This window comes from Macrosteles quadrilineatus, unplaced genomic scaffold, assembly GCF_028750875.1.
Source record: "Macrosteles quadrilineatus isolate MER2022 unplaced genomic scaffold, UCM_ALF_1.0 Scaffold_7__1_contigs__length_78375512, whole genome shotgun sequence".
NCBI classification, from domain to species: Eukaryota; Metazoa; Arthropoda; class Insecta; order Hemiptera; family Cicadellidae; genus Macrosteles; species Macrosteles quadrilineatus.
This window is the reverse complement of record NW_026542600.1, coordinates 22,627,918-22,700,006: the sequence shown is the minus strand read 5'-3', so window position 1 is coordinate 22,700,006 and position 72,089 is coordinate 22,627,918. Positions and strand designations below refer to the sequence as shown.

The following is a 72,089-nucleotide window of genomic DNA, read 5'->3' as shown; positions in this document are numbered from 1 at the left end:
CTTGCATCGTATTAACCGTACACAAAAACCGCCTAAAGCAACAATTTTAACAAAAAATACTGTACATTAAGTGTTTTGGCAACGTGTGTCTTGTGTTAAACTTTAATTATAAATGTAATGTGCTTAACCACCAAGCAATCCGACAGCGCAAAAGTGGGAAAATCTTTTGTTAGAAACTGGTAGTGTTGTAAAAGTACTTTAGGAGATACAACGAGGAAAGCTGTATAATTGTTAATAGGTTATGTTTTATGGTTTAAGCAACATTATTCAATCAAACAACTGGTCAACAATAAGCTACTATACTGCAACGCAGCAAACAAATCAGATAATAACCCAATACAATAATCTTTATAAGAAATAAATATATTTACAGTCAGGACCACGAAAGTTTGCAGTTGGCGGCAGCCAATCACAAGACAAGGCTAGTGTGACGTTGCTATATCGCCCGTTGACGACACTAATTAAAATACAAAACAATATTTTAAAATCTGCTAGTATTATTAGATTTGGCAACACCACACTGACCTCATTGGCTCTTTAGAAATCACGTGGTAAATAGGCCTACAAACTACAAACTTTCGTGGTCCCGACTATAGTTAGTTTTCAATATGCCTTAATTTAGTTTCTACATTAGGCAGTTGAAATTTTCTCAGGACATTTAAGAACCCTATTTTATAAATTATGTAAAGTTTTTATATTGTTGTTTGATAAATAAACAAGTATTGCAAAACCAAAAATTATAAGCCTCATTGTAAGACACTGTACGAGTATATTTTACAAACTTTAGCGAAGACATCAAATAAGACAGTTTGATATTGAATGACGCCATTTTTTAAGGCTGTAAAATATTACAAATGCTCAAAGACAAAGGGAGTCCATATTCTCTGCAAATGCTCGATATTAGTTTAAGAGAACTCAGCTATTCAGAATCATAACTGGGTTTAATTAAAAGTGATAAATGATTATCCAGCTGAAAGATATTGGAGTAATAATAATTTCTGCTCTTAGGGCTGTATTGCAGTTTTCAATTATGTTTAATGTTAAGTATTTAAATATCGATTCGTTTTTCACTCTCCTCCTCTCTTTTACTTATTTATTTGACAAATGTTATACTGTAGGTACTCTTGTAAGTGAGTATTGGCAGTATATAATTTATGAGACAACAGATAACTGTGTGTTTGAATTTTCATATGCTCAAATACACAAGAAACTGCAATGTGTATTAATGCTTATTGTATGGATGGTATAATCGGTTAAATTAATTTTGAGTTTTCAAGCAATGAAACCAGGAAGGGTTTTCATACCCTTTTATTATAGTTAGCATCATGGTTATGACTATTTTCTGATCGTACTATTATGCTTTGTCCAGTAAAAATGTGAATAAACCATGCCACTCAACGTTTCTCTACTGACTCCAGACCTCCAACCAAAAATTTAAATTTAGTCAATTAAGAACCTCTTTCACACAGTTGTAGAACTGTAGAACCGTATGTGAGGTAGTAGCTGATTCCACTCACACTATTTGTTTTGGAACTTCCAGTGAACCTCAGAGCGGTTGCTCACTATCATCAACCAAGGCTGCCCTTGTAGCCCTGAATTAGGTACAAAATATCAATAGTGCATCAAAAGGTTCAGTGTGCGACAAACAAACCTTTTCTTCTGGAGCTCTTGTACGAGGAATTTCAGCCAGACTTCTTTGTTGCAACTGAGCATCATTTCAAGCTTGTAAACATTCTGTATGTTAATATCAAACACATTTTAAGATATTTCTGAGCTGCTTAAGCTCAAGGCATAATCAATTTGTATAGTTGCTGGTGACTTCAATATCAATGTATTAAATTTATCTCTTCCTAATCTCTTCTATGAGGGATGGACTAAACAGCTGAGAGACTTTTTAGGATATTTTGGTCTGCTTTGGCTCATAAACTCACCGACAATTGTAACTGCGCCATTGACAATGTAATCTCAAGATGTGAACATCTAATGACATCAGTTGTCACTACAGCCATCTCAGACCATGATCCACAGCAGCACATATACATCCATGACTGCTCTCCTGCAACTAATCCTTCCTCTGTTTATGAGGGATGGATTGGCAGCTCCTCGACAATTAAATCCTTAAAAGCCTGCCTGTTTAAAAATAAGCAATGGAACCATTAATCATAAAGCAAATGACTTAATGTTTTCAAGATTTCGTGCATAGCTTTAGATATTACCTTGACACGAACTGTTCTAGAAGAACAAAAATAAATCTCAAAATATCTGTTGAATGACCAAAGGTATGTTAGTATCTAGAGAAATGCTGAAGTAACGTTATATGACAGCTAAAGAAACAAGAGACGAAAAATTTCAAAATACATATTTTAAAATAGCAAAAGGACAGAAATCTAATAACTTACTTACTTCCATGGTCATCTATACCTCTGGTGATATTTAGCCGCACCAACAATTCCTCTCCATTTTGACCTGTCCTCTGTATCCTATTCTGTGGCTCCAACTCTCTGCATGTCTGACTTGACCTGGTCCCACCATTCTCTGTTTCGGTCTCCCACGAGCCCGCCCTCCCCAAGGGTTATTTCTACTGATTATCTTCAGTTGAGATTCTTCTTCCTTTCTCATATTAGTCTTCTACACTTAATCACACTCACATTATTTGCACTGTTATACAGGTCTCTAATTTCCCTATGTTTCCCTCCTCAAATCTCCTTGGCCTTACGTGGACCCATATTTCTTCCTAAAGTCTTTGTTTTCAAAGAAAATTAGGGTCTTTACTCTTTCTTGTTTAATATCTATGTTCCCGATCCATAAAGTAAACCCTGAATAACTATTTATTTAAACAACGTTTTTTTTTGACAGTGATTTGGATGAGAATAAACTATTGCATGCGTATAAACATCTGTTTGTTGAATCATAATTTCTTCTTAATTGTTATTGAGTACTGTTACTCCGAGTTATTTAAATTCTTGCATTTGTTTAATTTCATGACCATTGACTAGGAGAGGGCCATGTGTGTAGTTCTGGTCTCTTGGGAATCGTTTGACTTAAACTTTTCTGCATCTCTTATGAAGACACCGGTCAGAGTAGTTAGGTCCTCTAGCTTTTCTGGCATTATATCTACGTCATCTGCAAATTCGAACACATTCAGTTTGTCTCCAACTTTGACCCGCAGGTTCATTTCTACTGTCTTATCCAGTGTCTCCACTTTTATTCAATGGTCAAATTGAATAAAAAAGGGAAAAGGCCATCCCCCTGTCTGACTCCTGATTTTACTGTGAAGATTTCACTGTTTTAGTAATTTATTCTCCCAGATATACTTGACACAGTTTCCCTCATTTTTGACAGGTTCGTCAGTTTTCTGGGGTTTCATATTTTTCTAAGTGCAACCGTACTCTTTCTCTATTAATGCATCATAAGCTTTTTGATAGACGGTGAAGATGGCATAAAGCTCTTTTTATATTTCCAGTATTTGGCTACTATTTCTTTCAGTAGTAAAAATATCTGGTTTGTGATGGACAGACCTCTAATGAAGCCTACCTGGTGTTCTTCAATTGAGTAGCCCTCGAGTCAATTGTAATTGTAGTTAGCACTTTGCAAGGAATGCTTATAAATGAGATGCCTCTGTAGTTAACACATACTGTACTTCTTCTCCTTTCTACTGTATGGGGACGATTTCAGTTGCCTCTTGCCATTCAGTTGGTATTTCTTCCCTTTACCATACTTTAAGTATCAATTTCTACAGTTTCTCAATTACTATATTTCCTCCTTTGTTTAGTATCTCTGCTGTTATTTGATCTTTTCCTAAGGCCTTGTTATTTTTTAGTGTCTTGTCTGCGTTTTTCTCTTTTTCTTTGGTTGGTGGTTCTAGGTCAGGTTGGACGAGGTAGTAGCTACCTTCAATGTTTTGGTCCACTGTTTCTTCTCCTCTGTTGTTCAGTGGATCATTAAAATATTCTTTTCACCTTACAGGGACTTTTTGGTGTTCTTCAATTAACTTGCCATCTTTACTCTTCACTCCATAGTTGAAAGTTGAATTTTTCGAAGAATCTAATTTTCCTAAAGAAGTCTCTTGAGTATTTTGCCAAGCTATCGTTTTTAGCTTTATACAGCAAGCTATGTATATGAAGCAGTTTTTTCCTCCTAAATAACTTTTTGAAATTCCAATTTGGCTTTTTGTAGCTTTCCCTGTGTTCTGTGTTATTACTGTTCATCCAGGCCTAGCATTAGTTCACATTCATGGTCAAACCATGGCTTTTTCTTCTTCTTCTTTCTGCCACATAAATCCTCTGCCGAGTCTAAAACTGCTGCCTCAAAATGGTCCCAGTTAGTGTCTATATTTTAATTTTCACCCATATTTACCAAAAGTTGAAATCTGTTCTCATCTTCAAGTTTAAAATTTTTTACTGAAAACTAAAAGCAAAGAAATCATGTGACATTGCAAATTAATGGGAAAGTAGTGATAACATTTCAAAACCAGCAGGGGATGTGATAGACAGTAAAACAGGCGAGACAACTAAAAACCTGTTCATAGAATAATTAACAGTGGCTTAACCACAGAACTTTGAACTTTTCCTCGCAACAGAGGAGGAAGTTGCAGCTGTCATAAAACAACTTCTGTCTAGGGGAGTAACGCATATTGATGTCCTGTCTGTGTGGCTCCTCAAGAAACTGTCCGAGCTAATTTTACGCACATTGACGGACGCAGTCAATGCTTCAATCAAGAGTGGGCGTTTCTCTGAATAACTGAAAAGGGCAAAAGTTATTCCAATCTTCAAAAAAGGGAACCCCTCGAAGCCAGCAACTACCGTCCCATACCTGATTAGTTCTATCATGCATGTTTTCATCAAAATATTAGGAAAGCTGTTCTTGAATTAATTGTTAGAATTGTTTAATCATCACAATATTTTTTATTCGATCAATTCGATTTCAGGAGGGAAATGTGCCGTGGATAAAATGTATAACCTTGCCAGTAAAGTAATTGAGAATCTGCAAGCAACTCCTGACACCCATCGTCGCTGTAGATCTTACCAAAGCTTTTGACTGCGTCGACCACGGTATACTCTTGTCAAAATTAAAACATTACGGCGTCCGAAATGTTCCCTTGCATTGGATAATCTATTGTCTTTTAAACTGCACGCAATAGGAGTAGGTCTCCAATCATCTGTCAAACTCAGCTTTGTTATTGTATGGTGTCCAGCAGGGATCCATTCTCGGCCCAGTTTTATTTTTGATTCACGTTAACAATCTGCCACAATTATCTGGATCTAGCTAATTGGTTCAGGATGCTGATGATATGACTCTCTGTTGCAGTGCAAACAATCTCCCACATCTAGAAATTAAAACTTTTGTAGATTCAAATGAATGTGTTAAATTTTTTGATGACATAAATAAAAAAAAAAACAATTTATCCATTTTTACAGCATGGTGAACTAAGTGTGAGGTAATTATGCATAATGAAGTGACAATGTGAACCTATAGTAGTTTATACATCACCAACAAATAGATTTCTTCCTGAAGATAACGGTGAAAAAATGTCTCTGCTGGGACAAAAATTACCTTAACTACGATAATTTAGATTTAACGGTTGGTATTTAGAAACGTTAATATTTACTTTAATACTTTCTGACTAAAACCATAGACTAACCAACACAAGTAGATTTCTCATCCCATTGTAAATTTTGAAGCTAGTTCATGTCCGGTGACACTGGGCGTTAGTGTCGACAACATTTTGTTTCTATTATTTTTGGGTTAATTTTATTATATGTGCTATGTTGTTTAGTTATATGTATAACTAGGGTATGAGTTATTGTTAATGATTATATCGTTTATTTGGTTAAACGAGGTTTTAAATTACTGAAATAACAAATTGTAAACAAAACACGACCTCTACAGTGCACCGGACAGAACTAACAATAAAATTGGCTTCAGTTGTTCCATAAGGATGAGGAATCTACTAGGGAGTATGTTTTATCCTAATGCTAAAACTCACTAAAATACTATAGCCTAATTTCTTATTTCTGATTGATAGTATGTCATTTTATAGTAAATATTATACTCACTACCCACATACTTTGATAGTTCGTTGTTAATTTCACAAATTGTTTTATAAAATTACGATTCATTTTTATGAGTCCAGACCAGACATATCCTATATATAATACAAGTAAAGTTTGAATAATTGTTACTTCAATCTGGGAATCGGCTCTAACAAAAACGTTTATATTTACGGAATAACTAAGTTCTGTGTCAAAAATAAGTTCTAGACCAGCGGTATAGCCAGGAAAAATCTATTTTCGCAATAATATGAGTACAAACTTTTAACATGGGCCTGATGAGAAAACATTCCGCCATTATTGTCATTTTATTTACATTTTAAGACATAACGTGACGTTCTGTACCCACGGGCACCTCAGCTTGCGCATGCGCAGATAGCTCTTGGAAGCACTTTCCGAGGTAAACTGTTGTACTTCTGATGTGTATTAGCTTCTGACTCTGACATACAATTTTGTCAACTTGTGACAGAGAGATAGAGAACGACTCGACTTTGCTCCAGTTCATTAAATCGTTTGATGTATAAGAATTTGTATTATATTATAAAACTAGAAAGAGTAATGAGTTTCTAATCCATGAAAAAACTATTCTTATATTAGCCTCAGCCTCAGCTTTATTACTGTTTATTTAATAATTTGCCAATATAAACGAGCGATATATCTTATTTTTGATATTTTTACTGGTTTTAATAATAGTTGTCATCACTAAATTACTCTTTTCGTTGGTTGTCGTGTCGTGTCGTTGTCAATAATGTCGTCTGATTCTGACTGATGTTACACTGAATCGGTCATAGGGAAAATAATTAATTGTAACCTAACTTACTACTAGCACTAACTAAGAGTGTTGCAATTAGCAGTGTGGAATGATTGCACTGGATAATTTAGCTATCTATTTCAGAAAAATAAAATTTAAAATAGATCAAACACTAGGATTTGTTCTAAGGTTTAAGCCTTGTTGTGTTGAGATGGATCCTTTCAGGTTATCCTAACCTGAACAACTGGGTTAGTTAGTAACTTAGCTTGACTTGGTTGTTCATCCATGTTTTGTTTATTCACACTAATCAATGGCTACTATATTAAAAATGCCTTATTCTTATGTTTTGAAACCAATATCCATAGGCCTTAAGCCCTAATTTTTGTTTTAAGTACTGGCACTGGGTACATCATTAGGTAACTCGGTAAGGTTGTTTTTTACTTTTTATAAATGGATAATTTCATTAATCACTAATACCCTATATCTAGGTGTGTTCAGTACATAATGAAACTCTAAAAAAAGTACTAATCCTAACCCAAATAAAATATAGGTAGCTTTAGGCCTACAGAGGATGAGTGTTTATATTACTTCTCTGTGGTGTAAGTTATGCCTTAAGCTGGCTATAAGTTTAGGACTAGATATTAAATAAACTCCCAATTAACTTATAGTCCTATCCTATTATTTGTCAGTGTCAATAAAATAGTGCAATTAGGCCTATATCGAGGACAGCCAAACTTGGATATACAACCATGTTTATACCTAAGTTTCCTTTTTGGTACTCACCAACATGGATCAACCCGGGAAACGTTTACCCCTTAGTCGAGTTAGACCTAGTCTATGTGGCTTATCTAAAAAGAATTACTTAAATAGGTTATACGTTTTCAAACTGAGCTAAGTTTGGCAAATTGATATGATATAACATATCCCAAGTTAAAGCATGCGTCGCCTGTCATAAAATGTTGCAAACCGGCAAATGTCACCAGCTCGAAATTTCTCTGGAGAGTGAAGGCTATCTATTGTATTTTAAGCATTATAGCCTATGTTATCTGTACCCAAGACTGTGATGATTTTGAAAAGTGTGTAGGGATTTTTCTCCTAAACTGCCTAAAAAGTTTAAGTGCCTAATATGTTTGTGTTGCAGCGTGTCGTGTGTCGACACATGTTACAAAACGACAAACGTCAAAACTTGAATTTGCTCTGGAAGCTATCTATGCATTATAGCCTATATTATCTGTAGGCATAAACAAGAGTGTGATGACTTTAAGTGTCAAGGGTTTTTCTCCTAAACTAGGCTAGGCTAACTACATTTTTGTGTGAATAGGCCTAAGTAATACAACTAAACCAAGCCAAAACAAAAACTAAATATCCAGGAAATATTTGTCAATGGAAACCCCAATCAAGGGCTGCAAAAGATTCTTCAAGGTTAAAACTACTCATTATCCAATCCTAAAGTGTCTTTTGTATAGATAAAACTCGCCTTTGGCTCGCTGCCCCCTTTTTTGGTTGGGGGTAAATACAAATGTGCCATGGCGCAAGACTTACAATTGAGCCAAATTTCAGATCTTTAGCTAATCTAGAAGTGAGTAAAATTGATTTAGACCGATGCACCTGTTGGAATAACATTGGGGGGGGATTCTATATTTCGTGGGGGGGGAGTTATATTTGTAAAATGTCACTTTTCGATAAGGGCGCAAGATCTACAATCATGCCAAATTTCAGATATCCAGTTAATCTAGAAAAGGGTAAAAGTTATTTAGACTTATGCACCTGTAAGAATAACATAGGGGGGGGGAGGATTTAATTTTTTTTTGGGGGGGGGGTTGTAAATACGATACGGGGTGATTTGATGTCAATCAATATTTTCATTAATTATGCCATACACCATAACGGTGTTGTTATTAGGACAATTTGTTCTATGAAAGCATGTAACATATGGTATTTTAAATTAAAGCTTAAATTTATTATTATTTATTCTTTACTGTTTAGTTTCCCGAGCGGAGCTCGGTCCCCAGGTACTAAATTAATTAACTATAAAATGAGGGAACTGTCATAAGGAGTACAATACGCTCTGTTTGGATCTTCTTCTCACTTCAGCAAGAACTAGTGACATAGTTCACTATAATAATGATATTGTACAGTATTAGAGAAGTCTTTGCTAAAAACTAATATGCTATAAAGTGACAGTGTTCTAATCCAACCCTACCAAGTCTAACTTGTACAACAGTTAACAATTCTGTTTTACAAGGCGAAAAGATATGTGAGAAAGGTAGGCCGGATTTTACGTGGATTCGTAATTGTAGTAAGTCCTCCTAAATAGGAACTGATTAGTTAACAATAATCAATGCTCCAGTTGAACTTATAAATGCCTTTACTGCTTTTGTTCGTATTGTCTTAGGCTTCTTATTTTCTTAGATGGTCCATCAATCCTTATTTTGTACTTTGTTTACACTTTACAGTAATGGTGACAAAGACAAGAATTGCAACAAAATCCTGTAACAAAATTCAAATGAATCTAGTTCATTTAGATTTTGCCTCCGAAGAGAAATATTTGTACCATTGTTTTCAGGTAAAAATCTAGTTTTCGATGATATATAAATTGCCATAGGTTCCCACGGTGACCTCATTATGCATAATTTCCAAGTGCACCAAAACAACGCGGTTATGTAACTGGGGGGTAAACTTCGATATGGTGGACTGTATAAAAAATGAGGGATGTGAGATATATTATGTTAAGATCAGCTTTAGAGACACACTGTGAGCACAAAATAATAAACTTTTAAATAGGAAGAAATGTGATTTGGTACCTTCCTTTTTACTGAAGTGATGTCTAGTAGACCGTTGACGCACTTGATGTTTGCTGGCCAGCTTTCGCGTACGCGACCGGTAGTTGCACCAAGAACAGTTTGAATACAGTTTTTAACTATTCAGTTCACTTTTTTGTTAGGTGTGTCACAAATAAATACATAAGATAAACATACGATAATATATAAGTTCAATTTATATGCCACAAATAGAGTAGGGGAATATTATAATAAAAAACTAGGGAAAATGGCGAGAACATGATGCCGGGTTGAAGAGTACATGAGGAATGGGGGAAATTGCCAGACATCACGTGACAGGGCAAGGGTCAGAACAAAATATGAATGAAGTCTGGGTTCACCTAGGTTGCGTAGATGCTTGAATACGGAACATGCCGCCCGCCTTGAACCATACATGGTTCAACAGATTCATAAATTGATTCATTGACTCATAAATGGGCACAAGTAATACAATGTAGATATATATACACAATAGATAATGATGACACACCTAATTATAAGATATGATATATATGATAATTATAAATATAAATAAACATGAAATAGGACATTGAATAGAAATATTTTGTGATTAGGGGAGCGGGTACACCTTGGTAGCAGGGCGACAGAAGATTCCTCTCGAAGTCTTGATGGAGACAACTCGGACGATGCCATCTGCTCCAGGTGATGTCTTCACAATGCGACCAAGAGGCCAGAGAAGTGGTGGTGTTTTTGGGTCATGGATAATGACTAAATCGCCTACTTCAAGATTCTTGTTTGGCTTCATCCACTTTTTTCTTTGTTGAAGCTGGTGCAAATACTCTTGGTGCCACCTTCTCCAGAAGCGTTGATGTAGAGCCTGAACTGTTTGCCAACTGAACTGTTTGCTTTAGTCGATTGTCAGGAATATCGGATACATTTACTTCAGGTACTGCAACAAGAGATGTCCCGATGAGAAAATGACCTGGGGTGAGTGCTGTGATGTCAGATGGATCTGCTGTTAGTGGACGAGAGTTCAATACTGCTTCCACCTGCGTGACAAGAGTTATCAGCTCCATTAGTGTTAGAATTTGATCTCCAATTACTCTCTTGAGATGGTACTTTGAGCTCTTTATGGCACTCTCCCAAAGGCCTCCTTGGTGAGGCGCGGCTGGTGGTTGGAAATGAAAATTAATTGAATGATCGAGGGCGAAGTTAGTGAGAGCATCTTGAGTATTCCTTTCATCAATGAAATTCTGGAAGGTCTTATTCAGTTGCTTGGAGGCACCGACATAGTTCGTTCCACAATCAGAGTATAGGTGAGCACAAAGTCCACGACGAGAAACAAATCTTTTAAGAGCAGCAATGAATGAGTCCACTGAGAGATCAGTTACAACTTCCAAGTGCACCGCTTTTGTGGTAAAGCAAACAAATAGGCAGAGGTATGACTTAAGCTTTTGAGAATTCCTAGTGGTGTGTACTTTCACTTCAAAGTGACCGCTATAATCCATGCCAGTATGATAGAATGGTCTTACAGGCCGTAGTCGAGTTTCGGGTAAGTCTCCCATAAGTGGAGGTTGATTTGTAGGTTTCAACTTAAAACATCTTTGACATTTAAAGATTACAGATCTGATTACACTACGAGCAGATAATATCCATACTTCTTGAGTGAGGATCGATTGCAGCAACTGAGGGCCTGCGTGTAAATATTTGAGATGATAGTGCATGACCAACAGTTTTACAACATTATGAGATTTAGGTAACAGGATTGGGTATTTGGCATCTTGAGTAAGGTTTGAATGTTTCAACCTACCGCCTACTCTTACCAAACCGTTATCGTCAATGTAAGGTGATAACCGAGCCAGTCTTAAGCTGCACTGAGTGCCCTTTTTCAGAGCTGTGATGTCATCCTTGAAAGATGAAATTTGAATGAGTTTGAAGAGATTCATTTTAGCAGAAGAGATCTCTTTATAACTAAGTTGTCCAGCTAGTCGGGCGTTCCCACGAAGATAATGGATGAATCGTAGAACATAAGCAGTGACATTTACAAGTTTTCTAAAGCATGAGAATTTTTCAAGTAAATCAAATCTGTCATTTTCTAACTTTTCAACGTTAACTAGGACATTCAAGGGATTTGGTTTGACTTCAAGAGTGTCTTGATCAGTGATTAAACTGAATTCGGGCTTTGGCCAAAGATCTGATGACAAGTATAACCATTCAGGTCCCTTCCACCACAATTGGTGGCTTAAGAGTTGAGATGGGGAGAGTCCTCGGGTTGCACAATCTGCTGGGTTGTCGAGGGACTTGACGTAATGCCATGATTCAGGAGAGATTAATTCTTGTAGTTCTGAGACACGGTTGGCCACATAGACTTTTAAGCGATAGGGGTGAGTGCGTATCCATGTAAGAACAATGGTAGAGTCACACCAAGCATACATCGAGTCAATCTTAATGTGGGACGAAAGAAGATTTGAACAGTATTGCAGGAGCTTTCCAAGTAGGTGAGCACCGCACAGTTCGAGACGAGGCAGAGATACTCTTTTTAGTGGGGCGACTTTAGATTTGGCCATTATCAGATTAATTTTAACATCATTCGATAAGTTGATCACACGGAGGTAGACTACTGCAGCATATCCTTTCTCCGAAGCATCGCTGAAACCATGAAGTTCTGCAAGCTTATGAGTTGAGGTAAAGATGTAACGTGGGATCCTTAGGTTTTGGATCACGGGTAGTTCTTCTAAAAAGGAAATCCATTTTGTTCTTATCTCATCTTGAATTGGATCATCCCATTTTAGACCTGTGGTCCAAAGATATTGAATGAGTGTTTTAGCCCAAAATATTACAGGTGTGAGAAATCCTGGGAGATCATAGAGTTTAGCGATTGTTGAGAGAATCATTCTCTTGGTTAGCAAGTGGCCTACTTCAACATTCTTTACTTTGTATGAGAGCATGTCTGTCTCTGGGGTCCATCTTAAACCCAATACACTGTAGAAGGCCTCACTACCATCAGTCAACTCCACTGGTGATTCTTTGTGTTCGACTGGAATCTGATCCAAGAGTTGGGGTGCATTACTGATCCACTTACGGAGTTCAAAACCGCCTTTAGACAGCAATGTTTTCAGTTCATTTTGAGCTGACATAGCTTTATCGAGATCTTCAGCTCCAGCTATAATATCATCATAGAAGATAGACTTGGTCAAGATATCAGAAGCTTGTGGGTATGGTTGACCTTCGTCCAAAACTAGCTGGTGCAAGGTTTTGATTGCAATAAAAGGGGAACAATTAAGCCCATATGTAACTGTATTGAGTTTGTACGTTTGGAGTGGATCATCTGGACTAGCACGCCAGTATATCATTTGATAACTTTTGTCCTTATCAGAAACCAAGATCTGACGATACATTTGACGTATGTCACAGGTGAATACAATTTTATGACATCTAAAATACAATAAAACATCACTGATATGCGTAGATGCTTGAATACGGAACAGTAACTGTTGAGGTTGTAACGGTCATGATTGACTCATTTATTAAACAAGTTCATTCTTTTAAATTTATTTTCATCACCGTTGACCAAGGGCTCAATTACAGTAACCACATTGACAACGTCTGTATGAAGGCATCTGCAGGCTGTTTTGCCTGAGGAGTACAGACAACATTTTGTCCAGAAAATGTTTTCTAATGACCTAATTTGGCCTAATATATCCTCATCTGTCTTATGGCATTGCACTTTGGGGTGGATGTGCAGAAGCGGACTTCCAAATTTTGTTCTGTGTTCAAAAGAGAGCACTCAGAATTGTTTCTAAATAGCAGGTGAGAGGGTCTTCTAGAGCCGTCTTCAGGGAGCTGGGCGTACTGACTCTTGCCTGCCAGTATATCCTGGATATCCCTTTCCAAATTCAATGCATATTAACTGAAGGCCAGGATATACACTCATATCCTACATAGGACAATACAGGTTGGCTCAAAACAGTTCATGAGGAGCTTGCCTTCTCAAACATGAGTGAGGTTCCTGAATAGGCTTCCTGCAGATAAGGGAATAGAGGGATGAAATACGTTTTATGCTCTAAAATGTCTAAACAGGTTTTGGGTTGCCAAGGAATATATCCATTTTGTTTATTGATTTGGTGTTATTTTTCAATGTAAGTGTAACGTGTCTCCGATAATCATTGGTGTTACTGATTGCTTAATATGTTATAGCTTGTATTTACTGCTGTTGACGGATATCATGCAAATATTTAAATTGTTTTTACGGCAGTAAATTTATTATTGTTATCACTATTATTATTATTATTATTACCATATCAGCGTAAATTTATAACACAAACACAAAAAATACATATAATCAAAACTGCATTTTATTTGTTGTAGTTTTTTTTAAACAATATCATGACCACAAAATTTAAAAAGTTTGATCAAGTATCATTAGACACGATTCAGGGAACAATTAAAACCATTACTAAAATTAAATAAATAAATATGATTTTTTTGTAAACACAAAGTTGTACATTTTATACAGTAGTAAAAAAAATACGGCAACGGCTAGTTCATATGGATGTTGTAGTTGATTAAGTCAGCTGATCAGGCAGCCAGCCTATGAGTCACAGTTCACCTGGTGGCAATATCGAATGGTCGTTATGATAGTTTCGATATGACATTCGCTCAGCTCTGAGTCAGTCCAGATTTGTCCAGCAGCAAGTCAAGTGATCGAGACGCAGCGCGATGCCCGGTAGAACTTACTACTTCACCACCGAAGGCCTTAAGGAGGTAGAAGAGCGAAGAACCCCCTGCTCCATGCCCCTCATCTTTATGGCGATCCTCCTAGTTTTTGGTGTTATCGGTAAGTGACTCTATTTTATCTAGCATAACTAACTTTTAGATTTTTCAGATAATCTAGCTGCTGCTGGCTAGGGTTGCCATGTAGCCAGTTTTCTGTTGCGGTTTCAGCTTTTCACAAGTGTCCCGGTGGATTGAAAAGTGCTATTGAGTCAGTTAATTGTTCTAAAGTTGGAAATATTGAAAGAATAATCCTAAAGTCACACTAAAAAATGATGTTAAGATTTAATTTGCACATTCATGATTAATATATAAAACTACAGTAATAAGATACACGATTTATTGAAACGACTATAAATGTTTATCGTAGTAGTAAAGACTTGTGACAAATAGGTTTTGTATAAATGTTTTTATTTATAATTAATTAGTATTCTGTGAAAGACTACAATCTCAACCTCACCTCCCAAAAGAAGGAATGTGTCTCTGCTTAGCTCAACCAAAATATAACAACACTGTGATATTTATTTATAAATCAAGTGACTTATCTTTAATTATTTTAAGTAAGTTAAAATGTTTCATATGTTGGTTTACTGTATCTTGGAGCTTCTTTACGACCCCGAGACTGTGGCTTTTAACAGTGCTTAATGATGCGACAAAGCACTTAGAGAAATGTTATGTTTATTTTTCAAAATGTTCACCCTCTTTTTCTACGACGAATTCCAAAAAATCTGAAACCTGTGTTTCGTGGTAAACAAATGTACAAATACCGAAGCCAAAACATGGCCATCCATTTTATCCTTGTTTAAAACCCGTATATTAAGGAGTTGCTCTCAAGTACGTCTTATACAGTGGTTTTTGACAGTATTTACCATTGTTGTCAAATTAATTAAAATTTGCTATTTAAAGTAAACACAAAATAATTTTTGAATTTCGATACATGTAGTAGTTTCCTTATAATAACACTGTTAAAGTATCTTATATTTTGCGTTTTTTGGTTGTTTTAACATACAGGATGGTTGAAAGTAAATTGCACCCCCCCTAAACTTTTCAACCATTTGAGATATTTGAAATCTGTTTGCGGCAACCTTCTTAAGTATGAAGGGCTAAAATAATTATGGTCAATTTTGGCCTTAGGGGTAGTGGGGGTAGGGGGTATCTCAAAATTTTCAAATGACAACTATAGTCGAGTTTGGTATCATTTTAGAGGTCGTGACGAAACCTAAAAATTGACATAAAGAAAACCAAAATCGGCCCACTAATAACAAAATGGCGCCCTAAAACGTTTCAAATCCAAATAACCATGAGGGTGGCTGAAAATTAACTTGCATCCCCTTTAACTTTTTAACTATTTGAGATATTTGAAATCGGTTTGCAGCAACTTGTTTGGATATAAAGGGCTACAATAATTATCGTCAGTTTTGAAAATTTTGCCCTTAGGGGTGTGGGGGTAGGGGGTAGCTCAAAATGTTCAAATGACAAATATAGTCGAGTTTGGTATCATTTTGCAGGTCGTTACGAAACATAACAATTAACATAAAGAAAATGGAAATCGGATCATTAATAACAAAATAGCAGCTAAAAATGGTTAAGACAATGGTTATTAAAAGTAATTTTGAACTGCCATTTTGTTATTAATGGTCCGATTTCTATTTTCTTTATGTTAATTGTTATGTTTCGTAAGGGGGGGGGGGGTGCAAGTTACTTTTCAGCCACTCTGTATATTTTCTGGGCTTTAGTGTAAATGCGTGGATAGATATTTGTTGGTTTGCGTCACACTAGTTATCAGGATAGTGTGACCAGTTTGGAATTTCGTCGAAGACTCGTAGGTAATCAGTTGCTGAATCAGCTGCAGCTGTGACTTTGAAAACAACTGCACTTTTACATCAGCAAGTAACCCTGATAACGACTATTTCGACTAACGTAATATCTGAACTTGTTATTCAGCATAGAAAAAATTTAAATAGGGAATTTTGATTATTTATTTAAATACTATCATGCACTATTGGATACTGAAGTAGACATCCTATCTATATAGACCAGCTGTCACAGTTTTTTAAATAAAAAATCTTAGTTTTGTTAGCTAGTCACAGAATGTGCTCCTCCCCACAATTATATTTTTCTACCTATTGTTTTGTTGCTGACATTGTTTATGGGTCATGACAATAAGCTCACAATCGACTTTACCAGTTTGACTTTGGTCAAAAGTTCGTGTATTCGACGAAAGATAGTACCTAATTTAGATCAGCACAATCTGTCGGTTACATTAAATACGGCACCTATAATTTAAAAACTGGCAACAACTTTAACTTAAATCACAGTATTCGATTACATTGCAGATAGATATTTCCATATAATTAGTGTATAAACATGTTTGTAGCATGTAATCTTTTACACTTGTCATTAATGATTTCCATCTTACCCATGCAAGTATTAGCATTTTATTAAAAAACTGATGGATCATTATCGATTTGGGTATTTTGAAGAAGAGGTTTGCTGCATTTACAAAATGTCGATCATAAAAAAAAAATTAAAAACGGCACGAATACGAGTCTTTGTAAATTTGATTCTTTACATCAATAGTCACATGATAGGTGTTTACATTTGAAAATTTTGGGCTGTCCCCAAAATACCCCATTTTGGGGACCGGGGCAAAGTTGCAACTTTGATGAAAAAGTGCAATTTCTTATGTTGTAAATATGTGCCGAGTTTGGTTTTCCTACTGCAACGCGTTAAAAATTTAACTGGGGGGTTCCAGACTTTTGCCTAACCCTGTATTTATTAATTCGAACGAATGGTGCTTTTGGCTTTTGGGGACATTAAAACGAAATAGTAAAGCGGTACTGGGTTTAGGTCATGCCACGAAACTTACGGCAATAGTTTACATCCCAAGTTTAAGTAGAATCATTAAATACTCTGAAGTAGTGCACAGCAAATTCTTATTAAAACATTGCAGCAGCTTGGAAACCCAGGCAAGTCCGGTTGCATTGGGGCTTGTCATAATTGCGCTATGTGACAGAGTCAGGTAACAGGGCTAGCTTGAACTGCGAGCATGCTTACAGGGGGTTAGCCAGATACGTTCCAGAACGGCATGCATGACTCCAGGGGGTTAGCCAGATACGTCCCAGAACTGCGTGCATGACTCCAGGGGGTTAGCCAGATACGTTCCAGAACTGCGTGCATGACTCCAGGGGGTTAGCCAGATACGTTCCAGAACTGCGTGCATGACTCCAGGGGGTTAGCCAGATACGTTCCAGAACTGCGTGCATGACTCCAGGGGGTTAGCCAAATAAGTTCCAGAACTGTGAGAATGACTTCAGGGGGTTAGCCAAATACGTTCGAGAACTGCGAGAATGAATCCAGGGGCTTACCCAGATAAGTTTCAGAACAGCGAGAATGACTCCAGGGGGTTAGCCAGATACGTTCCAGACCTGCGTGTACGGTTGCAGGGGGTTAGCCAGATGTATTCCAGAACTGCATGCATGACTCTAGGAGGTTAGCCAGATACGGTCCAGAACTGCGTGCACGACTACAAGTGGTTAGCCAGATTTGTTCTTGAACTTCAAACATGACTTCAGGGGGTTATCCAGACGTGTTCCAGAACTGCGTGCACGGCTGCAGGGGGTTAGCCAAATAAGTTCCAGAACTGCGAGAATGACTTCAGAGGGTTAGCCATATACGTTACAGAACTGCGAGAATGACTTCAGGGGCTTACCTAGATACGTTTCAGAACTGCGAGAATGACTCCAGGGGGTTAGCCAGACACGTTCCAGAACTGCGTGCACGGCTGCAGGGGGTTAGCCAAATAAGTTCCAGAACTGTCAGAATGACTTCAGGGGGTTAGCCAGATACGTTCCACAACTGCCATCATGACTTTAGGGGGTTAGCCAGATACAGTCCAGAACTGTGTGCACGACTACAGGAGGATAGCCAGATGTGTTCTTGAACTGCGAGCATGACTTCAGGGGGTTAGCCAGATACGTTCCAGAACTGCGTGCACGGCTGCAGGGGGTTAGCCAAATAAGTTCCAGAACTGTCAGAATGACTTCAGGGGGTTAGCCAGATACGTTCCACAACTGCCATCATGACTTTAGGGGGTTAGCCAGATACAGTCCAGAACTGTGTGCACGACTATAGGAGGTTAGCCAGATGTGTTCTTGAACTGCGAGCATGACTTCAGGGGGTTAGCCAGATGTGTTTCAGAACTGCGTGCAAAAGTATATTAGTTGTCAGTGTGTAAATTAAGTGTGGAAACTAATCTGTATGTTTTTAAACCAAATTAGATAGAGATATTCTGTTTGTGGCATTGATTTTTAACAAAGGTTCCAAAATATTTTACATCTAAAATATTTTCAACCCCCCTAACATGGTGGGTAGGGGCAGGTGGTGAACCTTTTTCAAATAGCTACCCCTATCGAATGACCCCTCATTTTGAAGGGCTTGTACAAAGAAATACAGCGACACCAACCCGAGGTTGATATCTAATCCCTAGCCAACATGGCAGGTATTAAAAAATTTGATTAGGGAATGTTAAAAGCTCCAATTTCACAAATGTGGAAACAAGTTTTTTTTACCGAAATATTCTGTTTTTGGCATTGTTTGTTAACAAAGTTCAGGGATATTTTACATCAAAAATATTTTAACTCCCCTAACAGGATGGGTGTGGGCAGGGCGTGGCAACTTTCAAATAGCAACCCTTTTTGAGCGACCCCTCATTTTGAAGGGTATACATAAAGAAATACAATGGCACAAGCCCGAAGTAGATAGCTCACTCCTCACTGTATTTCTTTAAAAAAGAACCCCCGTAAAAATAAGGCGTCACTCAATAGGGGTTGCTATTTGGAAAAATAAATCATCCCCTACCCATACCCTGTTAGGGGGGTTAAAACATATTTTAAATGTAAAAGCCCGGAACTTTTGTTAACAATCAAGGCCATAAACAGAATATTTCTATCTATTTCGATCAAAAATATGCAGACGTGTTTCCATTTGTGAAATTGGCGCTTTTTCACATACCCTAAATCAAATTTTGGAATACAGTACCTACCATTTTGGATAGGGGTGAGATATCTACCTCGGGTTTGCGTCATTGTGTTTCTTTAGACAAACCCTTCAAAATGAAGAGTCACTCAACAAGGGTAGCTTTTTTTTAAAAAAAGGCACCCCCTATCCTGTTAGGGAGGTTAACATATATTTTTATCTAAATAACGCGGAACCTCTGTTAACAAATTATGTAATTTGCAGAATATTTCTATCTTACCTATTTCGGTTTTTTAAATACAGAATTGTCTCCATACTTAATTTACACACTGTATAACGTCGTTGATAAGACATCCTAAAGCATAAACCCTTAATTTGATTTTACAATATGGTGATAACTAAAGTATTTATAATCCGGACTCACTTGTAAAATGCTGATATAAACATTTGTTGGTCGACGTCACATCTCTTATCTGTTTACTGAGTCAGCTTAGAATTGCATCGTGATCAGTTACCAATGTTTTAAAACAATTATACGTGTACATCAGCAAAGGGATAAGATAACGGTAATTTTGATAGCAATGTTTAAATCAACGTCATTATTTCTTAACATTATTTCTTTTAAAAGGGTTTGTTTTGTATTGTTGATGTACCACTCTCCAAATAGTGTGTTCATACAATCCCTTTAACTTAAAACCAGCAAAAAAATATTCTTAAAACCCGATAACTTATTTTTCACCTTATAACTGCTGCATAGTAAAAGTATAGTTTACCAACGTATTGATGTGGACATTCTCCCCCCCCCCTCTTATATAGAAGAGATATATGTATTTTATAAACTTAGGATTATTTTTAAAACCACTCAAACCTTAATCGAAAATAGGATGTTTCTGCGAGATTTTATGAAGAATTTAAATTTGTTCTATAAGTGATTCATATTGTGTTGAAGGGATAATTTCAATCATTTTAAAAACAAAAAGTTGCTCAATGTTTGTTCTGGTAACATAATACACGCACAGTACCACCTGTTAAAAGCATGAAATAATAAGTATATCTTAAAATACTCTCTGTTATCATAAAAAGGATATCCATTTTACAGAAAAAAAGTAAAAAAAAAAAAAACTCAATGATATTAATTTTCGCAATAATTTCAATAACTCAATAACTACTTTACTGAGCCAAATTTAAAATGTTCATTCCAAGTCAACATGTTCGAGCCAAGTCAACATACTAAGACTAACTAACATATCGAAAATGAAAACTGAAATTTAAACCCATTGTGACTATGTCAGCGAGAAATGATCGGACTCGAAATACGACTTATGAGTCGTATTTAATCAGAGTCACGAATCAACCTGCCTATTTTATATTATACTAAAAAAAAAGGAAGATGGATACATAGATCAACTATCCCTTTTAGGAGATATAAATGTAGCTTGTATTTTTGTGTAATTTTATCATATGTAATTCTTCTGAATGTTAAAGTTCTACTATTATCTCATCATGGTAAATAGTATTGGTATCTTGACAGAAGTAAACCTCCCAATCCTATGATCAAGTTTTCGACAGTTGAGAGAAATTGGACTTAGTTGAATGGAGCCACCGACAGAGTGTGCTGCTGTCAATTACTGATATCTGTCAAAATGACAACATTTTAACCCAGCCATACTGGTAGGGTAATTTGTAAAATCTAATATCACATTAACTAAACTAACTATCACAGTATCAGAAATGGTGAGAGAAATGGAATTTGTATATTGGCAAGCTGCGAGAGACTAGTTCATTTGTAAAAAAATATGATAGCTTCTTGATCAGAATCCTACGTTATTAAATACCTAAAAGTACAAAAATACGTCAAATAGCACTTGTAATAAAATATTTACACTTATACTGTTTACCCAAAAGACGGTATACATACATATAAAATATAGTAAGTGGTGATCGATTTCGATTAGACTTATATCGACTTTTTTATGTACCGTATTTACCGTATTCTGAGTAAACAGTATAAATGTAGATATATTTATTACAAGTGTTATTTGACGTATTTTTGTACTTTCAGACAAAAAAATGGTACAGCTATAAATAATCTATAAATAATGTCAATAGTAATAATAAGGTATAAACGATCTTTTTGAGTTTGATAATAATATCGCATGAAATAAGTTTGGAGTACAGTATTCTTTGAAATAAATTACAAAAGCACGAAGTTGTTTTGTCGTCTTCAGAAGATACACGAGTAGTTAAACATACACTCAGGGTTCATACACAAGGTGGGAGGCATAATTTACGTCGTGTTTCATAGGGTCAAAATAAATAGAAAATCAAGAATAATACTTTTTCCAAAATCGCTTCATTAACCAGATATCCGCCGTTTTGTATTTTTACATAACGATTTCAATCTTTGATTTTCTTCAACCGATATATATGAGACTTGGTATGTATGTTAAGAAAGAAGAGACACATGTATAGCCTAACAAATTTATCTTGATCCAATGCATAATTTTTAAATTCGTGTTCATTTAATATTTTTCATTTAATGGCATATTTAATGAAAAATTCAAGAAAACTGTTATTTAGCATTTACAATCATCAATAAAACGACACCAAGTTAAAACAGATAAAAAATAAATTAAATATTATTTTTGAAATTTTGAGTTGGATTAACATAAATTTAATTTAAGCATGGGTCGGTCTTACAATATAAAATCAAGGTATACAATACACTTTTCCTATTTCCAAATTTGGGAAAGTGGCGGCCATTTTTAAAACGATAGAATATATTTTTTTTATGTTTTATGTAAAAAGGGCTATAACGTACACAATTTTTACTAAATACTATTTTGAATAAGATTTTTTGTTTGTTTTACGGATCTTATGGGAAAATCACCGTAAAAATATAAATTGAAAAAAGAACACCTGGATATCTCCACCACTTACCAAATAATACTTACCAAATAATTAATACTTACCAAATATTATCAAAATCGGACCACAGGTGTGTAATTGTCTGTATCTCTCTACACATCCACAAACACACAAACAGGCATCACTTCGAAAACCTCTTTTTTTGGGATCATGGGGGGCTCAAAACTAATATTTCCACCAAAAAATCAAACATGAAAATTTTGATGAAAACAATACTTATAAATTATGATAACAATACAATCATGATACATAATATTTTTAAGCAGGAACACAAAATGAACTCATTCCTGTTGGTTCGAGTACTTGATGAAACTCAAGAACCGATTTTGATGAAATTTGCTACAAACGTGTAAATCTTCCTTTATTCGAAAGAGTTTACCTACCAACATGTTTTGGATATGAGAACGGTTTTAAATGGAGTAAGAAATTAGCTGTCTCATTTTCGCCCTTTGAACATAGAATTTCCCAATTTCTTTTCCAGCCATTTTGTAGAGCTTAAAACATTTGTATCTTGAATTGTTTTGGTACAGTTAGTTAAGGAGGATGAGTACGTAAACTGTTATCGTTTGTTTGTTAATGGGTATATTTTGATAAAACTTGGTCAATAAAACTAGACTACTAACATAAAAAAGGGGAAAATATCCTTTATTACCTTCTCTGTAGCACTAAGCCGAAACACTTGTGAAACCTAATGTTACTGATATAGGGAATAAATTAGACATGTTTTGGGAAATATTAAAGTGAAAATCCAATGAGAATGGCAATTCGCTTGGCCTGCAGGTTTGCTGCGGCATGGATATGTAGCCTACATACCTCTTGAGTATGCATTTTTCATTTAGAAATTTCCCATTTTTATATTTGGTTCAGAATGAGGTGAATTAATTTTCGTGGGAGTTTTACCTAACCTGTCAGGTTTTTAATAATAAATCTATTTACTGCTCATCTTTAAAAATCCCTTACCTCTCCATATTTTTACCCTTTCACGATATAGAAATTAACTAATATGATTTGTTTCAGCAATGGCCAAGAACAGCACCTATTATGAGTGTTATGAGCCGTAAGTAATAGCCAGCCTTAATTTAACTGCACAACACCACTTTCATACAATGCACATTTTGTTTAATGGAATTTTAGTGATCAACGGTTACAGGTGGGATGTCAACGTGGTTTTTGGATTACAGAACTCATACATCACACAGATTTCATGTAATAAGTATAAGCCCGGAAAATTAGTAATTACTGTGAACTATTTGTATTTTAAAATCACATTAATAAAAGCAGATACCATAGAGTCCAAAACCACATATCCCACCTCCCATGTGAAAATAATCAATTTTATTTCACCATGTTTAGCTGAAATGTATTTCATCAAGACCTTACTTTACTCTCCTTGGGCAAAGCCTTACACTACTTTAATTTTCCCTGGTGCTTTTTTTAACAAACAAGGGTCCGTTATATGCAGTAAAATTAGACAATAAGCACAAATCCTGAAAGTTGCCAGCTATTAACTTTACCACTATCAGCATGCTGAATGTATGGTCCTTATACTTGTCTCATGAGGACCGATATACTTTAATATACTACACTAATTATGGAATTTTGAATGAAAAATATCTTTAAATTATCTAACCAATTCCTAAGTCTCGTTCGTATTATTCCTGTAAGTAAATGGATTTTTAAACACGAATTTAAATAGTGTTGCTGTAGTGTGCTGAGTAGCAATAAATGTAAATCATACAACATAAAAAAAAAATATTTACTAATAAATTATCTCGTGAATAATGTTAACGATGTAATTGTTAGTAGAATAATGCATTGTCAAACATGTGAATATATGAACAGACACTTGAAGTGTCGACCTGTAGACCTAAATTCACTCTCGTTCCTATTTCCCCTAACCACCTACGAACTGATCCGCGGTCAGAGGGTAGTTCTGGATCATCCAAACTGATCTGGGGTCTTTCAGGTAGAATTTGGGGTTGCTTTAAATATCTAATTCCATCCACAAAACGAAGGGGACAGGTTCTACTCCCCGAAGTCTATGACTTCAAACACTATTCTGTAGCCTTTTATTATTATTGTCTAATATAAATTATTCAAAACTTCTTAACACAACTATCTCAGTGTTTAATATACAATAAAGTAACTTGCACCCCCTTAACTTAACCATTTGAGATATTAGAAATCGGTTTGCGGCAAACTTGCGGATAATTTTAAAATTTTAGCCCTAATAGATAGTGAGAGTAACTAGTAGGTAGATCAAAATATTTAAAGCGATGTATATTTGACATTCATATAATTTTACAGGTCTTGACGAAACAAACAATCGACATAAATAAAATATAAATCAGACCACTATTAACAAAATGACAGCTAAAAATTACGTTTAATAACCAGCGTTTTAAACATTTTTAGCTGCCATTTTGTTAGTAGTTGTCTTATTTCTATTTTCTCTATGTCAATTGTTTAGCATCAAGACCTGTAAAATTATATCAATGTTGACTATACTTCCCTTTCAAAACCTTTAGCGACCTTTAGGTTTTCTTTAGAGAAAATTGTATAAATTAACCATCATTATTGAAGCACCTAAAATCTAAGAATTTTGCCGCAAATTGATATCTCAAATAGTTAAAACGTTATGATGCCATTTTGCTTTTAGTGTGCCGAGTTTTGTTTTCTTTATGTTAACTGTTTAGTTTTGTCAAGACCTGTAAAAATTTTGAGCTAAAACCTACCCCTGCACTCTGTTTAAACGAAATACTATAACAAATAATATTACTCAAATTATTTTCTTACGAAACTTGAACTGTTCTGTAAATCCTAATATTTATACGAATTTGAATTATCTATCTGCTTACTTAATACGATAAGGGGTTTCCTGGTTGCATACCTTTTATCACCCACCATATTCAACAGATTTTAACAACTTATGTGTCAGGGTAAAGCTTATTATCTAGCATATTGACGAATGACGACTAACAAGAAAATTGTCTTTAGGGCGAACTACTAGCTTCAGATTTTTTTAGAGTTCGTTTTCAAAGATTCAGTAAGGTATGCTGACTAACTTAAAGGTTTGAATGTGAATAGTAGGCCTTTCAGTTGGTTTTTTAGCCACAGCCATAGGATACTTTTCTATTCATTCTCTATTCTATTTCTATATCATTTTCTGATTCACTATTGCACTACGTTTACTGCATAGCATGCCCAGTGTATAGCTAGTTACAATGTGAAAGAAATTAAACTATAACCAAGCTAGTTAACAATTAATACTTCTACGTCCAAGAATTTTCATAACTATGTCTTTTAAGTGTGAATAAGCAAAATAGGTTTGTTCAGCTGTGCATACTGTAGATTCTTCACTGTAGATACGTCATTTTATCGTTAATTTTTTAAGTCACGTTTGGAAAACAATCACGAACATTTGTTGGTAGTAGAAGTCTTATTGTTATATAGTTTTATTTCCTTTGTATTATTACTAAAATAGTGGTTTGCGTTAACCTCCATCGGTTTTTCACACTGAAACTAGATTTACACAGAACAAAAGCAGTAGTGTACTGTAATAGGCAAGCCAAAGTTTTCACAGGCCTGCCTTATTATTTCAAAGTAAAAAATCTTATTCAAGCCAATATCCTTGATTTAATAACGCATATCTTAATTTCAGGATGATCCATCACCGGCCACCCGTCAACTCCTCTTTCAATGCCTCAAGTGACTCTTCGGATGAGGGGAGCCCTACCAATGCCAGCTCAGTTTTTGTCAATGTCAATGGAAGTCTGGGTCTTTATGATAAGTATCCTCGCCAAGAATTTCTAGATTTTGATTATGTAGAAGAAGATCGCATTATGATGGAAAGTGAGAATAATGCCGTGATTGATACGACTGCCAACTCTTCTGGTTTAAATGCGACTTCTGAAGAAAACACCAACAAGAATGGACTCCGCCTTGTGGATAACATTGGACCCCATTTTGATAAAAACGTAACAGTGAGTCATGTCATCCCTGAAAATCAGAACGCTGCCACCTTTGTCGTAGAAGATGAAACTGACGAAGACTTTGAGAGTTTTTACTTTGAGGACACTTTCTAAATGTCCCTTCGAGAAATCTGCCTCTGCTAAAGTACCGTATTCAACATTTGCCAAATGAATTGCTTAGTAGTATAGTATGTAGCTTATTAGTTTAGCATATAGCTTAGTAGTGAACTATATAGTAGTATATATAGTAGTGCAGTAAAGCAAACTTAGTAGAGGCAGTTCTATTAAAATAGTAAATAACCTATACTTAGATTTAAAAGGATTTAAAATAGTAATCCAACCCCTCTGGGAGATCGACCAAGAATTAAAAAAATAATAATCTTTTGCATTTTGTGATTAGGCTGTCGTTTTCCTTTTTACTTATTCCTAAATAGTAATCTTAGAAATTACAGTTAGTATTTTACGACAATGAATTGTTATTTTATTTTATCAATTTTTTACAACGAATAATCGTATTTTCCAGAGGGGTTTGTATGTACCCATATATATATATTAAGTTTAAATGCTATTCTGTGACAAAGGTTATCTTTTTGGTTTACTACACGTAAAATAGTGTCTTATATATAAATATTATCAATAATTCATTCTTGTAATCACGAAAATAAGAATAAGGCTCATAAAGTTATTTACATTTAATTGGTAATCAGGAGGCTATAACAAGAACATGAAGTCAGATTATTTCAAAGGTTGGTTTTAACCACGTAGGTTTTATTCATACAAAATTATTAAAGTACCTGCTTGTTGATACGTTTACCCAAGAATTAATGAATAGTGGGAGATTTAAATTGCGACCAAAGTCAATGCCAAATATAGCGATATGTTTATTTAATTTGGTTCAAGTTTTATCATAAATAGAACATTTGTCAAAATTAGGGTAAATCTCTAAAAAAAACTCAACTAATACGTAAATATTGTTGATGGTCCCAAACTGTTTGAAATTCATTTTGTTAAATAGTTTTAATGATCATGCGGTTTCCAAGTATTTTTTCGGCAACATTACCAAACTTATTTGGCTTTTGTGTTCTTAAACTTTTATTATTACTATTATAGATTTTACACTAACCGAATCAGTTTGGATGGATTTCAGTCCATCAAATACCATGTATAAGCTTTAGAGGAACTCCAGTAAAAGATTTAAAAAAGAAAGACAATATTCTGAATAACGTAAGCACAACAAAGTATCGGTTTACGTTGACAAGTAATCCTTAAGTAACGCCGAAACCAACTCTTTATGAGTAAATCACATCCTTAATTTCGGACACTTTTGAATAAAAAAATACAGATTTTACACAGGTCTAAGCGATTCTCTGAATTTTTGGAACTGTCTCCATACGAACTACCCACGTAAATTAATCACTTTACATTTAAATCAACAAACTCGCACAATACAGAAAATCCCCAATTTGCCAAAGACCTCTACAAATGAAAGTAATTACAATCCAAGGATTACGAGTGACATGGGTTTGAGTAATAATTAGCCAACAGATCAAATATTAATAACCAACACGTTTGATCAACATAGCTCCTGGTTGCTTCGTTTAGTTTCTACGTTTTATATACTTGTATTGACGGATCACAAGGTGGACAAAACTTACTTTATATTACTTTAGGATACTTTTTCTGTTAAGTTGTAAATGTTTGAGAGTCAAATCAGCAGTGAATTTATTGTGTTATGTAAAAATACCTTTGACACCTTCTTTATACATATACCATTATTGGCGAAATTCAATTGACGTAAATAAAACTGTACTGGAAGATGTGAAATTCTGTTAGACATGTTGTGTGTTATTATAAATATTTCGGTAATTTTTATTAGTTTGCCTTAAGTAGTATGTATTTAAAAAATTTAAAAAAGTAAAAAAAAATAAAAAAATGAGAAAATGTAATAAAAATTATAAAATGAAAAAATGTAATAAAAATTTAAAAAATGAAAAATGTAATAAAAATTAGAAAAATTAGAAAACGTAATAAAAATTCAAATAAAAAGTAGTAAGGACTTTTAATGCATTCCTACAATTACATTTATAATTTAAATTAATTTAGAATAATGAGAATATTCAGCAGTTAGCTATAATACACATTAGTTATTGACCAAGAACAGTCAATTCATCAAATCAACAATACAACTACAAAAAGGATGGTATATTCCAAGGCCAGTTGGGGTTAAGTTAAGTTTTTGCCATGTGAAAAAGACAATCCTAGGGTTTGGGTTGATGAGAAAACACATTCTATACTCAAAAACAAGACGAATTTATTTAAATATACAATACGCTTTGAGCATTATGTCAATTACAAAATACTTCAGGTAATCATACTGTAAAATCAACTTTTTTGTGATGCGATACAAATTATTCATTCTATGGTTAGGTACTATAACAAGATTTACAGCTATGATTTTGAATTTTGAATACGTAGAACCACAAATATTTTTAGAAGAAAATGTTCCTTATAATCATTTGTTTATGATAGTGTGGGGCTTGTAAATATTAACATCCCCCTCATTCTTGGAAGGGCTGCTACCCCAACTCTAACTTTACTAGCCTTATAAGGTTAAATGTAGTAATTTATGATATGTTTAAATGGTCAGACCATTAAACTAACTCAACTCTATGTTACTTGGATATAAAGAATATATCTTCCAACATTTCGGAATACATCTAAACTTACACCACAAACGACCTTATGAAGTGTAGGTGTGTCAGAAAAAATTGTAATAGTTGTTTGTGCAACTAGTAAGCAGAGCAGCAATATTTCAATGAAGATAAAATGTTAACTCGAATTTGAAAGATATGGAATTATCAATATGAAAAATATACATGATATTGGGTCTTCTGTTCTTATAAAAGTGAAGAATGAATTTATTAAAAAAACAAAAAAAAACATTTAACACTTAATAGCTCATCCCGAAAATTGACTGACCACTTTATACAGGACTTCTGTTTAGTGTACACAAAACATATCGTTCATTGTCATAATAAACATAGAGTTCAGTCATATTATGTCACAACGACAAAATCTGACTTCAGTAGTATCGACATTTGAAAAAACTTTAATTGAGTTATAACAATGTTTAAAATTAATCGAAAACTGTTTCATCTTTAAACTACTTATTCCACTGTGTCAGAATAGATACAATCCATACGAGAAATCTTTTGTAGGTTATAATTCAATTAAAATACACTTAGAATAAATAAAAATTGTTTATTCAGTCAACAATCAGAGTGAAGAGAATAAAATTTAGGTAAATCAGCTGCTTTGCTAACTAATTTAAGTGGGTAAAATGCCACATTGTATGACAACTGTAGACACACTAATCAATTATACAAATAAAATAATTAATAGCATTGGCCCATACATTCCTGATTAAGAAGAAATTTTTCTCCTTACTTCAAGTACTAGAGGGACTTATCCATATCGGCCTTCTGATCTATTCCATGGACAAAACTAGGCACTTCCAAACGTCTTCATCCCGAAGTCTGGTAGCAACGAGTGTTTCAGGTTTTGATCTCTGACGAAAACGAAGAATTGAAGAAATATAACAAATAGGAGACGAGAATAATCTCATCCATGCAGTACACACTTTAAGGGCCCAGGTACTGCAGGGAGTATACGTAGCCATAAATATTAGTAACAACAATACATGCTCTTTTTAAATAAACTATTTTTATGAAATAATCAGAATTAAACTTTTTATTACCTTCCAAATGGTGGCTCTTTATGTGGAAATATTTAAACTCTTCTGGATAACCTGTATTTTTCTTTAAAATTCAGATCCTGTATCTCCATTCTAGTTAAAATGTTAAATTCATAATGAGGTAAGTTTTGATGTACAATATTAGATTATTATAGCAAAACAAAATTTAGAAAACTACTATCTTCAACAATAAAAGTTAATAATTAATTTTAAATACAGTGATGTTACAAGTTAATGTCCATATAAATTTTAAAGCATTACAATTCATAGCAACTAACAAATTCAACCTTGATCCGTAACTATATTATTTTCAGACATATCCACTAAAACATGTGTTTTATTTACAGGGTCTCCCTTAAGTAAACAGCAAAAATTCTGGTAAATGGTTCTATCACTCAAAATAAAGAGAAAAATCAAGGATAACATGGTAAAAGAGACCCATACAAAATAAAGTTATCTTGATCAAATTTTATCATATAAAAATGAAGGCTATTTAAATTTTTTAATTTACATGACTAAAAATGGCTGATTTTATGAAAGATTTCAAAAGTATTTTTATGTAGTATTTACAATTTCCTATCAAATGACACCAAGTTCAAAACATTGAATAAGAAATAACTGAAATATCACGATTTTTGGTTGTAAAATGAGACAAACCTTAGCCTATTATTATTATACCCTATTTTAAAACGATAAATCGTTAAATTTCAGTTATCTTTTGTTTGATATTTTTGAACTTGTCGTTGTTTGATATATAATTTAAAATATTAAATAAAAGTATTCCTTAATGTTTTTTTTTTTTTATAGAATCAGCAATTTTTTAAAATTTTAATAAAAAAAATTATTGTCTTCCATAATGAAGTTTTGAATTGGATCAGGAATTTTTTCTAGCATGGATCGTTTCCACCTTTACACACACCAAGTGTCATAATAATTGGTTGACAATTTTTAAATTAAAAATGTTTATGTGAAAAATACAAAATAACAGGTATCTGGCTAACAAATCGATTTCGGAAAGAGTTGAAATTATTCTTCACTTTCTATTTATGTTCACCCGTAGAACCATTTCCCGGAGTTTGGCTGTTTACTTTACGGGAAACTCAGTATATAGCGCACGGTAATTGTTAATACTATACAAAAATCCATATTAATTAAAATGTGGGATTGATATTTATGCTGTAATATAAACTGTAATATTTTAATTAACTTCTAAAGAAATTCTTACAGAACACATAGGCATGTTTGCCAACAATTTGTTTCATTTACCAAGTTACCAAAAGCAGTTAGAAATTAACCTATTGATTACCTGAATCAACCCGGCAAAAAAATCAAGTATTTTAACCAACTTTGACTGCTGGAACTATGGTTCTTGGGTTAGCAGAGACCATCAATATGTCATCCTAAGTTCGTTCACCGGACCTAAATTTGATTCTATGAAGGAGGAACTGTCAGCTGGTAAACGTAGGTTTAAGGTTAGCTTTAGGTTACTTAGCCCCTCTAATTTTCAGGCCTTTCATGATTGTTGAAATTCTATCTAAATTTGTGGAATAAATCTCTGGACTACCTTCCAGCGTGAATGGCATTTTCATATTTTTGTACAACATTAAGTAGGTATGCTTTTGGCTCTAGTGTCCCTCTCAAAACTAAGATAACCGATAACACTCAAAACTACATAATTAAGACCCTGTTAACTGGTTCAATCTTGAGTTGTCTAAGTTAAGAGATCAAGTAATTCTAGTTTGTGACAAGTCAATAAGTAGTCCTTCTCTCATGCCTTATTTAAGGAGGTTAAGAACTGATTATAAAGTACAAGTAAAAGATGAAAAACAAGTTTACCTAGCCTCTTCTATCTCACAAGCAGCTAATTCCTGTAAAACAGCTTGGGATTTAGTAAAAGAACGAGGACTAAGCCAATTCCTGTAAATATTGAACTTGTTAGAGCAGAGGACATAAATTAATATTTCTTGAACTCTGTGGAGGAACTTTTAAACAGCTGTTACACTGCAAATAATATTTCACAAGGGGCTAACGCCAATGTAAATAGTCCTGGATGTAACCTGGAAAGGGTTCCTTTGGTTCCCTTTGACTTTTCTTGGAATCATGTTACTGCTCTTAACATAATTAAAATATTTCAGTTTCAAACAATCTAAAAGTAAAGATTACTTTCATATATCCAATTATCTACTAAAATGTTTTTCCACTATGCTGCAAATCAATTAGCTAATTTAATAAATGCTTGTTTGAAAGAGGGAACCTTTCCTGATGCCATGAAAACATCCAGGGTAGTCCCAGTTTTGAGAAAAGTGCCCATGAAAATATACAAAGTTATATGCCAATTGCTATTATCCCCATATTTGCCAAAGTGTTTGAAGCTCTTTGATAAATACTAGAACAGATCTATATGAGTACTTTGAGGACAATCGCCTGCTGATCCACTGTCTAAGGTGCAGGTCCACTGTCTCGGCAGTGGACTCCCTTCTCCAGAGTGTGTTCAACTCACTTGAAAAAATAATAAAATATCTCTGTTTTGTTCTGTGATATTCCACGATAGTTGAATTGAATTGAAAAATTCTTTATTGTTCTTTTCAAATACAACAGGTACAATACAATACATATACACTAAGGTTGTACATAAGTATTACATGTTATTGTATTTATTCGAATATAAACTAAAAACACAATACTCTTCACAACATAAATCTAATAATAATTTTATTAAATGACGAACAATAAAGGTTGCAGAACCTGTGCGGGAAACAAACATTTTTGGTAATTGGAGCAACTCGTGGTTGGAAAGTCCAGCCCGTCACCATTACCACCAAATTCGATTCAATGATAACAAACTTGTTTTGAATGAGTCCAAAACCCAATCAATCTCCTTACTATAGACATGGCATGTGAAAAAAACTGGACCTGTGAAGTTATTGCGTCTCACTCTGGACCCACACCTCACCTGGGGAGACCACATAGAGTCGATATGCAATAAGCTTGGCACGGTCACATTCCTCCTGAGAAGACTAAGTACTGACTTGTCTGGGGTATTCCTTCCCGAGCCTCTTATTTTGATTTTTTTCACTCCATAATTATTTATGGAACCAGGCTCTGGTGCATTCTTCTGGTGTAAGTATAATTCTGGTTTTGCAAAGGGAGGCTGACGGGGTGCTGAGTGGAGCCCAGTACCTGGATCACTGCCGGCCTCAGTTCCAACAAAACCGCATTATGACTGTATATAATGTACAGTCTTCCAATGTCTTTGGGAAATTAAGGAAAATGAAGTGCAACTTTTTGAGAAACAATTATGTACATAACTATGCGACAAGAAATTATTTGTTCAATCATGTACCTGCAATTCTAAGGGGATTTTCCTATTTCAAGGTTCAAGAAGGTCTATTGAAGGACTGGTTGCTAGACAACCCTTTTTAGGACATATCCGGATTTCTGTATGTAGCCTACCAGTGTTGTTATAGGCAATGCTTTTGCACTGCATAGCATGGTTTTTTGCCTGATTTTTGAATGGGTTTTCCTTTAGTTTTGTTTTTGCATCGTTTGTTTATTTCCCGATTATTATATTTATCAGCAGGCCTTCGTGAGTCAAGATGGATAATTTTTTTTGTATTGTGACATAGCCTATTGCTTTGCTGGATGGCCAAATAAATAATCGAATGGTTGAATCATTGAATTGAAGCACTGAGTCATTGAATCAAGCTGCTTGTTAAATGATCAAAATCCTGATTTGTTTACGAAGTCATGAATAAAAATTGAGAACTTTTACCGGTCTCCTTCTTTTAATTTAATTTTTCAGTACACTTTATACCTAGATTAGGTTTTTTGTCTTTTTTATTCTAATAATATATTCGAAAAAAGGTATTATTCTTATTTTCTTTTATAACATATTTCCTTCTCTTTCAATTTTAGGTGTCAATAACTACTACAACATTGAAATGTTTACTGACACAAAATGGAACCATTCCTGTTTTAAAAATAGCCTGGGCATAGGACTTGGCCTTCACTGATACATACTTTTGGTAGAGGATAGACAAAAACAACACGAAGCTATCGGATACGGATAGGTTCGTGTTGTTTTGGTCTATCCTCTCCTGCGAGGTTAATGAAGAATCAATTACTTGTACAGCTAGGTCTTTGTTGAAGTACTTTGATAAAGCTAATTGACTAGATACATTGGCTTCCGTACCAACATACAGCTGGTACATTATAGCATTAAATTTCAGTGTTATAAAATAGTATATATTTTAACAAAAGAATAAAACGTACAACAGGAAATAACTTCTTCAAACCCGCAAATGAATAATGAAAAAACGAATATTACTGTAGTCAGAAAGTGTTTAGAAATGTATACACTTATTGCACAACTTGGTTGGATTAAAGCAAGACATTTCATACATATCTGGTTCACCATAATACTAATAAATATATAATTTTGAATTTCTCAATTTGTTATATAAATTCTGTACATATTAAAAACCAGTTCCATCATCGTTGAAAGAGGATGAATAAATTGGAATAATTCCAATTATTTTCTAGTTACTACGTTTTATCCAAGCTTTACTAAATATATGGTAAAACAGGTTTCATTATTTACTTACACTTAAAATTTCGTTATTTTTTACATGAAAATGTTTACACATAAACAACTAGAGCGTTTCAACATTGTCTTTTTCAATATATTATATATATATCACTACCCGAACCGGACAAGTTCAGTAAACTGATAGGCAGGGGAGACCAATGGTATGTGAAATTGAACCACGGCTATGAATGTATTGTGGGGAAAATCGCAACATTGACAATAGCAGCAATCTCAGTAAGCTCCGATGTAGCTGGGGACAATAAATGTTTTATTTTTGTAAGAAGTTATTACTGCATATCCTTTCCAGATAAAGATTTGTAATCATTTAAAAAATCCATACCAGGGAAACCTTATGCTGACATATGCTAAGTTACTTTAATATATGATAATACTTAATATATTTTGATTATTAATAGAAAATCTTTAACAAGACAACAAAACCTACAATCATAGCCTTGAGTCAGATACTTTTTTTTTCAAAGTTTCCCTAATTAAAATTTTTGGCCAATTTTGAAGCTTTTAAACCGCACTTCTCCTACAAAGAGCTTTTATTGAAGGTCCGGGACCCTGAGTCCACCGTCAATAATAAAATACAACCCCATACGAAAAGTCGGCCACCGCAGGTATTTTTCAAACTCACTATTTCTAAAACTAAGATCTCAAGTCTGATTCTCTGCTTCTATGTTTGGACCATTGACGTAATTTGGCCCCTGGACCATAACTAAGGTCATTCATACTTGTATGGTAAAGGTGGAATTAACTTCATTTTATTCCTTTTAAAATGGTTATAGGAAAAAGTAATTAGCTAAACCTAGCAATTGGCTATTTGTCTAAGATTACCATCTTACTGAAACTAAAATTTGTTTAGGAAAATAAGAGTGAAAGGGTTTACAATGTCTTAGTATACCTTGTGGTGTTTCAAGGAGTAACAATACATACTAAAACATAACAAAAGCAGAACATTAATTGCATTAATTAAGAGTCCTGGAAATTGTAAAATGTAGTAAAATTGTGGATTTGCGTTACGCAAAAATTGTAAGGGTATTTAATTTCAGTTATTTTCAGCACATTGTTAGCAGACTAATAAAACGGGAGATAACCATGGAAATACATGTTAAAGTTGCGATTTTCTCTTGAAAATATTTTGGCAGTAAGTGTATAACAAATTTTCTATCTACCGAGACAAGTTGCTTAGAAACCGTGTGAATATAAAGGGTTTATTGTGAAGTTTTTTCAATATACACACTCAAATGTATTTCGTAAAAGATACATTGTAGGCGCCTTAAAATAAAAAAATAAATAGCAAAACCTAGAAATAATTAGAACACAGATGAAACCATTGTTGTTCGATAGTGAAAAGTATTGTGAATAACATATCAAAAGTCTCCAAAAATATCTTTGGTGGAACACCACCATTTTTCCAAAATGGCGGCCAAATCCAGTAGTTTTTTGCTTTTTATCGAAATTCTGACTTTCCAGTCAATATTGGTGAAAAGTCGTCAATACATTTAATGTTCCTCCTGAAATTACCTTTAAAATGATACCAAATACATGTACCTACAACAAAACATAAACCCCGTAGAAATAATAAAATATTTCAAATAAAAATATTTTTTATAAATTAATGTAATAGTCCAAGCAAACTAAAAATATCGTACACAGGGATTGTATAAAAATTTGCAAGTAAACATGTTATGGTTTTATTTTTATTGTTGTGGTGTGCAGAGTGACATACCAAAAGTTTCAAATAATCAGTCCACGGGAAACCCCTAAATTAAGGAAAAAATGGCGGCTTTTCCCAATATTGGACAAATTTTGCAACAAAAGGTACCACATGTTTTTTTGCACATTTTTCGAGATATTGACTTGGAACCACGACCGATATTTATTGGATGGTCCGTACTCAATTTCAATAGAGGACGCTTTTTGGGCCGCCATCTTGGATCAGCCATATTGGATATAAATATTTTTTAATGTAATTATAGTGTTGTGACACATCATTATGAACTAGATTTCCACGCTGATTTCAATGCTGAAATCAGTTTTTTAAATAGCGTTTTACGATTTTAAGATACCTATATAAAAACGAAAACTCTCCCCCATACATTTCTTATGGACGTTTCGTACTTTGACAATTTAAAAACACATTGAAAACTACCACAGTCTAAGGTTGTACTATCAGGTTCAAGTATGGCGTGGAAATAGTTCACCAGCAGATCCAACAGATTGGGAGTGGTGTTTGACTGATGGTACATACAGTATGACTAACTTACTTATAAATAACTGTACTTATAAATAACTGTAACTGTGTAACTTGGAAATTATATTTAGATAAATATAGGATATGGCCTTTAAAAAATTTCAACAAAACGTTTTATGGTTTTATTTTGAAGTGTTGTGCAGAGTGAAAACGGGAAAAACTCGTCATAGCCATTCGTTCAAGTGTTGACTTTTATTTTAGCCATGGATTCCTTATTGGGAGTTATTTGGAATTGGGGATAAATGTCTTTAACTAAAGACAAATTTCAAAATAACAATAATTCATTCAATAGTTCATTGAAGGTAGGCCTACATGATTTGTTTTAAATTTGTCACGTGTCATTTAATAATCAATAAAATTAAAGCCAAACATTTACTGAGTACTTTGATACCAGAATGAACTTGTTAACATATTAACAACCCGAGATATACATCTTTTAACAAAAACTGATAAAAAAGTTTAATTTAATTTTGTGTTGGGGTTTGTACCTCGTCTATAACTAGTCAGTTTTAACTATAAATAAAACAAAATGAAAGCTAACTAAAATTAAAGATCTTTTATCACTGAATATTTTAAGGCTAGAACGAACTGCAAGCAATAATAATACCTGGAGAAAAATAATCCAAACACATTTTCAAAGTAACTTACGATACGTCCATAACTGATGTATAGGGGAGAGTTTTCGTTTTAATATATCTTAAGCAACGAAAAAACTTATTTAAAAACGGATTTCAGCATTGAAATCAGCGTGGAAATCTAGTTCATAATGATGTGTCACAACACTATAATTACATTAAAAAATATTTATATCCAATATGGCAGATCCAATATGGCTGATCCAAGATGGCGGCCCAAAAGCGTCCCCTATTGAAATTAAGTACGGACCATCCAATAAATATCGGTCGTGGTTCCAAGTCAATATCTCGAAAAATGTGCAAAAAACATGTGGTATCTTTTGTTGCAAAATTTGTCCAGTATTGGGAAAAGCCGCCATTTTTTCCTTAATTTAGGGGTTTCCCTTGGACTGATTTTTTGAAACTTTTGGTATGTCACTCTGCACACCACAACAATAAAAATAAAACCATAATATGTTTACTTGCAAATTTTTATACAATCCCTGTGTACGTTATTTTTAGTTTGCTTGGACTATTACATTAATTTATAAAAAATATTTTTATTTGAACTATTTTATTATTTCTACGGGGTTTATGTTTTGTTGTAGGTACATATATTTGATATCATTTTAAAGGTAATTTCAGGAGGAACATTAAATGTATTGACGACTTTTCACTAATATTGACTGGAAAGTCAGAATTTCAATAAAAAGCAAAAAACTACTGGATTTGGCCGCCATTTTGGAAAAATGGTGGTGTTCCACCAAAGATATTTTTGGAGACTTTTGATATGTTATTCACAATACTTTTCACTATCGAACAACAATGGTTTCATCTGTGTTCTAATTATTTCTAGGTCAAACCACATATTCAGGGGCCTATTGTTTAATAAAGAAATTGCTTGTTCGCATTACGACGGTTTCTATTCCGTTTAAAACACCAATAACCATAGTAAAATAATATAAGATAAGCTAATGAGGGGAGTGACTCACATACAGCTATATGCAGCTATATCCGTGCCTTGCAACGGGGTCAGTATGCAAAATAGACAATGTTATTTCTTTGAAAATGCCTTAAAAATGGTTTCACTCCTAACATTTAATTCAGAAATAAAATTTAACTGTATTACTTAACTTATCAATTATTTCCTATATCTATGAATAATTTCTTTTACAATGAATTATTCCCTTTAAATATTGTTACAACTTTTCACAAATATTAGAACAGACTCAGTATAGATCATAAACATAAAAAAATAACGTACTGAAAGAATCATATACTAATGAGACATTAACATATGGTATGACAGTTCTATTTAAGTAATGTGTACTATTTGACTAAGAATTAAGTGAATGCACTGTTTTATGACTATAAATGAGGCGTCGAGAGGCCAAGGGAGATATGTGACTTTTAAAAAAATGTTGTCATGGTAACGGGTTTTGTTAAAAAAGGGTGGAATTTCGACAAATAATTCACTTATATCCCTTGGCCTCCAAACTAAACACCTAAGAGTTGGAAGCCAAGGGGTATAAGTGAATTTATTTTTATTTTTATTTTTTTTATGACCATGAAAAAAATACAATGAAATTTTTTAAAAAGTCACATATCTCCCTTGGCCTCTCGACGCCTCAAATGGTAGTATCATCTCATTATCAACACTTAGCTCATCCTTAACTGAATTGTATGGTTTTAGGTCATCTTGCAATGATGTCTTAGAAGGCCAACCTTGGATGATTATTTTTTTCAGTTCACGTAAAGTCAGATCTTTATTTTGTTCCTCCAATACTTTAGCAACTATGCAGTCGTTTATATCGATGGATGACAAAACCATTTGAACAAACGCTTGAGTTTCTTCTTCTAACTCACGGTCATCAGTACCTGAAAATGGGAGAGGTGCTCTTGAAAGAGCATCAGGAACTAGAAGCTGCTTTCCAGGAATATAAGTAATTGAAAAATCATATCTCATGAGACGCAATCGAATTCTTTGAATTCTTGGAGACAATTCATCAAGATGTTTGGACTTCAAAATTTGAAGCAGTGGTTTGTGATCTGTTTGTATTGTTATTCTCTTGCCAATAATAAATTCTTGAAACTTTTCACATGCCCAAGCAACAGCTGTAGCCTCCCTCTCGATGTTTGCATAGTTTTTTTCAGAAGGAAGAAGGCTTCGGGATGCAAATGATACTGGTCGTATAGAACCATCATCTTGAACTTGAGAAAGAGTTGATCCTAGTCCTTGAAGCGAGGCATCACATGAGATAATTGTTTCCCGATTTACATCGTAAATAGCTAGGCAAGGAGAGTTGGTCAAAATGAGTTTTATTTCATCAAATGCCTTCGCCTGCTCTGGACCCCATATCCATGGAACGTTAGCTTGAAGTAGTGAATTCATTGGGGCCAAAATCTTAGCTTTGTCAGGAATAAACTTACCAAGAAAGTTTACCATCCCATTGAACCTTTGAAGTTCTTTTACGTTTTTTTGGGCAGCCCATTTTGAGAATGGCGGAAACCTTTTCCTTATCAACAGAAATTCCATCGGATGAGAGGAAATGCCCGAGGAATTTAATACTTGACTTCCCAAACTCAGTTTTGTCTTTGTTCAGTGTCATTCCTACATTTTTAAGCTTTTCAAGTACTTGCCGAACAACTGTATCATGTTCTTCTTTCGTTTTGCCCCAAATCAGAATATCGTCCATATGGACTGCGACATTTGACTGGTTGTCTAAGATTTTGTTCATGCATTTCTGAAAATGTTCAGGTGCTGATGTGATTCCAAATGGAAGTTTGAGAAATTTAAAACGTCCAAAAGGGGTAAGGAAAGTAGTTAGATCCTGGGAATTTACATTTAAGGGGACTTGCCAAAAACCACTGTTTGCATCAAGTTTTGAAAAACATTTTGCTCCTGAAATTGAGCTGAGAGACGTTTCAATTTTGGGAATCGGATGATAAGACCGCTGGATTGATTCATTCAACTTTGTTAAGTCAACACATATGCGGACATCTCCATTAGATTTAGGCACTACTACCATTGCTGAGCACCATTCAGTAGCATGCTCAACTGGTGTGATTACATTATTTTGGACCATACTTTCTAGTTCTTTTTTCACTTGACACATTAGGGGTAAAGGTACTGTCCTAGGAGTGGTTATTGCGTATGGCTTTGCGCCATCCTTAAGTGCTATTGTGTAGGGATCAGGAATGACGCCCAGACCACTAAACATTTCATGGTATTCGGTAAAAAAGTCACTGTCTACCTCTGCAACTGAATTAACAAAAGTTAAAATTTTCAAGTCCTGTATTGCTGGACGACCAAGCAAGGGTGTTATGAGTCCCTTCACGACGTATACCATTTGATTTATTTTAACATCTCTGTATTGGATATTAGCTCTAACACAACCTACAGTTTCTAATTTTGTTCTACCAGCCCCAAACAACTCAACTAGAGTCGGCTGGATCCTACTTGGATCAACTATGCCAGGGGGAATTACTGTTACATCTGCCCCTGAATCAATTTTAAATGTTTGTGGCTTTCCCTCAAATAGTAATTCTAGTTTCCAGGGCTTACATTTTGACCCATCCCCAAGTGTACCTATGAATACTTTATTATTTGAAGGTCCAAGTTCACTTACTTCATTTTCATCAGTTACTTCCTGTGCTTCTTTAGATCTGCAGACCTTCGAAAAGTGACCAATCTTTTTGCATAAGTTACATGTTGCGCTTTTTGCTGGACACGTGCTTCTTGGATGAGACGGTTTATAACCACACCAGATACATTGCGCTGGGTATTCTTGTTTCTTTTGACGAAACCTATATCCTTGATTTTGGTTTGAACTCGATGACGTAGTTGCTTCAATTTGAACTCTTTTCTCATCACATAAATCTGCCTTCTCTTTCTTTACGTTATCTGCATGTCTTATTACTGTAATGGCCTTGTCTAAATTCATCTCGGGATCTAGCAACAAGCGATCACTAAGTTTCTCATCATTTAAACCCAGTATTAGTACCATCAACACCATTTCATCATTAAGTGAACCCCAGTCACAGGTTCTAGCCAAGGAATGGAGACTAACTATAAACTCTTCAACTGTTTCATTAATTTTTTGTTGTCTCTTCAAAAACTTTGCTCTTTCAAAAATTAAGTTCCTCCGTGGAATAAAATGTTTGTCAAATAAATCTAAGACTTCTTCAAATGTTAGCGTTGATTCCGTTGCTAAATTAAAAGATGCAAAAATCTCATCAGCTTTCTCACCTAATGTGTATATAAGAGTGTTGATTTGTTTGTTCTCAGACTCTTCAGATAGCCCAGATGCTGACCGATATCTTTGAAATCGTGTTTTCCATCTTGGCCAATCTGCTGGTACAAAGGAGAAACTAGCTGGAGGTTGAATAACTGAATGAGTGTTTGATACAATGATTGACTTCATAGTTGAATTGTTGTATTCATTTTCTCTGCTTCTTTCATTTTCATTATCTTCATAGTCAGATTGTTTCCTTCTTGGATTTCTCTTCTGAGGCATAGCTCTAAACCGCTGCCACCATGTACTATTTGACTAAGAATTAAGTGAATACACTGTTTTATGTCATAACTCAAACTCAACTAACTTTATTTACCTTTATACAAACATAGAATAACAAATAAACATATGATAATAATTAATAGAAACTAACAGGTGTTATGAAATAAACTGTCTCACAACATAATGTTAAATAATATTTACATTCGGGCGAGTGACATCATTTATTTATCTTTATGATCCATACAGTTTATTTTTTAATATTCGTGCAGTATTTAATATGTTTGAACCAGCTGTGTGAAATTGTGAAATTAAAATTTATTTGAAAGTTAGTTCTGCTTGTTTATATATTTAAACTTTGTAGGTTTGTTCTTTGTTACCATGGACACCATCAATCAATATTTACTTTTAAATCTCTCACCTCAATATTGGAAAGCCCATGGGGCAGAGTCCTAGGTCAACATCGAAGCGGGAATAGTTCTACCTCCTCGGAGCTGTAGAACTAAAACCTAGAAGAACTTCGGTATCCTCGGAGCTGTAGCTTCATTTGTGTTTAATTTGAGCCCAGTAGGTTCAGTAGTTTTTTTTTAGTTCATCTCATATAACCACACAGGTTCACAGACACACAGACAGACACCACCTCTTCTTTATAATAGTAAGATGGTGGTTAAATATTTCAAGAAATAATGAAAATAGAGCCACAAATCTTTGTACAAAGTTACTGGGCATTAAAATCATTTTGACACATTATTCATTGATATACTACCTCATCAGGGAGACGGCCCGCTAGGAGTTAGAGGAAAATCTTAAACGTAAGCATTGGTCAACATGCAAATAAAATTAAAGGTATCTACTAATAGAATACAATGCCGCGAATTGAAAATCAAACTGAGTGAAAAATAGCAGCCGTTCAAAGATTTCTTGAATTTGCCATTTTAAATCTTTCCAACGCTGCCATTTTAATTAACTCAAATATTCTTGTGAGCTCAATATGCAGCATTGTATTTTACTAATAGACTTTTAATTTGTTGTCATATCGACTTCTGGTTAAATTTATGAATTTCTTCCGACTTCTAGTGGGTGCAAAGTGAAGGTGCGTATAATAGCATTTCAAATTCAAGGAATCATGAAAAATGTGATTTTCGTCTCGATTGTCTATTTGTGTTCAGGTTTTGTGGCATTGTAGTTTACCAACAAAGAACTTCAATTTGATGTGCATATCAACCTATGTTTACATTTAAAATGTTCTGACTCCCAGTGCGCCGTCCCCTTGAGGAGATGGTGTATCACTGAATAACTTGTCAAAATTATTTTTATGCCCAGTTAACTATTTCCAAATATAGTAGCTCTTTCGTTATTATTTTTTTGAAATATTCAACTTTCCCGAGTATTTGTTTCCACCCTGTATATTTTATATAGTTGTATCAAAAATGATTATTTAAAAATCTTCAGGTATGGAAAATGCATGAAAATACATCGTTCAGCTGTTGCACTAATGCGTAACGTATTTACTGAGCCATACAGTCCATGTGTCACCAGTCTGTGGTGGACGGTTTCCGATTTTACGGTTTAAAGAGTTCATTTAATAATCGTGGTGATACACATATACTGTAGCTGTAAGCTTAAAAACAGCTTGGGTTTAAACTGTATGTTAGCATCGACATACTGATGTGTTTGCTAATGACAATGAAGTAGGCCGTTAAGGTAATAGTTACATGGTCGATTCAATGGTAGCTTAAGTGATAAATCGTGTGGAATAACGATCTTGAACAATCGATGTTTCACTTAGTAGGCCGAGTCAGTACCGTAATCGGTTCATAACCTCGAAACAAGCAAAACTTTATGAAATCTTAACATTATGACCATTACTAGAGTTCTTAAGCGTCAAAATGAGTTAGAAGAATAGAAAATCCACTGAATCTTGAAAAGTTACCTAAATGGAACAGTGAGAGGATCCTTGTTTCACAAAATGGGGTATACTTATTTCCTACATGCTAAAAAGGGTTTTGAAACTTCCAGTTATTTAGTATATTTATTGCCGATTAAATCTTAAGGAAAATTCAGTTCAAGGTAAAGAATGACCTTAGTTACTAATATTCTATTGCTTGAATTTTGTATGGATATTACATTAAGAAATTTATAGCTATGAAGTTTATCTTTTAGCTATAAATCATTAGATAATAAATAATAAATGTAGGAAGGAAATGTGACATGGAGTGAATAACAACTACGCAAGTATTACTGGTTCTTTACTTTAATAACTTTTAGGAAACAGTGAAACTACGATTAAATAATATTTTTAATCAATCAACACGGTATTTGTGAAAATAAATTCTAAATAATTACGTGAACTGCTCAATGTGTTCAAATGATATCCGACTAAAGTTTTTGTGCATAAGACTGCAATTTGATATAAATAGCAATAGCCTTTTACACAGGGGATTCCATGATTAAAAACAAACACTCTGTTGTTTGGATTCAATTTTAAAAATTATAGAGGAAAAAGAATGCAAATTGCTCTTTATGCACGACTCTTATATGTAAATGAAAAAGGGGTGTACTTGGTTATATACTCAAACTTTAATATAAAAGAGAATGATTTTTACGGACTCTTCCTGTTAAAATTATGTTATTTGAATTGTCTGAATATGGGCTACTCTTACTAGATTGGATAATTTGTTCAACGTTCCAGCATATAATTCATACATAGCAATTTAATTATTGATAGGGAGAATTTTAAGTCAGCTCAAATCTCTAGTTAACTTTTACAATTTAAATGCATGGTTGAACTATGGTTTCAGTATTTCTTTACTGCTTTGAAAAGGGAATAAATCTTAGGGTTATTAGCTTACTAAAAAAAAATAAGATTATATCATAACAAAATGTTTGACATTTAAAGCCCGAAAAACTGTTACTTAAAAATAAAAATTGATAAGCATAATAAATATTCCCCATAGGTTTGGGGTCAAACGGTTAAAACCGAACTGTCGGTGAGAGTGACGATGCAAATGCAAATCGAGTTTTGTGTAATTTAACCGTAATTAAATATCGATAAGCGTCCAACAGGGTGTGAATGTGGGGAGTTAGTGGGGTTGATGGGGTCCTAGAAGAGCAAGTAGTATATTATTGTACGTAGAATGTAACTTTTCCATATATCCCACCTGAAACTAAGATGAATATTTGTTTTATTAGATTCTAATGATTTTAAGTTATGAAAACACATGGGTTGTAAAGACTTTGTGTTCTGTGTTGAAATTTGCCAGTCGAGAATCATTTCCGGATGCCGGAAGTGGACTGTCAGACCGGATATGACAGCTGATTGCTTCTGTCCTCCAATATTCGACTAAGGTTTACGGTAATTTCACTTTGTTCAGGGGTTAGTTTGTGAGATACTTAGATGATATCTGAATACTATCGGAGGTTTATAATTGTATTTATAAAAAAAAAAAAAACGCCAATTAGAATATCAGGAACCTCTTGGTGGACTTAAATGGTCTCTGTACGTTCTTTGGTCAGCAGACTGCTCCTGGTTCACATTTCTTCGAGTTTAAGCAATTGCACTATAGTATCTGGCAAAGACCGATTCTGTGTGTTGAAATGTTTCTTAGAATAAAATTTTACATTTAAGATTAATTTAGTTAAATATGTGTGTATTTATGCTACTGTCTTACATTTTACTATTATAGATTCTGATGGTTGATTATGGAAATAATAACCATCGTTTAATACCACTTAACGTAGTGCGAACCACAGTAAGTGTAATATACCGTATTAAATAACAGCTAAATTGAGAGGTTTAAAACTTTTATACATAAAAAATTCAACAATAGTTCGTAAAACTGGTAGTTTTTATTTGTACAATGTTTTTCAATGAAATGTTAATACATTGTCTCTGACATTCTTATTCTCCTTTACATTCTTCTTTTCTATGATTGGAATCGTCTTATTCTTATTGTATCTTCACAGACCGCTTATAAGAAAGTGAATTAGTCTTCTTTATTGATTTACTTATGAAATTGGTAGACCCACTAAGGATAAAAATGTGTTATCGATTTTAATAAAACATTGAACACGGTCAAGAAGCATTTATGGTAGCCTGAATATTTTTCAATTTGCAAAATCAGTAACTTATTGGAACTTAAAATAGTGTCCAAAATTTATTACATGACATAACTAGGCCTATGTTTTAAATATTTTCATTAAATAAGAAGTTGAATACAGGTTGATGATTTAAAAACCGAAATAACACATAGAGTAAGTAAATACCAGAGGTGTTGAGTAGTTTTGGACCTCAAAAATCATGAATTTTTCCTTCGGACGTTTGAAAATTCTAAAATATTTTGACCATTCAATAGAATTATTACATGGGGGTTAAGACCCATTACCAAGGACCTGGGGTGTATGCTCTATTAAATCCTTGAAACAAACAACACATTTGTGTCTACAACACCTTAGTTAGAACACTCATAGCCCAGTTAATAAAGTTTTTGTGTGGGAAAATGTACTGTACATCTAGTTAGGTATTAATAAGTGGTAAACAGTCTTGCTTGTTAATAATTTGTGCTGACCCTGAACATGTTTTTTCATTGGCTGGGCTGTTAAATTAAAAGTTGCTAGGACGCAGGCGTTTTGGAGTTTTATAGTACGCAGACCGTAGTTAGCAGTACGTGCCGTTGCCAAGAGCAACCAGAGGTCAATAGTCACGTTTGCGCTCTTATCAGTTATTGTTGTCAATTCGTCTTCTTTTGCGGTTGTTGTGGTTAAGTCAAGTTATGTAACCAATATTGTAACCAATGTAACCTATGTCAAGTATGTTTGAATTTTATTTGTAGTCTATCAAAGTGATGGAAGATAAAAAGGAAAATATACAAAATAATTTTAAGTATTCAAAGTCAATGTCACATGTGATATTTGTTTACTCTTAAGGGAAATCGGTCCAGATCCCTAATATATTTATAGATATATCAGGGATCGAACCTGTCTCTCACGCACAGAATGTAGAAACGCTAACCACAAAGGTATAAACACTCTGGAAACAAATATAGGAAGGTATACTTTCCAAATTTCGTCGGTTTAAGACATTGTCTCGGAATTATAAGGAACTACTGCGAGTACTTGGTGCTGCTGCTACCATGCTGACTGAAGACTGCTGAAGTGGACTGAAAGCATTGAATATTCACCTGGAAATTGAAGCCAATAGTCTAGAGAAGAGAATTGACTAAGCGGATGGACTTGTAAATGACAGAATCCCCCTTTGATTAAAGATCATTAATTAATTATTGCATTACAGTACCATTGAATGTACACACCATATTGATTCATAGCTGATGGCAGTATTTAAGTGTGTGTTGTAATTGTTTTGTTAATGTCATTCCAAGATTTCAATTTTTTTATGTTTTATGTACTTTTAATCCAATAAATCACGTATTTATTTAAGGTAATAACCTGAAGTAATTATTAACTCAGTTTAATATCTTGAACTTTTTAAATAGTTCTTTAGCATTCCAACTAAATTTTAATGTTCTTTTTCTTTGAGACAACGTGAACAAGTTTTTGCAATAGATGCAAAACAAATGGATGAAACAATTCAGTAAATTAATTACAGAATGTACTAAGTTTTACTCATGGGTCTAAAGATCCTGTTAGTTGAATATGTAGTTGTAATAGCCAGCGTGCTTGTGAAATTTAATAAAACACATTTCTTGGTTCCTCGAAGCAGCAGAACTAAGTACTCATTGACCAAAGGATTATTTATGTTAGGCGAGAGCCTAGTGAATGTCTGTCTGAAAATGAAGTAAAGCAGTAACAAATTCACCCATAGTGCAGTTTTGCCTTGACAGATGTATTTTTGGGGTACTATCTGAATATACAGAAAGTTAGTTTAGGAACGTAAGCGTATCAGGTTACGAGTACTTAAAAATGAATATTATAAACTTAATTTTACATCAATACAAAAGGAAAACTCCATAAATATCTTACAAAAATGAGCAGGGGTCCATTCTGTGAGCTGTCTTAGTAAAACATATTAGCTAGTGTTCTCTCAACAGAAATAATGCTTATAAATGATTCAAGACCGATAACTTGAGATCTGAGCTCTAATGTGTTTTCTACAGCGTCATTTCAGGCTGATTTTGTCCTTACATTATACGCACCACTAGTTAGCTATTCTGTGTAGGAATTTGATAAAGATTACTCTTTTATTCAGTGTGTTTAGCATTCTTTTATACTAAACTAGCTGCTGTACCCGTGCTTTGCAACGGTGAGGACACTGAAGAGAAAATATTGATGTATAAATCTGTTGTATACACACCTACATTTGATTTCCGTAAATAACTTTCATTGGACCTCTTAGTTTGAAAAAAATACCTGTTTTTTAAGATAGGCTAACTTAAAAGGCTTCCTAGTAAAAATTATATGAGGCACTGATGCATGTATATAGATTTAATTTTCAAATTATACGCTTACTTAAAAGTTTACTTCATAAAAAAGCTGACATATTAAAAGTTGTCACGTACGATATTTTAGACCATACTACTTTAAGAAACCTTAGCAATAAAAATCTGTAAAAATCCTTATTTGGTGCAAGACGGCAAGTTGAGTGGTATACTGGTATAGAAATCACGTTAACTCGAGATCCTTACCTGTGGTTGCCTAATATCACACCAACTTCAATTTTTTGTTTTGTCAATGTGACTAACCTCCAACACACATGTTCTAAGTAACAAGGTGAGTGTTTTGTTATTTTCTAAAACCATTCTTATACTTATTTACCTTATATTCTATTATTTGTCTTTTATCACAATAAATACATATATAGCACACTTCTTCTACATAATTTGGACTATTGGGTGGGCCTGACTAGATGTCGGGTCCAGCCCCACAGATGGATCTAGGTCTAGGGAATGATCAGAATAACATGGACACACAAATAGCAGTGGCTAATATTATAGGAGTAGGGATAGAAAACTTCAACACTACTCATATTATGTCTAATGTTGAAATTGACTCAGAACTAGGAATGAATGAAATATGCATAGGCCTAGAGGGGCGGCAACGTAAAAGAAAATTAAGTAGTGATACAACGTCAGATCAGTCTTCGGAAGATTTATTGAATAGGACAGTACCGAATTCAGACAATAATCATAAAGCAAAAATAAAATACTAGGCGGATTAGGCTGTATCATGAACAACAAAGGACCTTTTGAAGTAATTGTTAAAAGTAGGGATGAAAAAAGAACAAATCCTTTCTTTATAGGCAAACTATTACAAATTGAGAGCATTAATATAGAGTAAATTAAACGAGTTGGTAAAAATCTTGCCATCACCTGTTCTGATGGCAAATCAGGAAATGATTTGGTAGGATCTCCCCTATTAAATCAGTTTATTACATTCATTCCAGCTAACAAAGTTGAAATAACTGGAGTGATTTACATAGAACCAGATATAACAGAGGAAGAGGTAATGAAGGATAGCAAGAGCTCCTATTCCATAGTCCACACAAAAAAGACATCACCAGATACATCAACCAAGAAGTAGTTAAAATACATTTTATGACTGTAACTTTTGAGTCTGATCAACTTCCTGACTTTGTATTCCTTAATTATGTACGGATGTCCATACAACCGTATATGATGCCTGTTAAACAATGTTATAATTGTTTCCAATAAGGACATGTAGCCAAAACACCTGGCACATTCAAGAAAATAAGTCGCAAGTGAAGAGAAAAATGCCACCATAGCGAATGCACACATGATAAAAAATGTGTTAACTGCCAGGGAAATCATAGCAGTTACAGCAAATCATGTGAGGAATATAGCAGACAAAAAAATATACTGCAAAGAATGTCTCTTTATAGAGAGATCTTACAGTCAGTCTGCACTTCCCTTCCAAAATAAACTTAAACCCATATTCTATTTAGAAAAAAAAACCTTTGCAGCGATTACAAAGCAGCCTTCAACCTAAAACCCTGTCCAAACTCCTCCATACACAGACAGCCATCAACCGTTTACATCAACAACAACAACCAAGCAACAGATATTCAACACTTAATGAAGTAGGAGAGCCCAGCAATTACACTACTCTTGACAGACCTTTTAACACAAAACCGAAATATGTCAGATAGAAAAAACCTATAAACTAAATCATGTAGTAAAGCCACCATTTCGAACACTAACAATAACCCTCCGCAATCAGCCAACAAAGCTCCAGAGACGGAACGCACGACAGTAGTTGCCGCAAACTGTACTCATAAAAAAACTTCAATGACAAAATCAAAGATTTAAGGACAAAAATACAAGGTGAAAAACAATCAGCAAACAAATGATGGACGACCTTTTATAACTCAATTGGTGAAGGACCTAATAGAAACCCCCAAACAATACACAACCCATACATTTAATAAAAACATTTTGAATAAAGCGTCGAACAAACAAACGGGTTCAAAAGGCAGTCGTCCTTAGAACAACCACATATCTAGCCAAGTGACAAGTCAATGCAAAGCCCCATTGAAAAAACCTAAAAATAAGATATAAGAAAATGAATAACATGATAAAAGTATTACAATGTATATCAGATCAATTAAACATAAGTGGGAAGGGTTAATACAATTGATAACCAAAAATAAAAGACGGATAGCTGTTATTCAAGAAACCTGGTTAAATGATGATTAGACAATCAAGTTTAACAATTTCCCAATCCCTTAGTCACCCAACCTGTATAAACAGCCTTAGTATCAAAGGTCAACCCCAACGTTATCTCTGAAGCTAGTTCCGTGTTAGCCATTGAAGAAGACACATGGGGTACCCCACTACACTACAAGTTCAGTAAGCAAATTTAAACTAGCAAAAAGGGATTTACTCGTATACTTTCACTTTCATTTTTTGGGCTGTTCCCATTATTCTATAATTATCTATCCAACAATGATAATATGATAAAAGATAACAATTTTAAATGTAAAAGGATTTATCGATATTATGGTTATGGATGTGTCGTATTCATCATCCATACATCATTTCAATTCCAAATTGTAAAAGAATTCAACTTACCGGCATTACAAATGTTGGGCATAAAAATAACAAATCTTGGAAAAAAGATTTCCATATATAATTTATATTGTACAAATAAGATTATAAACCAGTCTTTTTGGGAACAGGCGGTATTTTCCCTAGATAAAGACTAAACATTAATCTGTGGGAATTTTAACGCAAACTACCAATTTTGGAACGGTTATAAATTAGATAGAAGAGGAAATGACATTTTTAGACACTATAGCAACTCAAATCTCATTCTAGCAAACAATAACTCCTACACGTCTGTGCCAAACCTGTTTAATAGACAGTCAGTAATATACCTTACCTTTGTAACACCGGAATTGTATGCTAACATAAATGGATGGGAGGTGCTGAAAGATCCTATGGGTAGTAATCACTTCCCAATTAGTTTTAATATTAAACTTAACCATGAGATACAGACAAATTCAGAAAACAGTTCCCAAAAATCAGTCAGGAGAAATTTCCATAAAGCGGATTGGCCTAAATACAATAAAACAGTAAAAGAGTATTCTAAGGATATTGTGGATGTACCCCTACAGAACAATTAGAGAAATTGGAACAATTAGAGAAATTGATTGAAGTTACAACAACAAATCTGCAGTAACAAATCTGCAGATAAAACAATACCTAACTGGAAAATTCCAAATGTTAAAAACCAAAAATGTTTCACACCCAAACCATGGTGGAATGTAGAATGCTCTAGAGCGGTTGCAATACGGCGACTCAGTTTTAAAACGTTTAAAATGGACATGAATCTAGTAACCTAAAGAAAATTTCAAGTGGCACAACAGCATGCTAAATTATTCAGAAGGCAAAAAAGCAAGGTTGGCATGATCTGTGTTACAAAAACCAAGATAAAAGTAACATAAAATACGCCTGGAAGATAATAAAAAACTCAAACCCAATCAGAATTCCAATATCCTACCACCTTTAAAAGACGACAGAGACCTTGCCGAGGAATTTATACAAAATATAGTCCCCGATTATGTACCCCATGTAACAGAAATTACTCCGCCTATAATTAACGACACAAATAGTGCAATTGAAATTGATTTTAACATGAAGGAATTAATGGATGTACTCAAATCAAAAAATAAAGATACTGCATCAGGTTTTGATTTAATTACTTATAGTATGATTATGAACTTGCTAGAAGAAGCTCTTACGATACTTTTAAATATTTATAACGAAATATGGAATGATAAAATTAATATTCCAAAAAGGTGGAAAGAGATAAAAATCATGGCCCTGCTAAAGCCAAACAGAGATAAAAATAATGCAAAATCATATCGTCCTATATCTTTAATATCAGTATGTATGAAAGTTATGAATACAATTATTTAAAGAAGACTAGAATGGATTGTAGAAAAACTCCAAATAACCCCTCCTTCTCAGTATGGTTTCAGAAAGAAGAGGGGATGTGCAGATTATTTACTAAACCAAAGTCTTGGCATAGAAACTGCCAGTTCTTTAAATGAAACTGTAATTCTCACTGCTCTTGACATTTCTAGTGCTTATGACTGTGTCAACTTACCATACCTATTCAGGAAAATGTACATACCAAAAAAATATATCACACACTTGCCAGAAATGGCTTGTAGACAGGTCACTCCAGATGGGTGAACATTCCTTAGAACGAGTTACACGCCGAGGAATTCCGCAAGGAAGCATTCTAAGCCCTTTGTTATTTGCCATATACTTATCTGAAATCAATAAATGTTTACCAGAAGGAGTTTCCTCCCTGCAGTATGCTGATGATGTATCGATATACTCATCAGGCAAAAAAATAAGCAAAACAGATGAGAAAATGCAAACTTCTCTGACAAACGTCGGAAATAAGCTAAATGATATGCACCTAGGAATAAGTGCTGAAAAATGCAAAACCATGGTCATATCAAGAAAGAAAAGGATAGACACAGATATTAACTTGGAATTGGAAGGACGGTTACTCCCAACTGAAGAAAAAAATCAAACTCCTTGGAATTACTATAGACAGTAAATTGAAGCACCAAGAACACATTATAAATATTGCCAACCAATGTAATAGAGATCTAGATATAATAAAAGTAATAACCTGCGGAAGAAAAGGAGCAGACCCTCAATTTGCACGAGCCTATATAAGAGCCTAATAAGACCTAAATTGGACTACTGTTCGTCCCTTTTCGGGCATCTCCCAGAAAAAAAATACGTATCATAGACATATTTAAAACCAAGCAATCAGAACGGCATTAGATTGGAAAATTAAACTGCAATCGAGCCTCTGAAACTAAGACATAAAATCCTTACTGAAAGATTAATTTATAAGAAAGCTACAGATAAAGACCAAAATATACACAAAATACTTATACCTAGACAAGCTAACAAAAATTAACTCCTTTTGGAAAACTAGAAAGATACCCATATATATAGAAACTTTAACAACAATCAAGCATTTCAATCCAGGCTTTTTGGAAGCTACGACAGAAAGATTCAAATCAATCGAAAGGGAAGCCTATCCCCTGATAACAGAATTTAATGTGAACATTAATGACTCTATTGAAAATACCACCCTAACAAAATAGGAACAAATCCAATAATGCTCCAACAGTTGATTAATAAAAAAATAAACATATCCTATAAAAAAGCAGCCCAAATCTTTACTGACGGATCCAAACAGACGGATGGGACAGGTGCAGCAATATGGATACCTCAGCTAAACCTAGAAGAAAAATATAGACTTCCAGAAAACACATCGATATACACAGCTGAACAATATGCATTGTACAAAGCCACAGATAAAATCAGAGACATCTCAAACGAGTCAATTGTAATATGCAAAAAACTCTCAGTCAGCCATCAAATCACTTCTAAGCATTCACAAGGGAAGAATAGAAGATAACATTAGCCTAGAAATATTAGGGAACTACTTAGCCACTAATAAGAAGGTTAATTTCTAATGGGTTCCTGGTCATGTTGGACTCAAGCATAATGAAATAGCGGACAAACTAGCTGAAGAAGCTGTAAAAAATGGGACAGAAATTAACGATATAAATCTACCTCTGTGAGATCTGAAAGCCTACCAGAGGAAATAAATACAGGAATACAAAAATGAAACATTACACTCATCGACTAAAGCTAGATGGTATAGGAGTATACAAGAAAATAGTCTTGTACACACATGGTTCAATCGCATTAAGATGACAAGAGCTGACATTAACAACATTATAAGACTTAGAATTGGACATACAACCTTAAATGAAACACTTCATAGATTGAAATTATATTTCTCCCCTCTATGCATGAAATGCACATCAGGATCTGTTGAGACAATACAACATGTAATATTAGAGTGTCCACAGTATGATATGCTAGAAACAAATGTTTTAAACAAATCAATGGAATTAACAGCAACAGCGATGAAGAAAAAATTAGGACAATTCTATCAGGGCTAGACTGCAATGTTTACAAAGAATTTTCAAGTTTCCTGGCCACTATCAAAAGGAACATATGAGGGAAAGGAAAATGAAATTTATAAGAGACTATTCAACAACATACACTGAGTCTATGTTATATCTATGTCTATATGCACAAAACATATCCCCTGTGGCCGAAGGTTCTTCTTTCCGTGGTCTCCCCTCCTTTTCGGGTTGGGTCAGGCCTGACAGACTCCTGACCGAGAAGAATTTGCACCCTTGCCCTTAATCATGCTAAAACCATCCTTTAGATTTATATCCTTCTTTGACATGGAACACTAACTAACTTAAACATACCTACAAAGAAACACTAAAAATACTCTTAACATAAATGTGTAACTAACAATCAATATATGCTCTCAGGTTAAACAGGTGTCAAAATAACCAGCCCAGGCAACCACAGAAGGAATTAATAACAAGATAAGTAAATAAATCATTACCCAAGTAGACTCATGGTAGTCCTGAGTCCATGGGTTGCCTGTTAGCCACAATAAAAATCCTTATTCCCACCGACTAAGGGACGAACAATCACAACTCAAAACTTCTAAAAGAGGTTATCATTTTGTTTAACTACTCATTGCCAAATATAATCATCTGGATGGTGTCCGGTAAAAACTCATCACAGTACAGTATTACGTAATAAAACCCCCATTTGATTAAGCTGGTGGAAAACAGCTGTTTTCTGGACTAAATCCTTGCGTGGCTGCAGGACTACTCTGTAAACTTAATGTCTGAGACACAAAATAAACCACTGCAATAAAACATTACAACAATTGTCTTGATATATACAAGGTGTATACAAAATCCCTGGAAAGATTCTGTGTATTCGTTTCTTAGGTCAAATCAATTCAAAATTAAGATAAACATGGGATTAAAATGCCCGGTTCTACGTCTGTATGAGATTTTAAAGATTAAAATTGCTTAACTTAACTTGAGAGTAAACTTTCTATAGTAAATAGTACAAAAGCTTTATAACCGAATAACGAAGCTTTCTAATGAGAAAATTTGGTTGGATTGTTGGATGGTTCATTGTTGAAGATTTAAATACGACATTGACTTGAAAATACATGAGAAGAAAATAAGTATGAATGTTGAAAAAGAAAAACTAGCTAAACATGATCTGTGAAAAATAATTTACCTCCTTTCTACCTATGTCTTTTTGGAGCCCTCTACTTCAGGCCTCCCTTGCAAGTTCTTTGAAGCTCTTTATGGACAAATGACAAACTGTTATTGGTATCTTGGTAAATAAAACGAATTGTTGGTAACTAGGCCAGTGTATTCTGCAAGATTTGAGTTATTAGTTAATCACTGTACTACAGTTAGTATCAATCAAACATTTTAATTAATTGTGTATTGTATTATTTCGTATTTTGCTTGATTATTTTATTTTACTATTTGTATTTTACAATGCGTTTTATGTAGGAAAAACATGTTTTAGGTGATAAATCTGAACATATAAGATATACGGATAAGGTTTGAATCTGAAGGTTTTTAGGAATTGCGATACCTTTAAAATCATATGAAGTTTGACATAATATACATAACATTTTTAAGTTTTAACTATGAAACTGTTTCCTTAAAACATTTATCTCAATATTGTTGTAAAATTACCTTTTAAAGTACAATCTAAAATCAATATACAGAAGAAAGTAGGAATGATCAAGTAGTGTTAAACTGATGTGAGATTTGAACTAGTGAACCCCTGGCTTAAGTATATCATGTATTCAACAAACATTTTAAGTATTTTTACTTTATTCCTTGGGGTTGGTTTAGAGGGAAAATCTTATTTGATGATTGTAAGACCAACAGTTTGACTTAAATCAATCAGGATACCACTTTACGCGATTCGCCCTATGTCTGTATATTTATGATTTTAGTTATCATATAACATTAGGTTAAATGGTACAATGTACACATATAAACAAGTTATGACTTGATAATAAATTAAAATATTCTCATATAGAGTATAATCGCACAGGGTTAATACTATATTTCAAACTAATGGTCAAAATATTAGTGTTTGTAAAACATTTTCATCGTTAATTTCATATTTATGTATTGTATCTATGGCTGAAGAACAACGAACAATTCAGTAACCCACACCATACAAACATTATTATGCAATTCAAAATATGATTTTTACTTCATGGGATACAATTAGTGCACTAGATCCAACCCATACTTCCTATCGGTAATTTAATTGTGGTCCTAAAATGGTAAAAAAACCCATCGGTAGACAAATTTATTTAGTTTTTTTTAACTATACTTGGATATTAGAATAGAGATTAGTACCGATCATACACATTAACGAATAGTCACTGGACACACAATGAAACTGTCAACAAATTCAAATATTTTGATTATTATTTTATATTTAGTAAGTATCGCAATTTATTTATTTTAGGATCCATTCCGATGTCTGTTCTAATTTCCATGCTTAAAGATGTTTTCTTAAAAAGTATATTTTCAAAATACGAGGATAATAGTGCTGATATTTGGTTGTTACTAATCTTAATGGTGACGTATACTCCCTACTGTACCTTTTCCAGATTTTAAGGATTTGGGCCCTCAAAGTCTGTACTGTATGGATGAGATCATTCTTGTCTCCTACTTGTTATATTTCTTCAATTCTTCGATGTCGCTGGCGTCAGAGATCAAATCTTGAAGCACTCGTTGCTACCAGACTTCGGACTGAAGAGCTTTCAAAGTGCCTAGTTTTGTCCATAGCAAAGATTAGAAGGCCGATATGGATAAGTCCTCCTGGGAATAATGGTAAAGAGCAAAATATCTTCGCAAAATATCCAAATATTTAGTGGCCAGTGCTATTATATGTATTAATGTGGTAATATTAGTGGTAATATATTAGTGTGGCTAAAGTTGTCTTAAAATGTGACTTTTACCCATTTAAATTAGTTCGCAAAACAGGTGATTTTACAAAATTTTACTATCTTCACTCTGATTGTTGATTGAATAAACAATATTTATCCATCTTAAGTTTATTTTAATTATTAATCCGCATTGGTTGCGGGTAAAATTGATTGGGGTACCATTCCCCGTATATAAATTATATCAATTCTGATCCAGTAGTAAATATATAGAAAAATGTTGTTTGAGGATAAAACAGTTTTCGATTAATTGTTTGGACACTGTTGTGTTAAACTAATGTTTTACTACTCAAGTAAGATTTTGTCGTTGTAACATAATATGAGTTAATGTTGACAACGAACATAGCTTTGTGTACACTGATCATAGTTACTGTCTGTATAAAGTGGTCAGTCATATTTAATTATGTGTTTTTGAGGAAATCAATTAACCCTTACATTTTTATAACAACACAAGACGCAATATAATATATATTGTGTGTGCAAATTGTAAAGTAAAAATATTTCAAATTTACGATAACATTTTCCCTTCTTTGAAATAGTGTTGCTTCGCTTACTAGTTGCACAAAAAACAACTCCTAACATTTTTTTCTGACAAACCTACACTTCAGATAGTTGTTTGGGGTGTAAGTTTAGATGTATCACAACATTTTGGAAGATTTATTCTTTACATCCGAGTAACATAGAGTTGAGTTAGTTTAATGGTCTGACCATTTGAACATATCATAAATTACTACACTTAACCATATCAGGCTAGTGAAGTTAGAGTTGGGGTATTAGCCCTTCCAAGAATGAGGGGGATGCTAATATTTACAAGCCCCACACTATCATAAAATAAATGATTATAAGGAACATTTTCTTCTAAAAATATTTGTGGTTCTACGTATTCAAATTTCCAAATCTTAGCTGTAAATCTTGTTATAGTACCTAACCATAGAGTGTATAATTTGTATCACATCACAAAAAAAGATGATTTTACAGTAATCCCAACTGACCTTGGAATATCCCAGCCTTGATTTAATTGTGTTGTTGATTTGATGAAATTACTGTTCTTGGTCAATAACTAATTTTTATTTTAGTCAATTACAGAATATTATCTTTGTTTTTAATTTATGTGAATATATGTGTACATATTGGAATAAATTGAAAGCAAATGAGATTTTTTGTAATTTTATTAGATTTTTTTATTACATTTTCTAATTTTCAAATTTATTTTTATTACATTTTCTTATTTTATAATTTTTATTACATTTTCTATTTTTTTCTTTTTTTTTAGTTTTAAATTTTTTTATTAGGTTAGTGTATACATAATAAAAAAGAATGTGTTTTCTCATCAACCCAACCCTTAGGATTGTCTTTTTCACATGGCAAAAACTTCATTTAACTCCAACTGGCCTTGGAATATCCCAGTCTTTTTGTTAGTAGTATTGTTGATTTTACGAATTGACTGTTCTTGGTCAATAACTAATGTGTATTATAGCTAATTGCTGAATATTCTCATTATTCTAAATTAATTTAAATTATAATTGTAAATGTAGGGATGCATTAAAAACCCTTACTACTTTTTATAATTTTTATTTACATTTTTATTACATTTTTTCATTTTATATTTTTTATTACATTTTCTTATTTTATTTTTTTTTTACTTTTTTAAATTTTTTAAATACACTACATAAAGCAAACTAATCAAAATAACAGAAAGAAGTACAATAACACAACATGTCTAACAGAATTTTACATCTTCCAGTACAGTTTTTAATTAACGTCTATTGAATTTCGCCAACAATGTTATATGTATTTATAAAGAAGGTGTCAAAGGTATTTTTACATAACATAATAAATTCACTGCAGTTTTGACTCTCAAACATTTAAAATTTAACAGAAAACGTATCCTAAAGTAATATAAAGTAAGTTTTGCCTATCTTGTGATCTTGTCAATACAACAAGAAACCCAAACGAAGCAACCAGGAGCTATGTTGATCAAACGTGTTGATTATTAATATTTAATCTGTTGGCTAATTATTACTCAAACCCATGTCACTCGTAATCCTTGGATTGTAATTACTTTCATTTGTAGAGGACTTTGGCAAATTGGGGATTTTCCTTAACACTGTATTTTGCGAGTTTGTTCATAGATTTAAATGTAAAGTGATTAATTTACGCTTGTAGATTGGTTAAAGACAGTTCCAAAAATTCAGAGAATCGTCTAGACCTATGTTAGCTGTATTTTTTATTCAAAATTGTCCGAAATTAATGATGTGCTTTACTCGTCAAAGTATTGGTTTATGCGTCCAAAAGGATTACTTGTCAACGTAAAACCGATACTGTTCTTGTTGCATACTTTGTGCATGCTATATTCAGAATATTGTTTTTCGTTTTTTAAATCGTTTAAATGGAGGTCCTCAAAAGCTTAGACATTGTATTTGATGGACCGGAATCTATTTAAACTGATTCGGTTTTGTGTCGAATCTATAATAGTAAAAAATGTTTAAGTTAAGAGTGTAAACGGCCAAATAAGTTTGGTAATGTCGCCGAAAAAAACTTGGAAACTGCATGATCATAAAAACTATTTAACAAAATGAATTTTGTAGTAGTAGTTCAGTTTTTAAGAGATTTACCCTAATTTTAACAAATTTTATATTTATAAAAAAATTAAAACGTAAACAAAATTAAATAAACATATCGCTGTATTTGGCATTGACTTGGGTTGCAATGTAAATCTCCCACTATTCATTAGTTTTTGGGTAAACGTATCAACAAGAAGGGCCTTTTATAATTTTGTATGAATAAAATTGCGTGCAAAAAACTACTTTTTTAAATACTCTGATTTCGTGTTCTTGTTATAGCCTCCTGGTTACTAATAAATGTTAAGATAATTTGAATACCTTTATGAGCCTTCTTCTTATTTCCACGACGACAAACTACTAAATAATTGATAATATTTTTATACCAGACACTTTACGAGGAGTAAACCAAAAAGATAAAATGTAACACTGAATAGCATTTAAACACTGGAAACTATTTAAAATTACACAATACATATGGTACATACACACCCCTCTGGAAAATACGATTATTAATGATTAAAAATTGATAAAAAACTGTTCATTGCCGTAAAATACTTTTTTAATTTCTTATATTACTAGTACTGTAAGCTACATTAAAAGGAAAAGACGCAGCCTAATCACAAAATTTATATAATAATAATTATTTTGAAATTCTCGATCAATCTTTCAGTAGGGTTGACTACTATTATTAAACCCTTTTTATTCTAAGTTTATTTAGTATTTAATAGAACTGCCTCTACTAAGTTTGCTTTACTACACTACTATGTTATAGAGTTTTTACTAAGCTATATACTAAACTAATAAGCTACATACCACACTACTAAGCAAAACATTTGGTGAATGTTGAATACGGTACTTTAGCAGAGGCAGATTTCTCGAAGGGACATTTAGAGAGTGTCCTTGTCAAAGCTCTCGATGGTTTTGTCACTTTCGTCTTTTAATATGAAGGTGGAATCGTTCTGATTTTCAGGGATGGTATGACTCGCTGTTACGTTTTTGTTAGTGGGTCCAATGATATCCACAGGGCGGAGTACATTCTCGTTGGCATTTTCTGCAGAAGTCGCATTTAAACTAGAAGAGTTGTCAGTCGTATCAATCACGTTATCATTCTCACTTTCCGTCATAATGCGATCTTCTTCATAATCTTCATAATCAAAATCTAAAGATCCTAGACGAGGATAGTCTTTAGGGCCGAGACTTCCATCGACATTCACAAAAGTTGAGCTGGTATTGGTAGGGCTCAACTTTCTCGAGTCGTAGGAGCCAAACTGGATATAAGGTGTGGACCAATTGCATCCGTTTTTGCAGGAGTACCCAACGATGAACAGCCTGAAATTAACATATGCATTATTACAGATAAATCACGTTGTAAAATTTGTATCTATCCAGTCAATAAATATAGATGCAACTAAAAAAAAGCTAAATTTAATGTGGCCTCATGTGTATTAGAATGGTCTGCAAAAGTACCTACAGATAGTTTTAAATTTTATTCTTTCACATCGCAACTACTATTCATAGAATGTTTTGCAATAGTGAAACAGTTAACGTTATGTAGTATATTTTTAAGTCTTAGTTTGTATTTTTAAGAAAAATACGTATAATAATATCCAATAAGATTATTTGAAAACAATCTGCCGACAAATTGTAAGTAAGTAGTAAGATGTGTCGGCAGTTGCAATGCTACTTCAGTGCTGAGATAAGTGATTTTTACCTATTTTTGTAAAAATACTACTTTAAAACATAGTGTATGTGTAGGCGTAGCTATTGTGGGGCTTTAAGTGATTTTTTTTGAACCGGGATAAAGTTTGCCATTTTTACTATTATAAATTAGATATTAAAATGGTTTACTTAAGGAGGAATACTCTGGCCCGAAAGTGGTTTAAACAGTACTTTTCGCAAGGGCCCAGAATTTTGCGGCACTATCACACAATACGGCGGTGATTCGCGGGGATCGAACTCGGAACCTCGAGACCAATGGCTGCATCACAACTGATATGTGGTCAGAGGGTAGTTCTAGGACACCCAAACTGATCCGGGGGTCTGACAGGTAGAATACGGGTTTGTTTGAAATATCCATTGGAGTAATGGGGAGGGGCCTTTCTCTCACGCCTCCAAACCGGTAAACCAGGGCGAATAATAAATTTATACAATATTCAAAAGAAAATTCTTAGTAAATAATATTTGTTGACTTTTGTATAGTTTTTTTATTTTTACTAAGACAATAAAAACTACTTTAGCGGGAAAGATGGCTACCGGGAAAGACGTCTTTTGTGGAACCTGCAATCATAATGTTAAAGAAACTGACAAAACTCTTTGTTGTGATGGTGTTTGTGAGATTTGGTATCACATAAAGTGCGTGAAGATTTTAGCAAGAGAATATGACATGATTGTAAAGCTAGGCGAGAAAATCAAGTGGTTTTGTGGAGGTTGTCAAACTAACACGAAAAATGCTGTGAGTAACGCAAATTCCAGTATCTCTGATAATAATCGTTGACAAAGTTTGCTAAACCAAATTTTGATAGCTGTTGAGAGTCTTTCCTTGCAAAACTCCACCATACTCAATAAAATAGGCTGTAAATCTGGAGCAAAGGAACAAATTGCACTGAATCATACTCCGTTGAACACAAAAAAACCATGTGACTCTATCCAAGCAAGCGGAAGTTTCGAAAATTTCGTCTGCTACTAGATCTAGTGCCAGTGCTAAGATACCAACCGCCCCCACTAAAAGTGTGACTAGGGTGAGTCGGCCTCGCGTACAGACGTCTTTACACCGAAAAAGGTGGCCAGAGACCCTGCGAACAGGCAAGTTGAGGGAGATGGAAACGGTGAGATGAAGAAGTCGGAGGGAATTTCAGTTCTCCCGGTCTCTGCAAATATTACTGCCATACCTGTTTGTCGAAAATGATGAAGTCTGCTTGACGGATAACCTAAATGATCGACAACCTTCCGTGTTCGGGCAATTGAGTGATCGTCAAAGTGAAGATAATGCAATATTAAATAGCACTGTGTCTAATACTGTATCTTTTGCGGACAAGCTTAAAGGAATACCCTCAGCTGTAAAACTATCTGAAAGAAATGTGAGTACAAATGTAAGTAAATCCACTGAGTTTGAGAAGGTAATAATAGGGAATAGGCCTAGTGATAGTTCAGGGCTTAAGACCTCTCTGTCAACTAAACTAACGGCAAACTCGAACAAATCATGGCTCTTCTTGTCTAGAATCTCATTGGAAGAAAATGCTGATAGTGTGTTAAGCTTTTTGCGTGGGCAAGGTGTAGCGGATGCTGATTGTTATGAACTCAAAACCAAATACAGCTCATATAGGTCCTTTAAAATAGGCCTACATTCTGACCAGTTAAATCACGTTCTGAGCCCTGTTTTTTGGCCATCTGGTGCACTGATTCGAAATTTTACATTAAAATCTGTAGGCCTACCCAAGCAGTCAAACCCTTTTTTAGGGCATGGAATGCACAGAGTATCAGATCAAAGCAAGCCCTACTGTCTATCCTTATCGAAGAAGAAATGATTGACGTGTTGTGTTTATCTGACCACTTTCTTGTAGCGGACGAGGTTGATTTCTATAGGAGGCTATCAGACCTTAGGCTTGCTAAAATCTTTTGTAGAGCTAACTCAAGGTGCGGTGGGGTGGCCATTTATGCGAGGGAGACCCTGATTATTGAGGAGATTGATTTATCCTCCTTCTGTGTGGAAATTGATTTTGAAGTAGTAGTGGTAAATATTATGTGTTTAAATACTGTAGTTGTATCTCTGTACCACTCACCGAGCGGCAACTTCAACAATTTTTTTAGATTACTTGAAGGGATGTTTGTCTTTCCTTACACGAAATCTTAAAACGAAACTCATCGTTGCTGGTGATTTCAATGTCAACTTTCTAGGAGATGAACCTAGAGCAAAGACTGTCATTGGGCTACTAAAATCCTTTGGTCTTTATACAACCTGCACTGAACCTACGAGAGGACCATCCTGTCTCGACAACATCGCCACCAACTTTACTGTGGATGAGAGAGCGACCAAAGTTGTGGACCCTGGTGGAAATGATCACGCAGCCTTGGTAATGTCCGTCAGTCAACTGAACAGTGAGGTGAGTCAATCTTTGCCCTCTTGGCACTTATCGTATTTTTGTAGAATAAGGCTAGGCATCTCAAATCCCCACACCCTAGACTTTTTAGGGACTCTTTATCAAGTGTACGATGGGAAAATGTACTGTCAACAAGAGGTCCAAAGCCCAAGGTGAAATATGGAGACTGGTATTCGCCTGAACTCAAGGATCTTAAGGAGGGAAAGGTTTAGGGAAGACAATGAGGTCGCAACCTGGAGGATGTACTTGGCTCTTAAAGAAACAGTACAAGGGAAGGGTGGAGCTAGCTAAGAAAGCTTATAATGCCAAGTGTATTGAGGAGGCCCCAAACAGGTGCAAGGCTGCCTGGGACCTTATGAATATTCACCGTACAGCACCCAAACGTGAGGTTGTTTTTGCCAGCCCGGACGACTTTAACAACTTTTTCTGCGATTCTGTGAGGGACATTGTTGATCGCCTGCCCCCATGCGTCGTCGATCCGGTTGACTTGTTGGCAGACAGAGTTCCGACTCGAGACAATGTGGGGTTAAATACCTGGAGACTTACCACTCCTGAATCCTCCAGGATCCTGGCCATCTGCTGCTCTGTCCACGCCTAGACCAGTCTTGCATATTAGATGATCTCTTACAAGCGAATGACAAAAACAAATCGGTAGCTAATTTTTGGAAAAGCAAAGTCTGATTTCCGGACACGGAAAGTAAGTACATCATTTTAAAGGTATTTAATAGACACACATTTTGGCGAAACAGAAGTTAATTATCTTTTTCCGTTTCAAAATTGCGGCAGTTTTTTTTTCTATAATCTTTTAATACTCTGTGTTTCCTATACCAATGCATTTAGCCCTTCTCCGGTAGAATTTTCTTACTCGTTATGAAATTAGCTTTACTGTGATATGCGACAAGTAACGTTTTTTGTTTAGTAAAAAAAAATGATTTTTGAAAATTTGCAAATGGTTTTGTGCAGTTAAAATAAGGCTGATACTTACGGCTCATTATAATAGGTGCTACTGTTGATGTTGTCCGTGTGGTTTCTGTCCCTGTCGCGCTCCACTATTCCTGAAATTTCTGAAATCCTGTTGGTTAATTTTTATATCGTGAAATGGGTAAACATATTAAGAGAATGATTAGGTACCTACAAATATGGACAAATATGGTGTATGGAAATTTTTGTGTATGGACTAATGAGTAAAAATGGCAGCCGTTCAAAGATTTCCTGAATCTGCCATTTTGAATCTTTAAACGTCTGCCATTTTTTACTCAGTTGTTTTTTTAACTACAATTTGCGGCAATGTATTCTACTACGAAAGACCTTTAATTTGCAAACCTGAATTTTACACCCATGTTTTTCGACATTATTTGTATTGTTTTAATGAAAGGAAGAATCTTTATTAGTAAATACAATACTGCAAACCTAAATTCAAACGGACCAAAACGAGTCAAAATTGGCAGCTGATAAGATTTCTTGAATTTTCAATTTGCTTCCTCCTGCAATGGAACTGAACCCTGGGTGTGTGTTTAACTACTCGTATATTTTCTGAAGTGAAGACATTGACAAAACAACTTAATGCTTTCGCAGTTTATTTTTAAAGTATATAATATACTGCAAACCTAATTCATGTGGTATTATACTAACACTCAAGAAGACCGTTATTTATACCTCTATTAGGCCTACCATTGACATTCATAGACGGAAGTGACATGTTATCTACATGGACCGAACGAGTCTCTCGCAGCTTGCGATGCAAAAATTGTATTTCTCTCCCCATTTCTGATACTGTGATAGTTAGTTGTGATATTAGATTTTACAAATTACCCTACCAGTATGGCTTGGTTAAAATGTTGTCATTTTGACAGATATCAGCAATTGACAGCAGCACACTCTGTCGGTGGCTCCATTCAACTAAGTCCAATTTCTCTCAATTTTGTCAAAAACTTTATCATAGGATTGGGAGGTTTAGTTCTGTCAAGATATCAATACTATTACCTTAATGAGATAATAACGGAACTTTAATGTTCAGAGGAATTACATAGATGAAATTACTATAAAATACAAGCTACATTTATATTTCCTAAAAGGGATGGTTGATCTATGTATGTTCTTTTCTTAAAAGTGTAATATAAAATTGATAGGTTGATTCGTGACCCGAATTGAATAGTCGTATTTCAAATCCGATCATTTCCCGCTGACATATAGTCTTAATAGGATTTGATTTAAGTTTTCATTGTTGACACGTTAGTTAGTCGTAGTAGGTTGACTAGGCTCATGCAATGAATATTGTAAATTTGGCACGGTAAAAAGGTTATTGAAATCTTTGCAAAAATTCGTATCATTGAGTTTTTAAAACAGAAAAAGATAAAAATATTATGTTTGTAGCATTGATTCTTAACAAAGGTTCTACAATTTTTTACACACAAAAATTGTTTGACCCCACTAACAGGGTAGGGGTCAGGGCTAGAGATCTTAGGCCCTGGTAGGGGGTACGGGGTGTCTTATTTTTTTCAAATAGCAACCCACATTGAGTGAACCTTAATTTTGAAGGGCTTGTCAAACGTATATTCGGCTTTAAATATAATGATCTGTTTACATATTTGTGGGATTGATGATTTTTCACATACAATTAATCAAATTTTAAAATACCTGCCATTTTGGATAGGGGTGAGAATCCACCTCTGGTTTGCGTTATTGTGTTTCCTTTGCCCTTCACAATGAGGGGTCTTCCAATAGGGTTGTCTTATGAAAAAAATTAAGTTACCCCCTACTTCCTACCCTGTCAGGGGGGTTAAAAAATATTTTTGATGTGAACAATTACGGAACCTTTGTTAACAATCAACGACACAAACAGAATATTTTTTTTATCTATTTCGGTTTAAAAAATACAGATTTATTTCAAGACATAATTTACACATTGTATATATTTATTATTTCATGATTGTTTTTCTATTGAGGTTCAAGCAGGTGGTACTGTGCATGTATTGTGATACCAGAACAAACTTTGAGCAGCTTTTTATTTTTAAATTAACCCTTCAACTCACAAAATTGATAAATTAACACAAAATGGATTACATATAGAACAAATTTAAATTCATCATGAAATATCGAAGATATATAACTATATTCGGGTTCACGAACCAGCATGAGCGATAGGAAATACCCCTTCAATCACATGATGATTGAATACTGAGATTTAAGATTGTAGTGAAGAATCTTTGATTATTGATACAGCTACATATTACATCCCCATTTTTTAGTTAATGCCAGTTTTTGAATGATGATCATCGTATGTAATGTAAGCCGCCAAAAGATTCTGCTGATCTAAATTGATAACTTACATCAAATTCACGAACCTTTTTACCAAGTCAAACTGATGAAACGACTTATTGTCAGGTATAGTCATCAAATTTCATGTCCCACAAACTATGTCAGCAACGAAAAATAAGGTAGATCATATAACTTTGGACAGGAGCCCATTCTTTGACTAGTTCACACAACTATGTTTTGTTTATTATAAAAGATTGGTGACAGATAGTCTACACATACAGTTATATGCGATGTATACTTCAGTATCCAATACTCCACCGTAGTATTTAAACAAATAATTAAGATTCCCTATTTAAAAAAAATATTCCAGCCTACACGACAAGTTGGGTAGATATTACGTTTGTTTTCCTCTGAGTCAAAATAGTCGTTATAATGGTTACTTGCTGATGTAAAAGTGCAGTTTTTTTGCAAAACCACAGCTGCAGCTGATTCAGCAACTGATTACCTACGAGTCTTCGACGAAACTCCAAACGGACACACTATCCTGATAACTAGTGTGACGCAAACCAAGAAATATTCATCCGTACACAAGCCCAGAAAGTATATTGAATAAAAACACATTCTGAATGTAAGATGGTTTACCCTATAAAACTTGTTTTATCAAAAGGAAAATACTATAAGCTTCAAGTATCGAAGTTCAGAAATTATTTTGTGTTTACTATCAATGGCATATTTATGTTCTTAATCCCAGTCCATTTTGACGATAATGACATGACTGTCAAAAACCACTGTTTATGACGTACTTAAGATCAAATGTATAATAAAACATATTATACATAATATACATGTTATACGTGTTAGTAAACGGATTTTTAACCAGGATAACACGGATGGACATGTTTCGACTTAACGTATTTGTTCAGTTGATCAGCTCCGAAATACAGTAAACCAACATATGAAACATGTTAACTTACTTAAAATAATCATAGATAAGTTACTTGATCCAATCGGTATATAGCACAGAAAATTAATAGCACAGGGTTGTCACATTTTGGTTGAGCTAAGCAGAGACACATTCCTGCTTTTAGAACGGAAGGTTGAGATTGTATTCCTTCAACAGAGAACTAATTGCATACATTTATATAAAATCTTTTTTGTCACAAGTCTAATTACTACAATAAAGTATATGTGTTTTAATAAACAACATATCTTATTACTGCAGTTGTGATTATTAATCATTAGTATACAAATAAAAAACTTGACATTTTTAGAGTTACTTTTAAGATTATTCCTTCAATGTTTCTAAATTTGGGACAATTTACTGCTTCAATCCCTTTTCAATACACTGACACGTTTTTGAAAAGCAGCAACAACAACAGAAAACCGGCTACATGGCAATCCTAGAACAACAGCAACTAGCATATCTTAATGATCGAAAAGCTATTATCCCAAATAAAACAACATCCCTTACCGTGTACAACAAGAAACAGGAAGATAGCTAACACGATGAGTGCCCCGGCAACTTCTGGCAAGTCCCGTATGCACTTTTTTCCCTCCTTACGGCCTTCTTCATTGAAGTGGTAAGTTGTCTCAGACATCGCGCAGAGCCTCACTCACTAATGCAACTAAGCTTCAGCTGGACAGAACTGGACTGACTCAGACAGAGCTCAGCGATTCTAACATTGAAACTATCGACTATTCGATATTGTCACCAGGTGAACTGTGTGTGACTCACAGGCTGACCGACTGATCAGCTGAGTTAGTCAACACAACTGTGTTTTTTTTACTACTATTAAAATTTAAAAACGCATGCTTTTTGTGAAGAAGCCATATAACATTTGTATTCAATTTTATATTACAGTTGAAATTGTTCATATAGTCGTACCTAGAGAAATACTTGATCAAACAATTAAATGATGCGGTTAAAATATTGTTTTCCAACAAATAAACTGCAGTTTTAATGACATGTATATTTTGTGTTAGTGTAATAAATTGCAGCTAATATGGAAATAATAACACTAATAATATCTTAACTTCCGTAAAACAATTCAACAAATTGCATGCTGACCGTTGACACTACAATATAACAGAAACAGTCCATAACATCAATAATTAACAATGAACATAAAATCAATAAACAAAACGGAATTTTATGGATTCAGAACCCCAGAGGAGCTTAAAACGCATCTTCTCGTTGGTGTTAGAACTCACCCACAGTGATATATTCCTTGGCAACCAAAAATCATTTTAGTAGCAGCATAACTTGTGTTTCATCCCTCTATTCCCTTATAACTGCAGGGAGCCTATTCAGTAACCTCACTCCTGTTTGAGAGGGCAGGCTTAATGCTGCTCGTGAACTTTTTTCAGCTAACATGTATTGTTCTCTGTCCCATGTAGGATATGAGTGTACATCCTGACCTTGAGTTAGGCTGAATTAAATTTGGAAAGGGTGACTGCTACCAGGATATACAGGGAGGCAAGAGTCAGTATGCCCAACTCCCTACATACGGCACTACAAGATACAAGACTCTCACCGGCCATTTAAAAACAATTCTGAGTGATATATTTTGAACACATGACAACATTTGGAGTCCACTTCTGCACATCCACCCCAGAGTGCAATGCCGTAAGACAGATGAAGGTAGATTGGGCCAAAGTGGGCCATTAGCAAAACATTTTCTGGACATAAGTTTGAGAATACTCTAAAGGCAAAACAGCCTACAGACTGGCAAGCCTTCATACAGATGTTGTCAAGGTTACCTCTCAAAGTGATATAATGGTAAACGATAATGCCAATAATTTTAAAAGAACAAAAACTTCTTAATGATTGGAAATTATGCATAATGAGGTCATCGTGGCAACTCTAGTAATTTATATATTATCATTAACCATATTTTGACCTGAAAACAATGGTGGAAAAACTTCTACGCAGAGGCAAAAACTAAATGAACTACGATCACTTGCATTTTATTACAGTATTTTGTTGTAATTATTATCTGATTTTCGCCACTATTGTAAAGTGTAAACAATCACAAAATAAGAATTGATATGGATCATTTAGGAAAACAAGAAGAAGCCTAAGACAATAAAAACAAAGCAGTAAAGTAATTTATAAGTCCAAATGAGCATTGATTATAAACTAATCACTAATCAGTGCATATTTAGGAGGACTTAATATTTATGAATCCACATAACACCTATGTGGAAACCTATGTTTCTCACATACCTTTTCGCCGTATAAAACAGAATTTTGAACTGTTCTAGAAGTTTGGTTGGGTTAGGTAAGGTTAAACAGTGTATTTTTATCATATATTAATTTTCAATAATGACGGCTTTAATACTGTACAATATCATTATCATGGTGGGGAAGTTAGGTTACATGGTGAAAACTTAAGCTAAACCAACTATGTTACTAGTTCTTACTGGAGTGAAACCCATCAGAGAGTACTGCATTCCTTATCCCATTCCTTCATTTAATGATTAATAAATTAATATGTCTAGAATAGGCACACAGAAATGAACCGTAATTTTAATAATATAGTTTTTGTAATTAACATTTAATTTTCAAAGTATGTGGTTAGTGAGTCTAATATTTACTATAAAATGAAATACTATCCATCAAAAAAATGTGAATTAGGTTACCATATTAGACTTTACCATAAGTGAAGATGAATGTTTTTTAAATAAAAAACTTTAAATCTAAATGATCGTAGTTTAGGTAATTTTTGTCCCCACAGAGACATTTTTGCAACGTTATCGTAAGGAAGAAATATAGTTTTGGTGATATACAAATTTCTATAGGTGTACATAGTGACCTCATTATGCAGCAGGTGTTGCTTGCCCAGGTTCTCAATTATCTTACTGGTAAGGCTATAAACTTCACACTATCCCCTATGAAATCAAATTGATCAAATGAAAAAAAGTTTGACGATTAAGGGATGCTAACAACTGATTCAAAAACAGTTTTCCTAACATTTTGATGCATACTTCCACCACAGCAAACCTGCCGAATAAGCAAATTTCTTTCTTATGATCAAAAGAAAATTAAGGTAATAAATTAATTAAACTCAAATTTAGAAAACAAAAAGAAGAAAAGAAATTCATCTGCTAAATTCATGTGTGTTTGCTTCTTTTGGAGCCACGTAAATGCTATAAATAATACCTTGATACCTTCATGCATGTTCTACAATGAAAATGTCTCTGATGAACCTCAAGGGATGTGTGAATTGTTTATGAGCTGTTTCTTCTCAGTTTTTATGATACCACTTGAGGCATTCACGCCTACCATTGGTGACTATATTGGAAACTCTTTAATACTAAGACTCACCCCGCAAGAAATATCAGACAAATTGAAGAAGCTTGATGAGACCAAAGGCTGGGGTCCAGACAAATTCCCCCCTATGGTGTTAAAGTTTTGTCACGGTTTATTGGCTAAACCGATATGCGATATATTTAATGCATCACTGGCAACTGGTATCTTCCCAGAAGCATTTGAATTGGCCTATGTCGTTCCTATCCACAAATCAGGAGCTGTTAATGATGTTACCAACTATAGGCCTATCTTAATCCTGCCTGCTGTGTCCAAAGTGTTTGCAGACCTTCCTTGACCATATCAAGCCCAAACTGGCTACAATAATTTCTCCACAGCAGCATGGTTTCACGGCAGGAAAATATACTGTGACCAACTTAACACTTCTTCAGTCAAAAATGCAAGAAGCCTTTGTCACAAACAGTCAGTTGGATGCTGTATATCTGGATTTCTCCAAGGTGTTTGACACGGTGGATCACACTCTCCTCCTACGGAAGCTGCTTGTCTAAGGGTT

General features: G+C 34.1%; 3 protein-coding genes across 3 annotated transcripts; 1 reads left to right on the top strand and 2 right to left on the bottom strand.

The window, feature by feature from the left end:
• Positions 1 to 10,363: 10,363 nt before the first annotated feature.
• Positions 10,364 to 12,979, bottom strand: LOC128998863 (uncharacterized). Its single transcript, XM_054425220.1, has one exon. The coding sequence runs from the start codon at positions 12,977 to 12,979 to the stop codon at positions 10,364 to 10,366; it is 2,616 nt and encodes an 871-aa protein (XP_054281195.1).
• A 10,295-nt stretch (positions 12,980 to 23,274) lies between these two features.
• LOC128997721 (uncharacterized) lies at positions 23,275 to 27,175 on the top strand. Its single transcript, XM_054423359.1, has 2 exons — positions 23,275 to 23,316; positions 25,921 to 27,175. The coding sequence occupies exons 1-2, from the start codon at positions 23,279 to 23,281 to the stop codon at positions 26,342 to 26,344; spliced, it is 462 nt and encodes a 153-aa protein (XP_054279334.1). The 5' UTR covers positions 23,275 to 23,278; the 3' UTR covers positions 26,345 to 27,175.
• Positions 27,176 to 60,767: 33,592 nt separating this feature from the next.
• Positions 60,768 to 68,864, bottom strand: LOC128998862 (uncharacterized). Its single transcript, XM_054425219.1, has 3 exons — positions 68,738 to 68,864; positions 64,994 to 65,063; positions 60,768 to 61,240 (listed from the first exon to the last, which is right to left on the bottom strand). The coding sequence occupies exons 1-3, from the start codon at positions 68,862 to 68,864 to the stop codon at positions 60,799 to 60,801; spliced, it is 639 nt and encodes a 212-aa protein (XP_054281194.1). The 3' UTR covers positions 60,768 to 60,798.
• Between the last annotated feature and the right edge of the window lie 3,225 nt (positions 68,865 to 72,089).

What these genes read in the sequence shown, in the direction of transcription:
- LOC128998863 (XM_054425220.1), bottom strand. Translation starts at nt 12,979, where the DNA reads ATGTATCGTCAGATCTTGGTTTCTGATAAGGACAAAAGTTATCAAATG.
- LOC128997721 (XM_054423359.1), top strand. Translation starts at nt 23,279, where the DNA reads ATGGCCAAGAACAGCACCTATTATGAGTGTTATGAGCC. An exon ending in TATTATGAGTGTTATGAGCC is followed by an intron (nt 23,317 to 25,920) that starts GTAAGTAATAGC and finishes TCTTAATTTCAG; the next exon opens with GATGATCCATCACCGGCCAC.
- LOC128998862 (XM_054425219.1), bottom strand. Translation starts at nt 68,864, where the DNA reads ATGTCTGAGACAACTTACCACTTCAATGAAGAAGGCCGTAAGGAGGGA. An exon ending in CCTGTTTCTTGTTGTACACG is followed by an intron (nt 65,064 to 68,737) that starts GTAAGGGATGTT and finishes CAGAAATTTCAG; the next exon opens with GAATAGTGGAGCGCGACAGG. An exon ending in AGCACCTATTATAATGAGCC is followed by an intron (nt 61,241 to 64,993) that starts GTAAGTATCAGC and finishes TGTTAATTTCAG; the next exon opens with GCTGTTCATCGTTGGGTACT.